The sequence below is a fragment of the Tachysurus fulvidraco genome, chromosome 13 (assembly GCF_022655615.1).
Source record: "Tachysurus fulvidraco isolate hzauxx_2018 chromosome 13, HZAU_PFXX_2.0, whole genome shotgun sequence".
NCBI lineage: Eukaryota > Metazoa > Chordata > Actinopteri > Siluriformes > Bagridae > Tachysurus > Tachysurus fulvidraco.
The window spans coordinates 8,706,119-8,778,207 of record NC_062530.1 but is presented as its reverse complement, the minus strand read 5'-3'; the positions used below and the strand labels follow the sequence as shown (position 1 = coordinate 8,778,207).

At 40.5% G+C, this 72,089-nt stretch overlaps 1 protein-coding gene across 4 annotated transcripts; it reads right to left on the bottom strand.

The window, feature by feature from the left end:
• Positions 1-43,696: 43,696 nt before the first annotated feature.
• Positions 43,697-47,633, bottom strand: LOC125146158 (angiomotin-like). Of its 4 annotated transcripts, none has more exons than XM_047822059.1 (2): positions 44,708-47,633; positions 44,094-44,322 (listed from the first exon to the last, which is right to left on the bottom strand). In XM_047822059.1, the coding sequence occupies exon 1, from the start codon at positions 47,257-47,259 to the stop codon at positions 46,108-46,110; it is 1,152 nt and encodes a 383-aa protein (XP_047678015.1). In that variant the 5' UTR covers positions 47,260-47,633; the 3' UTR covers positions 44,094-44,322; positions 44,708-46,107. The 4 variants fall into 3 exon arrangements, with proteins under 4 accessions (XP_047678018.1, XP_047678016.1, XP_047678015.1 ...); XM_047822062.1 differs by having other exon boundaries at positions 43,697-44,106; XM_047822060.1 differs by having other exon boundaries at positions 43,699-44,106.
• Positions 47,634-72,089: the final 24,456 nt, after the last annotated feature.

Sequence of the window (72,089 nt, the reverse complement as noted above, 5' to 3'; positions counted from 1 at the left end):
CACTTTGTATCATTACCCAAGCTCCCTTCTGCCAAGGAGACTGCTCTGCTCCTCCTCCAGCACGTCTTTCGACTGCATGGCTTGCCTAGGGACATTGTTTCTGATCGAGGACCTCAGTTCACATAAGGATTCTGGCGAGAGTTCTGTCGACTACTGGGGGCCTCAGTCAGCCTGTCATCTGGATTCCACCCCCAGACCAATGGTCAGGTTGAGCATTGTAATCAAGATTTGGAGGCAGGTCTTCGCATCTTATGTGCTGAGCAACCTGAGTCCTGGTCCACCAAGTTGGTATGGGTGGAGTACGCCCACAACTCCTTGCCCTCCTCAGCCACAGGCATGTCTCCGTTCCAAGCTGCTTATAGATACCAACCACATCTTTTTTCATCCCAAGAATTCGAGGCTTCTGTCCCCTCTGCTCTCACCCTAGCCAAACGTTGCCGTCACACCTGGAGAAGAGCTCGTGAGGTGCTTCTTAAGTCCTCACAGAACTATGCCCAGTGGGCTAACAGCAACCGGCGGCCCGGCACCTAAGTACCGTGTCGGCCAAAGGGTATGGCTATGCACCAAGGACCTTCCTATCAAGGGGTCTTGTCGCAAGCTCACTCCTCGCTTTGTCGGACCATTCCCCATCGCCAAGATACTCAACCCAGTAGCCGTACATCTCAAGCTTCCTAGCAGCTTACGTATACATCCCACTTTCCATGTGTCTCGCCTCAAGCCCGTTCAGGCCTGCTCTTTGGTTCCCTCCTCCAGACCCCCTCCACCCGCCTGGTTCATTGATGGGGGCCCTGCATTCACTGCCCGGTGCCTCCTACGCTCCAGGCATCGTGGGAGGGGTATACAGTACCTGGTCAATTGGGAGGGCTATGGCCCTGAGGAGCGTTCTTGGGTACCGGCTCGTCACATCCTTGATCCTGACCTCATCGCCGAGTTCCACAGATTGCATCCCGACCAGCCTGGTCGGTCGTCGTGAGACGCCCATAGGAGGGAGGGTACTGTCATATTTTTCCTACCCTGTCGGATGTCATACACCCACTTCCGGGCGGCAGCCATCTTGGCTGTGGCACTTCCGGGTTACACTATTTTATAATCCACCTCACTATATAAGCACGCGGTCTGCAAACACTCCTTGCCAGATTGTCTCATCGCGTTACCGCTCGTGTATGCCTATCCGGCCTGTAAGTTTCACTTTCATTTCCCGTGTTGGATTTCAGCCGGGTGTGTGTCAAACCGTGGATTTTCCCTTTTTTTTATTTTTTGGATTACTCAATTTTGCCTTTGTCGGCCAGAGACCCTTTTTTGTATTTTTGCTTATTTCGTTTGTGGATCAGTCCTATTTTTCTGACATTTTGGTGGGATTTACTTTTTGTTTTTCCTTCTGTGGACTTAAGGGCCTTGTTGGATTATTCGTTTGTTTTCTTCAAGAATTTTTCCTGGACTCGCTCTTCTTGATATTGTTTGTGGATTCTTCTCTTAGTCTCTTGTTTGAACATTTTGCTTGGCCTGTTTTTTCTGCTACTATTTATTTCTGTGTTGGATTATTCCCTGACATTATATACATTCCCTTATTAAATCTATTTTTTGTGGAAGTCGTATGTGTTCTGCATTTTTGGGTCCATACCCCCCTGCACTCTGACAGTTTTGGTGATCTCAAATGTCAACATTGGCTTTCAAACATTGTGCACCTGCCTTTAAAAAAAAATAAATTAAAAAAACACAGACGGGAGCTGCTGCCACATGTGCTGCAACAATCGGCAATTTAATTTCTAATTTCATTCTATCATAGAACATCAGTTAGCATGCTCATAGAATGACAATTAAATGTTTTTTTGTCCATCAATATAACATAACATACTATAACATAAAATAAAGTGAAAAGTTTGTATAATTTTTTGCAACTTTATTAAAAATCTGCAACTGAATTATGTTATTTAGATATGTAATTATCTAAAACTACTTCACTCTGTAACAGCACTATTGGCAGCTCCTTCATAAGCTTCATATTCTTCTTCCTAATACTTAGTATTATTATGCTTCTTTAGTAATGTCTAAAAAACTTTACACTACTGGATTAGGGCATTTTATCACATTCTCTTAGTGCAATCCCTTTATCAGATCAAATCAGCTATCTTCGAATGGGGCATTGGGGTTATGTCTTGACTTTGGCTGGGTAATTCCAGAATATTAAAATTGTTGCTCCACTATTGTGTTTACTGTATCATACAGGTTATACTTTTAAAGATCAACTTTTGTCCCCAGCTTGAGGTTGCAATATGGAGCAGATTTTTTTTTAAAGTGTGTGCGAGGGGTATGTGGGGTCATTCACAATGCTGTTGTTTGTGGATGCAGTGTGGTGTAATTGTACATGATATAAGAAAGAGAGATGCCAATAATCTTTTCAACTGTCCATACTATCTGCTGCGATCTGAGATGGTTCTTTTTTTTCTTTTTCCCAAATCCGACTGTGATGCAGCTGCTCAGGATGCTATCAATGGTCCCTCTGTAAAACCTAGCCAGAATGTGGGAGGAAGATGGGCTTTCCTCAGGTTTTGTAAGAAATAGATATGCTGCTGGGCTTTCTTGGTGATGAAGCTGGAGCTGAGTGACCAGGTGAAGTTCTCCATTAGATGAACACCAAAGAATTTGATGCTCTTGATGATCTCTACATTCACTGGAGAGTGGTCGCTCTGTGCTCTCCTGAAGTCAACAATCATCTCTTTAGTTTTTTTTCAACATTCAGAGGCAGGTTGTTGGCTCTATACCAGGCAGTTAGCTGTTGCCCCTCCTCTCTGTATCATCAATCTGCACACTCTTGAGTAAGCAAAGTGAACAGCAGTCTCTGAGGCCACTGTATTTGAGTGGCCATTGGGTTCTTTGCCACATTTCTAACCCAAGCCCTTCTAATCTTCTTACTGAGTTAGATCTGGAAGGATTGCTAGTGTTTCTAAACTTCTTTACAATGATGGGAGCCACTATGCTCCTTGGAATAGAGAAAACTTTTGAAAATAATGAAATAGCTTAATACCATCACCCAGTTTCATGTTTTCACACAATTTGGAGATAGTCTTGGGCTTCATGGCTTGGTTTTTGGTCTACATTGCATTATGAATTCTGTGAAATTATACACACAGGTGTGTGCCTTCTTAACTCAATGCAAAATGGCCTAGAAATGTGCTTTAGGATAAACAAACACTGCCTGATTTTAATACTCACCAGACTTTTATTCAGAATCATTTGTTCATTTTTTGATACAAACCAAAACGGATGTGCTCAGTTCATCAAACTTCAGCCAAAGTTGAAAAGTAAAGTAGGTATTTAGATTTGATTTGTAATTAAATAAATACATTCAATAGATTTAAGTTTATAAAACTACATGACAATCTTCACTCAGTTGTGGAAAATAAAAGCCAATTTATAATGAATAAATTGTCTTAAAATTGCACCTAAATCCATGAATGTAAAATGAAATTGCTGCATGAAAATAACAATGCATTTACATAAGAGACAGCAATACAAATCCTAACAGAATACCAAGAGCATTATCAGTCTATCACTCTTAGAGTTTTTCTCAACTGCTTTCAGTCATTTCTCACAACAGAACTGCATTTCTCAAAACTACTCGTTCCACCGTCAGATACTGTTGTCATTTTTTCACATCATATCAGCAATGGTTTGTTGTTTTCATTAAATTGCAATTGGTTTTGGACAACATGCAAATGGTTCTGTACATCTGTCAAGCTGTTTTTGATTATTCTTGTTGCTTTTGTCCTGCTGTGCAAAATAACTTGTCCTGGTTCTCAGCTGAAATGTCACAACCACCAAACCAATTAGTCTTTTTCTCAGGTTGGAAGTCTGTACTGGAATCAAGAGAACCACCTAACAGCCTCATATACTTGGATGAGGCTGGCTTCAACCTGTCCAAAGGCAGAAGGCGTGGTAGAAATCTAATCAGCCAGAGAGCTACTGTTGATGTTCCAGGCCAACATGGAGGAAACATCACTAGGTGTGCTGCTATTTCAGACCAAGGGGTGCTAGCTCATATTCCTATTATTGGACCGTACAACACACAGCATTTCCTTACATTCTTAGACATTCTATAGAAATGTCATTCCTGAAGATGAGAGGGATCTCAATCGAGATGATCTACAAAAGTATGTAGTAATTTGTGACAATGTCAGTTTCCATCACTCTCACAACATCAGGCAGTGGTCTGTCCACCACCACAGGATGCTGATTGAATTCCTTCCACCATACTCCCTGTTCCTGAACCCAATTGTAGAGTTTTTCTCAGCTTAGAGGTGGAAGGTTTATGATCATCAGCCACATACGCGGATGACACTGCTGGCTGCAATGGATGCAGCATGTGAGGACATCTCAGCAGATGCATGCAGAGGCTGGATTAGGAAATCAAGAAGATTCTTTCGACCGTGTATAGCAAGGGAAAATGTATGGCCCAACACGCAGGACGGACATGAAGCATAGGAAAACATGCACGTAATTTCACCTTTACCTTCTGTTGTACATGTATAGTTTTTCCCACTTTGTCTTTTTCAGGTTTCCATTTGTCGGTAAATAGCCTATGTGTAGTTTCCTTTGTTTTCTGTATGTAAGTACCACTATTGACAGTAAAGTAAAAATGTGAATACAGTCTGATCTTTTGTTTCGATTCTTCCATATACTTTTACGTGGGTCGATGTTGATTGGTTAGATGGAATCAATCAGAAAAATTATCTATTCATACCATGTAAATTACTGTAACACCTGGTTGATGCAAAATGGTTCGCAACTTCCTTTTTTACCGGAGGGACACTGTAAATTATGACACACACCAGTACGGTAATTTAGTGGTTTCTAATCATCAAAACCTAACTTGAGTATAATTTAAATAACTAAAACTGAGTATGATGTTCTACTGACAACACGACTAATAATTTTGCCTGTCACATTCACATTGTTGGAAAATTACATGGGATTCTGCTGCCTCTGACACAATGATTGATGAAAAAAATGCTTTTGCATGATAAACAAAGCATTTTGAGCAGGTGACGCGTATTTTCCGGTTATTCAATTCAATTTCTTAATTATTTATTTCAATTCAATTCAAGTTTAATTTTTATAGCACTTTTTACAATGGACATTGTCTCAAAGCAGCTTTACAGAACATGAACATAGAGCAGAAGGTAATCATAAGGAATAACACGCAGGACGGACATGAAGCATAGGAAAACATCCACATAATTTCACCTTTACCTTCTGTTGTACATGTATAGTTTTTCCCACTTTGTCTTTTTCAGGTTTCCATTTGTCGGTAAATAGCCTATGTGTAGTTTCCTTTGTTTTCTGTATGTAAGTACCACTATTGACAGTAAAGTAAAAATGTGAATACAGTCTGATCTTTTGTTTCGATTCTTCCATATACTTTTACGTGGGTCGATGTTGATTGGTTAGATGGAATCAATCAGAAAAATTATCTATTCATACCATGTAAATTACTGTAACACCTGGTTGATGCAAAATGGTTCGCAACTTCCTTTTTTACCGGAGGGACACTGTAAATTATGACACACACCAGTACGGTAATTTAGTGGTTTCTAATCATCAAAACCTGACTTGAGTATAATTTAAATAACTAAAACTGAGTATGATGTTCTACTGACAACACGACTAATAATTTTGCCTGTCACATTCACATTGTTGGAAAATTACATGGGATTCTGCTGCCTCTGACACAATGATTGATGAAAAAACATGCTTTTGCATGATAAACAAAGCATTTTGAGCAGGTGACGCGTATTTTCCGGTTATTCAATTCAATTTTTTAATTATTTATTTCAATTCAATTCAAGTTTAAATTTTATAGCGCTTTTTACAATGGACATTGTCTCAAAGCAGCTTTACAGAACATGAACATAGAGCAGAAGGTAATCATAAGGAATAATATAAAGAATTAATATAATTTTAAAAAATCAAGATATATATACTGTAGTTCACAATGTGTATGTATTTATCCCCAATGAGCAAGTCTGAGGTGGCTCAGGCAGCAGTGGCAAGGAAAAACTCCCTTAAATTGGTAAAGGAAGAAACCTTGTGAGGAACCAGAATCAAAGGGGAACTGTCACGAGCACGGGGTAAAAATGGACCCAAGTGCAGGATAGCGTAAATTAAACAAGGATTTATTAACAAAAAACACCGAACAGGAACACGGACTCACGACAGGAGGACAGCAAAAGACAACAGAGGATTTCGCGCTGCTCAAGGCAACGCGGCTCAACTAAATAGAACAGATAATTAATCAGACATGAGGGACAGGTGTGCAGAGGAAGGGAAAGACAGGGGGGGGGGGGACATAACAGAACATAAACAAAAAGGCACATGGCCAAAGCCCGGGCAGAGTCCTGACAGTACCCCAACATGCAATGTCCACAGTTGAGCAAGGGGGGCCAAGCAATGTCCACAGCCGAGCAAGGGGGACCGAGCGATGTCCACAGCCAAGCAAGGGGGCCGAGTGCAATCCCCGACGCACCGTGGCCCGACCCACCTCTCATAAACCAAAATCTTCATTGCACAGAAGACGATCGGAGCTGGTACAATGTCTGGATGCCTGCATTACAATAATCAAGTATAGAGGTCATGAAAGCATGAACTAGCTTCTCAGCATCAGAGACAGACAGGATGTTTCTCAGCTTGGCAATGTTTTTAAGGTGGAAGAAGGCTGTTTTTGTGGTATGGGCAAGATGATTTTCAAAAGACAGGTTGCTGTCTAGTATAACACCCAGGTCTTTCACTGTCGAGCTACTAGTAACAGTACATCCCTCTAAGTGAAAGTTAAATTGTGAGAGTTTCTGTGTACTGGTTTTTGGACCTATAAGTATTTCTATCTTATCAGTATTTAACAACAGAAAAATGCAGCTCATCCAGTCTTTCATCTCTATAAGTCATTGAGTTAATTTGGACACTTTAGCTATTTCATCTGGTTTTGATGAGATATATAACCGTGTGTCCTCAGCATAGCAGTGGAAACTAATCCCATGTCTTCTAATAATGTTCCCTAATGGAAGCATGTATTTCGAGAAAAGCAGAGGTCCTAGAACTAATCCTTGAGGGACCCCATGATTAACTGGTAATAAACTGGAGGATACACCATTTAATTCTACAAAATGGTATCGATCAGATAGGTAGGATCTAAACCAACTTAAAGCCTGTCCTTGCATACCTCTGTAATTTTGTAAGCGATCTAGAAGAATGTTGTGATCTATAGTGTTGAATGCAGCACTAAGATCAAGAAGAACTAATAGTGACATACAATCTTTGTCCGAAGTGTTTGTTCTGTCCTATGATAGGGCCTTAAACCTGATCGAAACTCTTCGAGGATATTGTTCTCCTGTAAGAAGGAGCTCAGTTGAACAGACACAACCTTTTCAAGTATTTTAGACATAAACGGAAGGTGTGAAATAGGTATGTAATTTGATAGGTCATTTGGATCTAAATTAGGTTTTTTGATGAGTGGCCTAATAACTGCCAACTTGAAGGAATTAGGGACGTAACCTAAAGAGTTAATAATATAAAGAAGAGGCTCACTAGCTTTATGTAACACTTCTTTCAGTAATTTATTTGGAATGGGGTCTAGTGAACAAGTTGTTGATTTAGCTGTTGTAATAAGTTTATCTAACTCTTCCTGCCCTGTACTTGTAAAGCATTGTAGTTGTGTGTCTAGAGCCTTAGGTGAGGCTGGGTCACTAGTTGCTCTCAAATGTTAAGTGTCACCTATTTTATTCCTGATACTTTTGATTTTATCAGTGAAGAATCTCATAAAGTCCTCACTACTGAACTGGGATGGAATAGATTGTTCAGATTTCTGTTTTTTTTTTTGTTAATCTAGCCACTGTGTTAAATAAAAACCTAGGATTGTTCTGGTTATTTTCTGGCTCAGGTGCTCAGCCCTGGCAGCTTTTAGAGCCTGTCTATAGCCGGACATACTTTCATTATATGCGATTCTAAAAACCTCTGATTTAGTTTTTCTCCACTTTCGCTTGAGGTTACTATTTTATTCCCCTATTTTATTTACCTATTTATTCATTTTCAAAACATGTAAGCAAACCTTTCAATACCATGCATGATTATGGTTCTGCTGCCAATGGGGGGTCTCTTTAATTCTCCAGCCGCCGCTGTCCTCGCTCCGTCCATGCATGTGCACAGAAAGGCGCGTGGGAAAATTTGATCAGAACAGAAACATACCGCCAACACTAACTGGATGCATATCGCTTAATAAACCTTAATTTGACAAAGGGGTCCTGACTGAAATGAAGAGTACAAGGTGCATGGTGCATAAACCTACACCCTCATATTGGTGGTTCAGATGTTGAAAACCTCTTTACTTAATCATAGTGTTTCTCATAGATTAACAGAAGGTGTTTTAAAACTAGAAACAAAAAAAAGATCATTTCTAGGCAGTTCATGAGCCATTACAGTGATCTGTGTGTTACAACCCAGTCTAGGGTTAGGCTGCACAGAGTTATAGCTCGGGATTCAGTGATTGGATAACTTTATAAATACAAAAAGAAACAACACAAAGATTTCTAGGTAAGTGTATTTACAGACATAAATAATATTTACACTGACAACACCGGCATCTCTTCAAGGTGGGCCAAGGCCAAAATAATAAACAAAAAGGTCTAATAGTTAAATAACTATTCTTACCTTAAAGCAAAGAAAAGAAAAATACAGTGGATCTTCCGTAAATCCCTACCAAAACACACAGGGGAAAAAGGAACCCACTCCCAAAGAAAAGAGGCAGCCACATCCCTACTGCCAGTGAAACAGTGACAGTTTTACAGTGAGATATATGTATATATACAAAGTGTAACACAGCAACAAATCCAAGGTTAAACCAAGCTCAGAGTCAAAAACAGGCAGAAGTCAATACCAGAACAAGAACAATCACAAAACCACAATAATCCAACTATTACAACACAAACAGACACCACTACCATCACTCTCCTCCTCCTTTTTCTGCTTCCTCTTTATATAGTTGTATGTACAGTGTATCATAAAGGCAGTTTTATGTACAGTGAATAAAATAGGCAGTTGTATGTACAATGGATATAGACAGTTGTATGTACAGTGGAAAAAATGTGCAAGTCGAAATATAAATGTGCAAATTGAAATATAAATAAGTAAGTATGTGCAAATAATGTAAGAATAGAGTTTGCTCTGTGTATGTTAAGTGTTCATCAGATGTGTGTTAAATGTTCATCAGATGGATTGCCTGAGGGAAGAAACTGTTCCTATGTCTGGTCGTCTTGGTGGTCAGGGCTCTGTAGCTTCGACCAGATGGCAGCAGTTCGAAGAGTGAGTGTGCTGGATGTGAGAGGTCCAGAGTGATTTTCTTTGCCCTTTTGCTCACTCTGGAGAAGTACAGGTCTTGAAGAGTGGGGAGAGATGTGCCAATGATTCGCTCAGCAGTCTGGACTACCCTCTCTAGTCTCCTGATGTCAGCTTTGGTAGCTGAGCTGAACCAGACTGTCAATGAAGTGCCTTTTTCACAATGGAGTCAATGTGAATGTCCCACTTCAGGTCTTGGGAGATTGTGGTTCCCAGGAATCTGAATGACTCCACTGTTGTAACAATGCTGTCCATGATGGTTAGTGGGGGGAGAGCAGGGGGGTTTCTCCTGAAGTCCACAATCATCTCCACTGTCTTGAGCATGTTCAGCTCCAGGTTGTTAAGACTGCACCAGACAGCCAGCCATTCAACCTCCAGTTTGTAAGCAGACTCGTCACCATCCTGAATGAGGCCGATCAGTGTGGCATCATCTGCAATCTCCAGAAGCTTGACAGATGGGTCATTAGATGTGCAGTCATTTGTGTACAGAGAGAAGAGCAGTGGGGAGAGGACACAACCCAGAGTTTCCCCAGTCGCACTAGCTGCTGCCTGTCTGTCAGAAAGCCGGTGATCCACTGACGAGAGCTGGGTTAATTTGGGCTGGAGGAGTGATGGGTTGATGGTGTTAAAGGCAGAGCTGAAGTCCACAAACAGGATCCTCACATAAGTCCCTGGGCTCTCATTTACGAAACTGTGCGTAGGATCCCTACTAAAAGTTTACGTGCGCTGAAAAGCCAAAAATGGTGTACGCCAAAAAATATTCCGATTTATAAAACCGTGCGTATGCACACCTGTAAGCAATGTTCCCGCAGATGTGTGTATGTGAACCAGCCTCATATCCCACCCTGTACACGCCCATTTTTACATGCCCATTACACGCTCCACAACTGCTCGGGCACGCGAGTGGACCTCGTTATAATGAGTTTCCTCTGCGCTCTGCGGGTTTAAAAATGGGGTGAGGAGCCAGCATATCAGGGGGTAGCCACTGTCGCCTGCAAGTTATAATTATATTAAAAGCAACATTGTTATAATTATATTAAAAAACAAAATTGTTACAGTTTCTACTTTTTAATATTATTAAACTCACCAAGAAGCCAGCCATCACGTACTGCGCCTGCATTAAGTCTATTCCCTACACTGTTATGTGTCAAGATAAAGGAATCATGTGTTTAACCAATCCAGCGTGCCACAATGTTGGAGTCACATATGATTTGCACATTAATAGAATGCACATGCTTTCTATTAACGTGAGCAAATTCATTTTCAGATGGTGCCCTTATAGCAACATGAGTGCAGTCAATTGCGCCAATTACATTTGGGAAACCAGACATTGCTGCAAATTGCATACACACAGTATAGGGGAACCTGATGTATGGACTACCCAGTATACCATTCAAAACGACAGATATTATGGCACTCAGGGATGGCTGTGATATACCAGACCTATAGGGTGAGATGATAGATTCTATTAGAATTATTTCATATACAAAAAGGTCTTAGAGACAAAGTTGAGGATTACTTATAGTTTTTTATATAAATAATTTACCTGTCTGCCAATTCCTGCTGGAAACAGCCGGTTGCCAAGAACCCAAGAGTGGTGAAGACTTGTATTTGGACTGGGATGGCATGGTTCCAGCGTGTTGCCCTCTCTAATACTGGACCCAATTCAGCACATAGATCCAAGAATACAGCTCTAGAGAATGTAAATCGTCTTATTAGCATGTCATCATCATGGGCCAGCAAATCATCATGGTCCCTGAAAACTCGTTCTCTCCTTATTCTGCAATTGGCGTAATCCTCCAACAGTGCCAGCAGTGCCATCATTTAGCATTACATACCGGGTCACCGGAGGATTTATATTTTTCTAGCAATTAGACTGATCGTTATCACCTTGACAAAAATCACAGAATTAATTTGTGGGCGAAAATTTAAGACGAAAATGTTATAGTGAACACATGCTTCTTCATGACGGTTTTGTAATGAACACCATAATAGTTAGGACCAATGATGAGTAACGATTGTGCTTCATGACTGTATTTGCAGACTTTGACATTTTATGATATATGTACATTAAGGAAAATATTTTGTTTTTACACTGTGTTCTGCAGTTCTCTAATAAAAGGGTATTTCATGCTATTCTGTATCACATGTAGTCGTGCCATCTCCTCCTGCGCACATGGACAATGTGACTGTAAGGCAGCACTGATTATTATTATTATTATTATTATTATTATTATTATTATTATTATTATTATTATACATTATGAATTACATTTTGATTTTACTAGATGTGTATAACCTAAAAAAATCGGCACAAATAACACTGTTGGATTTAATCTTCATGATAATGTGGATATAACGTATGAAATGGAGTGAAAATTAAATCCAACAGTGTTATTTGTGCCGATTTTTTTAGGTTATACACATCTAGTAAAACCTAAAAAGATCGGCACAAATAACACTGTTGGATTTAATCTTCATGATAATGTGGATATAACGTATGAAATGGAGTCCACATTATGTCCACATCGCGATGGGTTGGCACTCTGTCCAGGGTGTATGCTGCCTTGATGCCCGATGACGCCTGAGGCACAGGCGGCCCGTGATGCGAGAAGTTCGGACAAGCGGTAGAAAATGAATGAATGAATGAATAATTATTTTAATCGTTCTTCTCACATTTATTTTCTACAACCTAACTTCAGTTCACGACCTCACCATCTGTGTCGCCAATTCCCTTTGTCTCCAGAATGTGCGTACGCATGGCTCAAAGTTTGCTTAAAGGTGTGCACATTCTCCCATCAAGTTTGCTTTTATAGATCACAACCTTTGCGTGGGAAATGGCGTACATACGTTTCTAGCCCTGTTTTGTGCGTATGATGCAGAACATAATGCAGTCCCATATTGACCGCATCATTCACAAACCTGTTTGCTCTGTAGCCAAACTGCAGAGGGTCTAGTAGGGGTTCAGTGATGTGTAACGCTTACTCTCTGGCTAATAACTTACAGATGGTATAAATAATTAACTTGTTATATGCCAATCTATGGACCAGCTTTTCAGAAGAATAGATCCGCTACTGAGAGAGATGCAACAACAACAGTGAACAGACTCGAGGAATTGTTTGGTTGAACGCACAATGTGTATTTATTTAACAGCCTTCAAAAGGTAAGTTGAATCAATGTGAAATAATGAAAACAAAGAAAAAATATTTTCACAAATGAAATTCTTAGTTTTAAATTTTGCTATTACTCTTGTGTTTTAACAGGTTTCCTGAACTTTTTCCATTGGTTTTCAACAAGGTAAGTTCTTTTTTCATTCACTTTAACTCAGTGTTTGTATCAGCAAAAATAAGCATTCAAGTATCAAAAACTAAAAGAAAATATATATCACACTTGTCAACACAAAGAAAAATTGACACTTCTCAATGAAATAAAATGTTCTTTGATCTCTAAACTTTCAATTTCTCAGTCTTTCAAAGAAAACAGTCCTTCAAATAGATTGCATAAATATATACAGTAAATGTCCTTTAACTGTCGATGAGGGGAAAAATACATCTCCATCCAAACGAGGAAAAACAAAAACTAATTCGATTTCCTACCATTCGCAGAGTTCAGAAAAACTTGTGTTTACACAGGAAATCCAAGAACAACCTCAAGGGAGGCTCACATGTATTCTGGATTTGTCCATGCCTCAGAACATCAAAACAAGAAAACAAACAAAACAAAAAAAAAACCTGACCTTGAACAAACAAGGTCATTAAAATATCATGAATATCTTCATTGTAACAAGATACAATAAAGTTATCAATCACTATTCATCACTCAAACTTCACAGACCTTGAGTATCCTGAATATATGTACATGTATCCTTTCAAATAAAGAATATTTTCTTCATATGCAATGTCTGACAACTTTCTGCAACATAGCACATTAATTAATATATGGCTGACAACTTTTCATATCATACTTGAGCACACAATTAGCTGTTATGTACCAAATACAGCATTTCACTTTATATAAATATATATATATATATATATATATATATATATATATATATATATATATCACTCACAAATTAAATTTCTCTTGCTTTTTCCACTTAACCATTAATAATGATTTAATTGATGATGATTAATGAGGCAAATTGACTTACAAAGGAGCTCGTTAACTCACAGAAAATTCCAGAATGGTGCGGCTACTGCACATCCGATTTAAATCCTTTTCTTTAACCTTTTTAATCGAAAATACACTTCGTAAATACTTTAGCAACACTCTGTCGCTGGTAAAGTATCTGTACGTCACAAAGTTTTGTACTTTACAAATTAAATGTCACGTTTCACCCACATCAACGTCACTCACAACAAAAGGAAAATAAAATGCGTCACTTCACTTGCATCAATCCATCGATAAAACACATCAAGACGATTATTTCTTTGTTTATGTTCCCCGGAGCATTAGCAAACACCTCACTCCTCAGGATTTATGCATGATAACAAGAGCTGCCTCTGACTCCACGAGCAAACCTGGTGCAAAACCCAGAAACCAATTTCTCCACACCACTACATTCGGTGCTCTCTTTGGCTCATGTTCAGTTCAAAAACTACTCGCTATTGGTCACATTAATAACCAAGCAAAATATATATTCATATAAATTTATGTTTTCTTTTTATAAATATATTTATTCTAAATAGTTTCCAATATTTTTTTATACATTATTTCTATGTTACTCTGGTAACCTTGGTTACAGATGTCCTTCAGATAAGCCAAAACCAGTCTTTTAAATGATTTCATGACCACAGACGTTAGAGCCACAGGTCTATAGTCATTAAGTCCGGTAGTGTGTATTTTGCCTGTTTATACAAGACTCTATCCCCATTCCTGTGAGCATTCCCTTTGCCTGACGGAGCTGGCTGAGTTTTGCAGTGAACCAGGATTTATCATTGTTATAAGTTAAGTGAGTCCTGGTAGAAATACACAAATCCTCACAAAAACTGATGTATGATGTTACAGACTCTGTGAGCTTGTCCAGGTTGGTGGCAGCAGCTTCAAAAACAGTCCAATCAGTGAGAGAGAAACAGGCTTGTAAATCCTGCTCCGCTTCCTTAGTCCATCTTTTTACAGTCCTTAATACAGGTTTAGCTGATTTCAGTTTCTGCCTGTAGGTCGGTATCAGATGAACTAAGCAGTGATCAGAGAGTCCCAGAGCTGCCCGTGGGACAGAGTGATATGCATCTTATTTCTATTGGACTGGTATAAAAAATTATGTTGTTATACATGTCAGTTAGTGGGTAAACCTAATCAGCTTATTCCACTGGCTCCCCTGAAACCTATCATAGTCAGCACAGACCCGTTTGAATGGATCACAGTGGATTGTGTTGGTCCGTTGCCTAACCAGAGACAGTAACACACTGGATAGGCAACGGACCAACACAATCCACTATGATCCATTCAAACGGGTCTGTGCTGACTATGATAGGTTTCAGGGGAGCCAGTGGAATAAGCTGATTAGGTTTACCCACTAACTGACATGTATAACAACATAATTTTTTATACCAGTTCAATAGAAATAAAGCAAGATACGAGATGAGTCTTGTGGATCCCTGCATGCCCAGAACAAGAATGATCAAGATCTAAGTTGAGAACATAATTTCTCAGCGAACTAGGAACCTCCATCTGGAACATTGCCAACCAAGGATCATCATTACTGGGAGGGGAACATTTTCTCATCAACACTCTTCCACAAAATACCTGGTCTGACACTGCTCAACATCAGAGTGATTATAGACAGATTCAAAACACTGTCCTAATAAAGGGTCAGATTGCTGAGCAGACATTAACTGATCACGAGACATGGGCAAATCTACCTCATGGCCAGGATAGATATTTCTCTCATTTGTAACCTCACTGTTGTCACTAACCTCTTTACAGGGTTCCTCTTTAGATAGAAAGGACGTTGACAAATCAACTACGTCAGCTAATTTTTTTGTTGGCCCCATGTCAAGACACAAAGGGGGAACAGAGAGTAATACTGGTCACTAATTTGAGAAGTATCAGTCACCGGTTCAGAAACTACTTCAGGTAAAAAGAAAACTCTAGTTCCAGCTATGTCATTACATAGAATGGCTGAAACTCCTGCAACCGGTAGCTCTGAGCGCACAGCTACCTTAACCAGCCCAGAGAAATTCTCAGTTTCCAAATATGCATGATGTAATGGCACACAAATTACCTCCATACCAATACCAAGACATCACTACCTGCATAAGATGCTTCAGAAAATGGTAGAGTACTTTCTAACACACGTCTGTGCCGAACCAGTATCTCTCAGTACTCTTACAGACTGGTTTACATAACCAGTACCTAATGAGACATACCATGAACATACAGAAGATTTAAACATTGGCTCAATGAGGCAGTGACTCTCAGAGATGCCTTTTGAAAACGCTACTGCATTAACCTTTTTAATCTCCGCTGGCTGCTTAGTTTGCTTCCGCTTGATCATGGGACAGTTGGCAATGTCATGACCCAGCTCATGACAATAGAAACAGGTACAAGACCCAGCTGAGGGATTAGCCATGGTTCCAGTTTTATTTGTAGGCTTAAAGGAACATGCAGATGCATCTTTGCGAGATGAGGGTGGACTAAACACAACCATATGAGTTAATACAAACTCATCTGAAAATATAGCTGCTTTAGACAAGGTTTCAATTTTCTGTTCATTTAAATGCACTACCAACTGTTCTGGCAGACATGATTTAAATTCTTCCAATATCAACTCTTTAAGCTGGTCAAAATCTCTTACCCCACCATTTATCGAGCAGCGTGGCTTTTGCACATGCAAATTCAACATAAGCGTGGCACTCTGTGACAACAAGCTTGGACCCCTTGTGGCCCCCCTAAATGTGGAGTGTAAACATAAAACTGTTTTTTGCGATCATTGTTTTTTTACATCCGTTATTAGACAGTGGCAACGCTGAACAGAAATGTAACACACACATTTTTTAGATGGACTGCTTAAAGCGGAACACAACAGTATCACAGAACATTCATCTGCAGTTTTTTTCTACTTAGAAGTTGGTGAAAGTTTTGCACGATTATTATAGTGGAAGACTTCAAGCAAAGAAGGTGAGTAAAGTTGCTAATATGTTGTATTTGTATTAACTGCATTACAGAAGTAATGAACATGTAAATGCATAACGTTAGATCAGCTAAACTCACTTCAGTAAAGTTGGTCGCATATTCACAGATTGGAGTTTCCCGAGTCAATAACTCCTGAGCTAAACACACTTATTACACAAATAACAGCTCTTTTCTATCGTACTAATGTAGAGAGGCAGCTACAACCCAATTTTCCTCAAAATCAGCTTTCCTTCATGGTGGACAAAATACATGTCTCTATGTGCAGACGACTGAGAAACACATTCCAAGGGACCATCTGCAAAGTGCAAAACCCAAAAAGCAAATAATAAAAAACAGTCAATAACTTCACTGTAATACACTGTACTGTCACCAAATTCAGCTCACACATCACTAATGTCCTGATAGTTATACTACAACACTTATTTGGGGGAACTGTCTTTTCGTTTAATTATTATGATTTTTCATAATAAAAAAAAATCAATAACTTCACTGTATTACACTGTTGTAGCATACCATTGCTGGACATGGGACCAAGGGGCCCAGTTAATCATGTCAGCAATGCCGGCTAGAGAAAGGACTTGGTACACCAGTGCCAGAGATTAAAACTGAAAGACTGGAGGTGAGTAGATGGACTGTACCTGGGAACATCGTGAAGCTGCAACACGCAGTCACCTTTCTCGAAACCTTTGTTCGAGAAAGGGTTGCAAGGCAAACAAGCGGACGTGTGTGGGGAGAGGTATGTCTTTACCAACGATATACTCTATATGCAAGCCTCAGATGTAACCCGGTTGTTGGTGCCGAAATGTTGTCGCCCTGTGGTGTTGCATCTGGCACATACAGTTTCCTGGGCAGGACATCTTGCACTGGAGAAAACCTATGCATGCATCAGCTCACATGGATGTACAAAAGTACTGCTCCACATGTCCCACCTGTCAGCAGACCAGTGCTGTGCGACGATGAGACAGGGTCCCTCTACAACCAGTGCCCTTGATCTCTGTCCTGTTCCAACGCATCTTTATGGACATAGGGCCACTGGAAAAGAACAGTACAGGATATCAGTATATCCTTGTCATCAGTGACTACGCCACTAGGTACCCGGAGGCATTTTCTCTCCGCTCCATCACCACCCCTAAGATCATAAATGCTCTCATTCAGCTGTTCTCTCGGGTTAGAATCCCAGAAGAATTCCTCACGGACCAAGGGACCAACTTCACCTCAAAGCTGATGAGAGAGTTACACCGCCAGCTGGGTATCAGCGCTATCAAGACCAGCCCATATCACCCCCAGACAGATGGACCGGTGGAACACTTCAATAAAACACTCAAAAGCATGCTGCAGAAATTTGTGTCGGAAACTTAGAAGGGATGGGGATAAATGGCTACCCTTCTTGCTATTTGCCTACTGGACGGTGCCACAAGCATTGACTGGCTTCTCACCTTTCGAGCTCCTGTACGGTTGGCAGGTCCAAGGACCTCGGGATCTCCTCGAGAAACTGGGAGGACCATTGTTCAGAAAAGAAGGCGAAAAGGGCATAGTTCAGTATATCCTGGAGATGAGGGATCGACTGGAGAACTACAGGAAGCTGGCAGAGGAGAACCTCCGGAATTCTCAGAAGGCACAGAAGACGTGGTATGACCAGCAAGCCCGTTCCAGAGAGCTACAACCAGGTCAAAAGGTACTGTTGTTGCTGCCAACGTACATGAGCAAGCTCCTTATGAAGTGGCAGGGACCCTACAGAGAGGATGGGGCAGATCCATCACCCGGACAAAGGCAAAGCGACACAGACCTACCACATTAACCTGCTGAAGGAGTGGAATGAGCTTCCCAGTGAAAAGGCCAAACCGGTACTGCTCATCCAAAAGGTGGAGGAGGATCAGGAGGAAGATCACCTAGAACCAAAAGCTAACGAGAAGGCCCAGCCAGCAGAGGTAGACCTTGGACATCTGGAGGCACCCAAACAGGCTAAGCTGCAAACGCTCTTTGGTCCATACCCAGCGTTGTTTTGTCACTGGCCTGGACAGACCGACCTGATACACCAAAAGATCCGCCTGACTGACACAACTCCATCTCGACAGAGACCGTATCTCAAACAGTGGTGGTAGGTGGGCTCTGAAATTGCCAGTCTGCTGTGAAAAAAGCTGATTTTATCTCTGCTTTAACTTCCCATTACTACTTTGATTGCACTAACAGCGACCTGGAAATCCCAACAGAACACTGCTACACCAGCTGCTTTATCCTCTGCCTATGCACTCTCAGTTACCACGAGAAACAGGCAGGGGTGGTGGTACAGGTTTATTGTTGTCAAAGAAATGGTGCTTTACACCTCTCCTCTTGTCTCATTTAACCTTCTCTTATTTTGATTTCCATGCCATTTCTATTACCTCTCCAATCAACCTTGTTATCTTTGTTGTTTACCGCCCTCCTGGTCCCCTAGGTGACCTCCTGGAAGAAATGGACACTGCTTACTTTCCCTTCTGATAGCTCCCCCCTGACAGTGCTTGGTGACTTCAAGAAAACTTCTTGTTCTGCTCCTTGGCTATCGAAGAGAGCTCAGATCATCAGAGAGGAAGTGGAAGAAATCACAACTTGATGCAGATCTTGATTATTACCGAACACTTCTTGCCAAGTTCTCCTCAGATATGACTTCTACGAAGACTTCCTTCTGCAAGGAAAAGCTTAAAGCTTCCTTACATGACCGTCGGAAATTCCACAACATCATCTCTTCTCTGCTCTTCTTCACCCTCCCTGACTGCAGAAGACTTTGCTTCTTTCTACCAGGAGAATATTGAGGAAATCTGCTGGACCTTCACTTCAGCCCCGACTGCACTTACATCTCAGAGTATGGATTCCCCTACACCTTTGTTGTCACATTCTCAACTGTGGCAGCAGAAGAGATTTTACAACTCATCCAGTTCTGCAATCCTACCAACTGCCCATTGGATCCACTCCCTTCCACTATGCTCCAGACCATCTCGCAAGAATTTCTGTCCTTTATTTCCAGTATCGTCAATAGATCCATAGCATCTGGTCAGGTACCAACTACTTTCAAGAGAGCAAGGGTTATTCCCATCCTAAAGAAACCTGCTCTGGATCCATCAGACATCAGTACCTACAGACCGGTATCACCTCTCGTTTCTTTCAAAAATTCTTGAACGTATTGTCTATAATCAACTGTCTGTTTATCTCTCACAGAACAACCTCCAAGACCCCAACTAGTCTGGCTTTAAAGCAGCTCATTCCACAGACACAGCCATTTTGGATGTCTCTGAGAATCTACATGCTGCTAGATCAGCCAAACTATCATCCATCCTTATCCTCCTTGACCTTTCAGCAGCGTTTGATACGGTCAACCAGAAGACTCTCTTATCCACCCTCAGGAGTCTTGGGATTTGCGGATCAGCTTGGGAATGGTTTGCTTCCTACCTGGAAGGACGCTCATATCAGGTAACATGGAGGGGAGTGACATCTGCTCCACGCAGACTGTCCACTGGCGTCCAACAGGGCTCAGTACTTGGTCCTCTTCTTTTCCCCCTGTATACTCACTCTCTTGGTGAAGTTATTTCATCACATGGGTTCTTTTACCACTGCTATGCTGATGATACACAACTTATCTTCTGTTTCCCATGCTCAGATGCCACAGCTTCTGACCGGATCTCAGCATGTCTGGCAGAAATTTCATCATGGATGACTGCTCATCATTTAAAGCTCAATTCTAGCAAAACTGAACTGCTGTTCATCCCAGGTGATTCATCCCCAGGTCATGATCTTGCTATCTACTTGCACAACGATTTGATCTCTCCTTCAGCCACAGCTCGCAACCTTGGGGTAACCATGGACAATCAACTGTACTTTTCCTCTCATGTTGCTAATGTGACTCGCTCATGTCGGTTTCTTGTCTACAACATTAGAAGGATTAGGCCATTTTTGTCCACACAGGCTGCTCAGGTACTTGTTCAGTCTTTTGTCATTTCTAGACTTGATTACTGTATTACACTGTTGGCAGGTCTACCTATGAATGCAATCTGTCCTCTGCAAATGATCCAAAATGCAGCTGTCCGGCTTGTTTTCAACCTGCCAAAGTTCTCGCATACCACCCTGCTGCTGCAATCCCTCCACTGGCTTCTGGTAGCTGCAAATATCATATTCAAAACATTGATAATGGCCTAAAAAGCCAAAAATGGACCAGCTCCCTCTTACCTCAAAGGCCGCATCACTCATCCCACTGCACCCCGCACCCTCCGATCTACCAGCACTGCTCGACTGGTTCCACCATCTCTCAGGGTAAGAGGCAAGTATACTACAAGACTCTTCTCTGTTCTGGCACCAAGGTGGTGGAATGAACTTCCCCTAGAGGTCCGAACAGCTGAGTCACTGGCTATTTTCAAACGGCGGTTGAAGACCTACTTATTCAGGAAACACTTCAACTAGCTCTTTTTTCTTATCTTTTGCATTAAAAAAAAACCCAAAACAAACAAACAAACAAACAAACAAACAAACAAAAAAACAACCTTTGACACTTTTTCATTGTAACTTTGAACAAATGTTTTAAACTCATGGTATCTTAAGTATGTAACCTAGTGAGCCAGCATTAATGTATTCAATGTTAGATATTTAAGCACTTATGTACGTCGCTCTGGATAAGGGCGTCTGCCAAATGCTGTAAATGTAAATGTATCGGGTACCCAAGAGGCTGGTGGCCCTATGAAGGCAGAAGTCAAGACTATGCTGGAGATGGGAGTAATTGAGCTGTCAAGCAATGAATGGAGTAGTCCGGTGGTCATCATACCGAAGAAGGACAACCCCATCCGCATCTGCATTGACTTCCGTCGATTAAACTCCCAGTCCGACGCATACCTGATGCCATGCATTGACAATCTGCTGGAAAAGATCGGGAGAGCCAAATATGTGACAACAGAAGACGTGTGTAAATGCTACTGGCAGGTGCCTCTGGAGAAGACATTCAGGCCTTACACAGCGTTCAGGACCCCACTAGGATTGTACCAGTTCATGGTTCTTCCCTTTGGCCTGCACGGGGCACCAGCAACGTTCCAGAGGCTGATGGACCAGGTGCTGCAAGGCGGGGAAGAATGGTTGGCCGCGTATCTGGACGATGTGATGGTCCACAGCGAGACCTTGGCTGATCACCTGAGACACCTGGAACAGACCCTGAGGAGGATCCAGGTGGCAGGCCTGACACTGAGCATGGCCAAATGTGCATGGGCCAAGGATGAGGCAGACTACCTGGGTTACCATTTGGGTGAGGGAGAGCTAAGGCCCCAAGTGGACAAAGTGGAGGCCATTCGCAAGAGCCTGAGGCCTGCAACTAAGAAGGAGGTCAGGTCCTTCTTAGGACTGGTGGGATGGTACCAGCGGTTAATCCCAAATTTCTCCACCACCGCAGTACCCCTGAGCAACCTGCTGGGGAAGGCAGTGAAGAACCCAATACGGTGGACTGACGACTATGAGACAGCCTTCGTCACGCTGAAGGAAAGAATGTGTGCAGAGCCGGTCTTACACAGTCCAGACTTCACAAAGCGGCTTACCGTCCAGGTTGATGCATCTTTGGTGGGAGTGGGAGCAGTCTTGACCAAGGGTGAGGAAGGCAACGAGAGACCAGTCGCCTTCCTGAGTCGGAAACTGCTGCCACGGGAAACCCGGTACTCCACCATTGAGAAAGAATGCCTGGCAATCAAGTGGGCCCTGGAGAGCCTGAAGTATTACCTGCTAGGAAGGGGATTCACCCTGGAAACTGACCACAGAACCTTAACCTGGATCCACACCATCAATGACCACAATGCTCGGGTGACCAGGTGGTACCTCTCCTTGCAGCCATACCACTTCAGGGTCAGACATCATCCAGGGAAACAGAACCTGACCGCTGACTACCTGTCTCGCCACCCGGCCAGCTTGCAGCTTGGAGAGGGGGAAGGCAATGTGACAGAGTGAACTGTCCCTATCAGCATGATGCTACCTACCCCACTACACTTTCACCTCTCCTCCGTTTCTCGCTACAGCACGTTGGGTGCACACACGCCAGTTAGCACCCCGCTCGCTCGAATACGCACAGCACACACACTCACTTCATGTTCTCATTCTGGACAATAAGCACACAAACAAGGACTTTTTAATTCTGTATTTTCTGTGAATTTTTATGTATATGTTTCCTTTTGTGGGGTTAGGTTTTGTAAACTCGACTGTTTGCATCGGTCTTCCGTGTGGGTTTGGACAGCAGCCAACCGGAGCGCTGAATAGTGGCTGGCTTTAAAGCGCCAGTGTTGCGTCGCACACGTGCAGTAAAATCAGAAGTCGGAGAGTTTATTTTGATGGGACATTTTTTTGTGATTACTATTATTATTATCATTGGTATTGTTATTATTTTTGTTATTATTATTATTATTATTATTATTACTATTGTTATTATGTTTATTATTTATTATGATATATATAATGTTATAACTCCATTCTATGGCTGGGTAAACATTCCAACCCTTCTGGGAGAAATGGTTGAGTCAAGTGGGAGGGGTTTACCCTTTAAAAACCAGTCTCCCACTTCAGTTCAGGGTGGAAGTTGTAGGAGAGGGTGGTGGAGTTATTGGAGTTGAAAAGCTATTCAAGTAAATGCACAATTGTAGGTGTTGTATGCTTGTATATAGTTTTCTTTATTTTCACCAGACTTCCTTTGGTTTTCTTTTTCCACTTTTCTTTCATGGAGAGTTGTAAATATTTTGGACTTTCCACTTGAGCACACTGTAAATAAACACCACTTTACACTAAACATCACAGCGAGTATTGCCATCATTTGAGTAGAAGGCGAACTCGTAAGGCCGCTCTACCACACTAACACATTGAAAAAATCAGCAATGAGGAGCAGATCATCTTTCCTGCACCTTTCAAAATCTTCCAATAAAGGACACAGCATAAACATGATGCCATGATCACATGGACACAATATAAAGATGTCCCGGACGAGCCCCCAAATCTATTACAACCCAGTCTAGGGTTGGGCTGCACAGAGTTATAGCTCGGTATTCAGTGATTGGATAACTTTATAAATACAAAAAAAAAAAAAACACACAAAGTAGGATTTCTAGGTAATTTATACAGACATAAATAATATTTACACTGACAACACTGGCATCTCTTCAAGGTGGGCCAAGGCCAAAATAATAAACAAAATGGTCTAATAGTTAAATAACTATCCTTACCTTAAAGCAAAGAAAAGAAAAATACAGTGGATCTCCCCTAACTCCCTACCAAAACACACAGGGGAAAAAGGAACCCACTCCCAAAGAAAAAAAGGCAGCCACACCCCTACTGCCAGTGAAACAGTGACAATTTTACAGTGAGATATGTATATATACAAAGTGTAACACAGTAACAAATCCAAGGGTAAACCAAGCTCAGAATCACAATAATCCAACTAACACAACATGCAAACACCACTACTAACACCCTCCTCCTTCTGCTTCCTCTTTATATAGTTGATTAGTGATGATGTCATCAACATGGGGGGCAGGATCAGGGCAGGCTGACATGTACTACAACACAATACAATACCCCCATTTTCACAGGTTGTAAAATGTGGGACAGAACTAGATAAATGCAACCCAGCCCATGAGAGAGGAGTTTGTTCAAGAATTTTGTGATGGGAACACACCACACAATTGGGAAACAAGGAAGGAAATCAGGGTCTTTTCTACATATGAAAGGTACACAAACAACCTGCGATTTGTGGCTCCTCAGAGTCCAAAGCAGACAAAATTAGGTCATTGTCTGGCTCTGAAAAATGTTAGAGTGAGCCTCTGTGTCCAAAATGCAGCTTTCTGAGGTGGGTGAGAGGGAAAGGCAACTGAACATCACGCCATCATGCGGTGTTGATTTCACTCAAAAGGGAACAACTTGGGGGAATAAAGCCAACAGTAATTAAAGCTACATTGATGCCCAAACTACTTCAACAACAGTATACAGACTATTGTGTACTTCAGCAACATTTATGTAGGTTATACTTGTCAAAATAACATCCAAGTCAGATGGAGTATGAAAAATGGATAGGTAATTTATTATTATTATTTTATGTTCCTTACAGCCTGAGCCATAAAATGAAACAATTAAAAAAGAACACATTGGTTTCTATCATGTAAATTATAAATCTATAATTCAATAATTTTTGTCCTTCATCATTATGTATAACAGTTTTGGCAGTGAGACAGTGATGGTCTGGGGAGGCACATCTTGGTCTTGGAGGAATAACTTGGAGAGTCGTACAGACCTCTATGTGCTAGCCTAAGGTAAAATTACTGCTGTATGGTATGAGCATGAAAACTTCAGATCCATTGTCAAACCTTATGCTGCAGTGGTCTCTGTGTTCCTCCTTAATATATAAATATATAGAAAGCAAAACCTTAGCAACCCTGCTGGTGTAATTTTCAAGAAGCTGTATCTGAAGCACAGGGCATAATGTTAGCTAGTTGTGCTGTAAAAATCAAAATCAAAAATTAAAATCCTTTTGTAAAGAGCTACATTTTTCAGAGGAGAGATTTTGCATTTGATTAAATGTAAATGTTGTTACACCTCCTGCCTACTTTATTATATTGTGCTTTTGTGAATGTTGAATCAAAACCCTATTAGGGAACTATATATTACAGTATGCTATATTGCTACAGCCTTAATCCCTACATGCAGTTGCTTCTGAATTACTGACATGCTTTATAAAAATTGACATAAATTAATATGTAGAACAGTAGAATAGCTGTAGAATCACAAAATTATTTTATAACCTTTTAGTTTTAGAATATTTATACCTTAAATTAAAGCCTATAACACAACCAATACAGATTTTTTAATCTTCTTGATTAATGTGCCCTATGCCTCCTAGTGGTGATCCATTAGAGTGCTACAGCCCACTGTTTATTTGCACTTTTCCACCTTGTATTTGCATAAAATTTCTAAATGCAGTTGTTTCAAGATAATGGATTCTGAATTTACAGTACCAGACAACCTAAACTAAATTCAACATGTATATAGATCATATATATTTTCTTTATCTCCTTCATTGGTTCATCAAATTATTTACATTAAGACTTCTAAAGTTATAAATGATATACATTCAAGTGGACCATTACTTTTAGATTAGTTAGTTATCCATTATGCTAACCAATGCATGCTAGCTCTTATTGTAAGGCATCTGTGCTTTATCTTACTACATGATGGCTGGGCAAATTCTAGCCATTCTCTAAAATCTGTTGGAAAGCCATAAAAGATTGTTCCCTTTTGAGGAAACCTGATGCAGCATCATGGCTGATACTAAGGGAACACTCCTCGTGGAAGTGATGTCTAGCTCTGTGTGAAATCACAGTAATCTATTGCCTAAGGAGATCATGTGATAAAGCAAAATGCACCAGCAACACATAAAGGACATCTAGATCACTACATTACTTTCTTTATTTTCAGGAAGAATTGTCCAAAACTTATTTTCCAAAACTATGGCAAAAGAAGATATACAGTGGTGTGAAAAAAAGTGTTTGCCCTTTCCAGGATTTTTTTTTTTTTTGCATGTTTGTCACACTTCAATTTTCAGATCACATCAAAAAAATTCAATATTAGTCAAAGATAGATTTTTAATAAGGGAAAACAAAATACAAACCTACACGGCCTTGTGTGAAAAAGTGCTATACCCCTAAACCTAATAACTGTGTAGGCCACCCTTAGCAGCAACAACTGCAATCAAGCAATTGCGATAACTTGCAATGAGTCTGTTACAACGCTGTGGAGGAATTTTGGTCCACACATCTTTGCAGAATTGAAGTAATTCAGCCATATTTAAGGGCTTTCAAGCATGAACTTTAAGGTCATGCCACAGCCCCTAAGTAGGATTCAGGTCAGGACTTTGACTAGGTCACTCCAAAGTCTTCATTTTATTGTTCTTCAGCTATTCAGAGATGCTGTACTGGTGTGTTTTGGATCATTGTCCTGCTGTAGAACCCAAGTTCACTTTAGCTTGAGGTCACGAACAGATGGCTGCACATTGTCCTTCAGGATTATTTGGTAGACAGCAGAATTCATGGTTCCATTTATCTCAGCAAGTCTTCCAGGTCCTGAAGCAGCAAAGCAGCCCCAGACTATCATTCTACCAAGACCATATTTTACTGTTTGTGTGAAATTCTGTGTTACTTTTGGTGTGAAATTCTGTGTTACTTTTATGCCAGATGTAATGCGACACACCTTCCAAAAGTTCAACTTTTGTCTCATCAGTACACAGACAAAAAAATCTTGGGTATCATCCCAAAAGTCTTGGGGATCATCAAGATGTTTTCTGGCAAAATTGAGACGAGCCTTTATGTTCTTTTTGCTTAGCAGTGGGTTTTGTCTGAGAACTCGGCCATTTTTGCAGCGTCTCTTGAGCACTGACCTTAACTGAGGCAAGTGAGACCTGCAGTTCTGCGGATGAGGCGTTTATGTAACTTATGTAAATACGTTTGTTCGGCCACTCCTGAGAAGGTTCACCACTGTTCCATGATGTTGCCATTTGTGGATAATGGCTCTCACTGTGGTTCACTGGAGTCCCAAAGCTTTAGAAATGGCTTTATAAACTTTTCCATACTGATAGATCTCAATTACTTTATTTCTCATTTGCTCCTGAATTTCTTTGGCTCTCAGCATGATGTGCAGCTTTTTGGTCTAATTCAATTTGTCAGTCAGGTCTGATGTGGCAGTAATCAGGCCTGGGTGTTGCTAGAGAATTTGAACTCAGGTGTGATAAATCACAGTTAAGTTATGTTTTAAAAAGGGGCAAACACAGGGCCATGTGAGTTTGGATTTTGTTTTCCCTTAATAATAACATTCTTAACAGTGTTGTGCTAGTTACTAAGAAATACTAACTAGTTACAGTTACTAGCTACTTTATTCAAAAAGTAACTCAATTACTTTGTTGATTACTTACACCAAAAAGTAACATGTTACTGTTAAAAGTATCTTTTTAGTTACTTTTTTAAAGAATGTTCTTTAATGTTCCCATTAATGCACTTTTATGCATTATAGTCTTTACAAACACAAAACTGTTTGTTGATCTGTCCCTGGCTAACAGTCCGGTTAAAATCTAGTCGCTGTTGTTTGGATAGAGGGGCTTGACTCACTTTGAGTTTGTCCACCGACACTGGGTTAGATTCTAGCTTCGTCGAGGCATGTAGTTTCTACCTCCAGATTGGAGTTGCTGTTTATCGCAGTAGATAGGAGCTTCGATCCAGAAAGACACGACTTACATTTGACTAAAACAACAGCGGTACAGAGCATGAAAAGAATATGCAGAAAAGCTGAACGTATGTGGTGGAAAACAAAACTTGAAGTACATTATAACATCTATAAGGACAGTCTTCGTGCTTTCAATGTAGAACTAGGCACAGCTAGACAGATCTTCTTCTCAAACATTATAAACAACAACATAAACAGCACTCGCACACTTTTTGCTACTGTAGAGGCACTAACAAACCCCCCAAATCAAGTTCCTACTGAAATGCTCTCTGACAACAAATGCAATGAACTTTTTCTCTGAGAAAATCAGTAATATCAGAATGGCAATCAATATGGTCTCATATTGTAATGTGGTCAGTAAGACCTCACTACAACAACCTCAAAAATCTGTCATTTTCTCAGAATTTGACATAATTGATATAATAACCCTGGAAGAAACAGTACAACATCTTAAAGCATCAACTTGCAGCCTTGACACCCTCCCCACATCCTTTCTCAAAAAGGTATTTAACTGCTTAGAAACTGGCCTCTTATAAATAGTAAATACCTCTCTGCTCACAGGCACTTTTCCAGAGTCCCTAAAAACGGCAGTTGTTAAGCCTCTCCTAAAAAAGAGTAACCTAGACAAAACCATACTTAGCAACTACAGACCAATCTCAAATCTTCCTTTTATAGGCATTAAAAAGGTTGTTTTCAATCAGCTGAACAAAGTCTTTAACTCAAATGGCTATCTGGACAATTTTCAATCTGGTTTCCGCCAGCATCATAGCACAGAGACAGTGCTCATAAAGATAATAAATGATATTTGTGTAAACTCTGATACAGGTAAAATATCAGTGCTGGTGCTACTAGATCTTCTAGAGTGCTGCCTTTGACATGGTAGATCACACGATACTCTTACATAGACTGGAAAACTGGGTAGGGCTTTCTGGGATGGTCCTCAAATGGTTTAAATCATACCTAGAAGGGAGAGGTTACTATATGAACATAGGTAACCATAAATCTGAGTGGACATCCATGACTTGTGGAGTCCCACAGGGCTCAGTTCTTGCGCCGCTTCTCTTTAATTTGTATATGCTCCCAATTGGTCAAATAATGAAAAAGAACCAAATTGCTTACCACAGCTATGAAGATGACACCCAGATATACTTAGCCCTGTTCCCTAATGACTAAAGCCCCATTGACTCTCTATGTAAGTGCATTGATGAAATTAACAGTTGGATGCGTCGAAACTTCCTCCAGTTAAACAAAGACAAACCAGAAGTCATTGTATCCATTACTGCCGCACATACTTGAATAAACGGATACATGCCCACAGTGTGGCGTCTTCATGTTTACAGTGGCTGGCATCCACCAATCCTACAATGTGTTGCTGCTATAAACAGGTTAGGCTGTAGGTTACACTTCAGCCAAAATGAATTAACTTAAAAAAGTAATGGGCAACGCACCATATGGTAAAAGTAACGGAGTTACTTTATTTAAAAAATAGAGTATTAGTTACTGTCAAATGTAAATACGTTACAGTAACACATTATTGCCCAACACTGATAATAAAGACCTTCATTTCAAAACATGTTTTACATGCATGTTGTGTTTACTTGTGTTATTTCGGACTAATATTTAAATTTGTTTGATGATCTGAAACATTAAAGTGTGACAAAAGTGCAACAAAAAAAAATCAGGAAGGGGCAAACACGTTTTCACACCACTGTATAGAGACTAGGGTCTTTTCTTATTTATCATGGTGATTACATGCATTGCAAATGATTGCTTTCCGCAATCTCCACTCTTACTTGGCTGCATTCCAAGCTGGAGTTTCACATCTGTCGGCATCATCTTTGTTCATGGAGACTGCAGGTTGAGTTATCAGAAATGTAACAAGAAAATAATGAGTCTCTTTTCAGGAACTGTGGGATTATTATTATTATTAATTTCTACATGGGACACTATGGAGCTTGATGTGGGAAATGAGGAGCAAATACCATTCAAATTGCCACCACATACTGTGGTGTTCAAAAATCTCCTGGAGGTGATCACATGTGCTGTTACCAATCTTTTCCTAGATTGGCCTGATGAAAGGTTAGCATTGTCCCCTCTGAGCTTGACAATCACTACCTAACTTTACACCACCCTTCACCTATAAGGAGGCATCTCCAATTTTTCCATCTCCACACTCAGGCCCAGAGGTTGTGGAATAATCCTTTTATCTGCCTGTTTGTTCTCCTTAGTCATTGCTGATTATTCAGACATTGTGTTTCTAGATATACATAGATGAGCCTATGTTGATTCCTGTGGTAATGCCTAGGGTTGAAATGACCCTTGCAAGCTATCTCTGCCCTTTATCAGTTGCATGCAGAAAGTCTGCACTCCCATTGAGGCCCTGTTAGGCCACACTGGCCTTATAGAGAAAGCCTACTATCTAGAGGTAAGCTGGTGTGGCGCTGCACACAATTGCAGATTTCCTCTGTGGCTTTCCTTTTTCAACAGCCCCTCTTCCCTGGATGCCATGGTGCAAATGTAGACTGTACCATCTGTACACTTTCCCCCAATAGCTCTGCTCATGGGAGTCCTAAAGGGGGTGTGCTGCATTGGCCCACCTGGTTCTATCATTTGGATCTAATTTCCTTTTTGGACGCTGCTCCTTTGGAGATTCCTGTCGAGAGGAACCTCTTCTCTCATGCACAGGTGGCGATTCTTCAACCCCACCCTGAGATTTGGAACCTCTTGATCTAGCCCCTGAGGGATACCAGGTCCAAGACTCCTGTCTCGTAACCATGGTTGTGGAGACTATGTTGAACAATTTCCTCTGGTGTAATTGTCATCACCAGGATATAATTCACTGCCCTAATGGTACAGTGCTAAAGTTCCTGCAGACACATCTTTATTAGGGCATATCATCCTCTATGTTAATGTATACGTGTAACATAAGAGTCACATGCCTGTTCTCTGGTCTCTCACTTTCTGCATAGTCTTAGGTGGCTGAGGCTATCCTGCAGACTGTGTCTCTCCTCCTGGGACCTCTGTCACCCTTGAGGAGCTGCTCTAATCCCCTATTCAGCAAACAGAGTCTGCCTCAGAGGAGTTTCTGTCCATAGAAATGGCTCTTCTATATGCCAGTCATTCCCTCTTTTGGCAAGCCTTCTGCCTTCTGCTCCACAAGCTAGTGGAGCAGGAAAGTCTGCATCTATTGTGCCGAGTTTGGGTTCTCAGAATTTACACCTCTCCCTTTTCATCTGCTTTGGTGACAGTAACAAAAGCACCTTATGCAGGACAGTGGTGGCTATCCCTTAGGCCTATGGTGCATTCGAAAGTATTTGTTTCTAGGGATTATGGTTCACTCCACTAGGTGACCTCCCAAAAAGCTACTTATATAACCCAATTCTGCATTGCTGGCCACACTCCAAGCCTAGATTCACCCTTCCTTCCGACAAGAAGAAGCTGAAGTAATGTGACGTAGATGCCCTTTTATGGTCTTGCTGGCATTCTCTGCTTCATAGCATGACCTCCCTAGACAATATATTGGTGTGATTTCACACAGAGCTTCAGACACCGCTTCCACAAGGAGCAGTTCCCATAGTGTCAGCCATGATGCAGTGTCTTGTTCCCTTATCAGGGAAACTAGTTACGAATGTAGCATTGTATAGATGTAAATAATCAATATAAATGGCAAGTCAACTGGATTTTTTAATTTCTCAAACATGATAGTTTGTTTATGTAATTTAATTATGGTAGTGTGAGAGCTCGAATGTATATTTGTGATATGGTGTGACAGCAGTCATGAATTACATGCTTTGCCTGGTCTTACAGAAATGCCTTGATAGTTAGCTGATGAGCTAAATACGAGGTTTAGAGCAGCAAATTAATGAAAATATGCAGTGCATGTGTGCTGAAGGCCTGAACTTGGGAAATCTGGCTTTAATCTAGACTTCATATGTGCTGAGTAGCTCTTAGCATCCTCATTTATTCATTGCGAACAAGTCTCTGCTGTACTAAGAACGGGGTTATTTCATGGTGTATCAGTGTGTGACTCTAGCAGTTTTGCTGCCAGATTTTGTTGGCACCCTGGCAGCAGTTGTGACTATTGGCAAAGATGCAGTGTGCGATCTGGTATGAAACGGTGCTTTTGTAAGGTCATGCTATATAATCAGTGTTCATTTCTCTCTCCCTTACACTCCCTGTGTCTGTTTCTGTCTCTCTCTCTCTCTCTCTCTCTCTCTCTCTCTCTCTCTCTCTTTCTCCTGGGACATACATTAACCTTGGCCAGGAATGTTTTTTTCTCCATGAAACAGGGACAGAGAAAATTTTGTTACTAGAAACTCATTTGTTCTGATAGCATCATTCTGGTGAGCTTAGACTCACTCTGGCCAATGTTTCTGTCTCTGTCTCTCTCTCTCCTTGAGTATGTCTCTCTGACTTTACACACCTCTACATTATTTCATCCCAACTACTGGGCTCAACACTATCAAGGAGGCAAGATTCTGTTCTGGACTTTAAAGACATTTGAATCATCTTTGCACTCTCTTAGAATACAAATGGTGCTATTTTAGTCAGTGTAAACAGGTGCCCCAGTAGCACATTAAATCTCTAATGACTCAGTCTGGTTTGGAAATTGCAGTGAGCATTATGCTACTTGTGTATGTATGTCCTACCTTACATATCAGCTGAATAATAAGATGGAAAATGAGTAGTGCAGACTGTAAGCTGTGCAGACTGTGTAATTTCTTAGGCACTTTTCTGCATGTTCTGTGTCTCAGTTTGAAGGTCTGTGCTAGAATTTGCAGTTGAATTGTGTGTCATCCATGAGTTAGCAGCAGACCTTGACAAAGGTGTTAAAAATTTGATTGCAGGTGTTTGATTTTGGTCCAAAAGTCTACACCTGTTTGTTCAATACCAATCACAACTATTAAATCAACCCAAACTGATTGTGATACCTTGCCTATTATTATAGCCTGGCTTATTATTATAGCATTATTATTAAGTGTGTCAGTAGACTGTGCCATCTAGAGGTTGCAGTACAGTTTTCTTGTGAAAGAATGCCTGTACTTTCTTCTCTGTAGATGATGGATATGTGTAGGTATACCTGCAAACTAGTCGCTTTATGTCATTTGTGTGAATCGTGTAGATCCGAAGAGTTTTTAGTTGGGGGGGCTTCTTTCAGCTGCGTCCGAAACCGCTTACTTCCATCCAATAATAATTAGTAGGTGGCGGTTTTGGACGCAGCGCGTCTCTACTTCTAGACTTTTTAAGGTGGATGGCAAACCAACTTTTGGTGCATTCACCGCCACCAACTGGACTGGAGTGTGAAGCACTAGTAAGCAGATGACGCCTCACCTCTCAATCATCCTTGCGTCTTTTGACCAATCAGCATTCAGAAGCAAGATAAGGCAATCACCTATTTTTTCTGGACATCAGCAATTCTGAGGTAAGTTAACCAAGTTTGTTTCTAACTATTTTATGCTTTATAACTTGGGTACTAGTTGCTAAAGTTTGCCAAATCAAGTGTAGACTGTTAGTAAGTCAAGTAAGTTTGTCGTGTTACATTTTTAACTAACGTTACCGCATCGAACTTTTACCAATCTGTTATTAAGCTTGTTACTGTAAGTCAGGGATGGACAACAGCAACTCACAGGCAAGGCCCTTGTACAGACCACATTATTTATAAATGAGGCCAACAGGGACATATTAAACTAGGAATATAAATTTTTAAAACATTTGAAATGTCAGTCACGAAATAGCATTCTGTTTATGATGTTATTTTAGGCTGCACATGCCATCAAGGATGACTTATCTAAAAAGTAACGTTAACCATAATTAAAACGACTTGTTCCTCATGTGTAAAATACTGCAATTTATTTCTTTATTTGCAATTTTAACGGTTACTTTTCTCAAATGAGACCGGCTCTATTTTTGCTGCGCTGCTCATGCTCAATTAAAGTGACAGTGCATTGTTTATGGTTAAAATGCTAGTGGATTGACAAGAAAAGTCACATTTTACAATAAATTCATGAATGTGATGGCAGGTGTGTTTTAAACAGTCATGACTTTGAGCAATTTAAAGAAAGCGATAAAATATTTAAAACACACTGTTGCCAGAAGACTGTGCTATCATCTCTGCCCTGCACTAAATGAATCTTCATCTATCTTAATAACCTTAAGAGAAACAGATAAATCTAAAACTTATGCTTGTACTGTTGGAGGGGAACACGAATGCATCATGCTGTCAATCACTGAGTGAAACCCCATTTTTAATCGTAAACTTCAGAGAAACAAATTTGATAATGTGCCATGGGCTTTTTATGTCTATAATTGTGTATTGTGTAAATATGTCTATATGTTTCATTACATGGATCAGAACAGCATAAAAACAATGTGGATTAACAAACTGGCCCTTGTCACTGTCAAGGTGCCCATCCCTGCTTTAAACTTAACCATAAACTCTGGCAGATTGTTTAAATTTGCTGGCTATAGTTGGAATTGGCCCTAACATTGTTTAATGATGATGGAAAAGGAGCCATAAATCTAGCTGATATCTGGACAGTTCTTTTGCAGAATGAGAGAGGATGATGCTGTTTATGTAGCACAGATTGATTCAGGGCTGAGGTGCAGATGGAGCTGGTCCTGGCTGAAGGTTGAGACCAAAACAGAGGTGAAAGGAGTGCAGCACAGCTTTCCGCTGTCACTGTATTTTAAAAAATTTGACAAGGCAGGGTATGCAAAATGCAGCCTCTGCTCGATAGAAATTAATTACAGCAACAAAGGTTCTTAAGCCCTCTTGGCACACTGCCAAACCGAGGTGCACTGGCAAAAAGTGTGCACTATAATGACCAGTGTTGGGCAGTTACTTTTGACAGTAACTAATACTCTAACACGTTACTTTTTTAAAATATAGTAACTTCGTTACTGTTACTATACGGTGCGTTACCCGTTACTGTTTTAAATAAATTAATTTGTAGCCTACAGCCTAACCTGCTGTAAACAGGTTAGGCTGTAGGCTACAAATTAATTAATTTATTTGTAGCCTGTCTACAGCAGCGATTGTAGGATTGGTGGATGCCAACCATTGTAAACATGAAGAAGACCTGCTGTGGGCGTGTTTCCGTTTATTCAAGTATGTCAGCAGTAATTCCGAAACACATGGGCTATAGCCCACCCACACTGACAATTGATTGGTTGACTTACCGAAACAAGTCAATCAAGATCCGCCCCCTCCCTCTCTACTGTGCGCGCTACAAGGTTTGGAGCACATACTTGAATACTTGTCTATGTCGCACATGCGTGCTCCTGCTCGCTCTAGATTCCGGAAGATAACTAATTTGCGGGAATCAGGGAGCTGTTATCAATACGCGGGAGACTCCCGGAACATCCGGGATATTTGGGATGTCTGGTTTTGTGTTTGTATAAACCATAATGTATAAAAGGGCTTTAATGGGAACATTAAAGAACGTTCTTTAAAAAATAACTAAAAACTTACCTTTAACAGTAACACGTTACTTTTTGGTGTAAGTAATCAATAACATAATTGAGTTACTTTTTGAATGTAGTAACTGTAACTAGTTGCTATTTTTTAGTAACTAGCACAACACTGATAATGACTATGTACACTAATATATGTGTGCTTGTTGTTGATCCATTTCAGTTGCTGAAGCCATTCCTTCACCAAGTCTCCAGGGCATACATTACATGTGCCAAATACCTTCAGAAAAAGCTGCCTCTGCAGAGCAAGACCCTACATTGATCCAGTTGTGAGAGGGCACTCTCAAACTGGGTTTGAATTAAAGAAGCTCACACAAATGTTGAGTCACATGCTGCCACCTGATGCTGACAATCACCAGGAGATTCTTCATTATAGTGTGGACCAGGCCCTGCCCACTTTTACAGACGGAGATGATATTGTGTCATGGTGGGCCTCAGTCTTTGAAACAGGCAAATATCCAGGCCTGAGCCAAGCTGTAAAAGCTGCCTTGTCCATTTTCCATGGTGCCTTGGTGGAATCCTCCTTCAATCTGATGGGTGACATCATAGACCCAAGACACACCAGCATGAGCATCACTACCTTCAGTTACATCCAGACTGTGAAGTACAGTTTCATGTCTAGGAGTGCTGTAGAGATGTTCAGGAGGGATGATGTCAAGTTTGGGCCAGTGGATAAGAAGCTATGCATGAACATCTGTTCTGCGGGTGGAAGAGACGAGGCCCAGCGAGAAAGGAATTTGATGGGAGTCAAAGAGAGAAGGTTGGAGTTTGGCTGCCAGCCAACCACAAGTGCTGCAGAAAAACGACTTCAAGCCGCAGAGGACGAACAAAAAGCAATAAAGAGACATATTGCTAAAAAACAAAAACGTGCACTTGAAAGGCTTGTGGCCCCCAAAAAACAAAAGAAATAGCAATATTTGTGTTCATCAATTTATTAAGGTTCCAAGGCACTCAAATTGTACAGAGAAAAAATATTTCCAAGAAATTTTGGTAAAAATGGGATTAACAAAAGTGCTTTTTTTCACTTGAAGCAAATGTTGTCTTTTCCCTTTATGTTCTTGTCAGAGTGCTTCATTTTAAGTTCTCAATTTTTCTTCTGGGGGTTATTTAAAACCTTGTCACCTTTTTCACCTCTTGTGAGTTTGCAGGTATGTAGTACTTCTTCAACATTCAACATCTGTTGGTCCCTAAATGTATGAATTGTTGGCAGGGCTTAGTTAGAAGTGTTCATTTTAGTTAGGTAGTATTGATTATCTGTTCCCTCTGAGACATACTTAAGGTGAACTAATGCATTTTACCCTCTCCCTCTTCTGCATTCCTTCGTACTGATATTCAACAGCTGCCCTCCCACACAAAAGGGTGGAAATGTTTGTAGCTAAAGAGGCACCTGAATACCAGGACATCACATCTACCCCACCCCACATCACTCTCTATCTTTCTCCATCACCCTCCCTCTTCTGCCTAGCTTGATCTATTAATATATCTCTCCTATTTACTGTAGACTTTACTCTATTTAACCTTCCTTTATAGCGTCTTCACACCTTTAGGCGAGGACTTCTTTTTCTCTCTATCACTGGGTCACCAACAGTCTTTCATGTCATTACATTCCTCATTCATGGACCTCCTGTGCCCATTGTCTTCTAAACCCAGAAAGCTTTCTTGAATTGTTTCTTATCTGATGAATTAAGAACAGCAGAGATAAAGTAGAGGAAATCACAATTAAATACAGACCTTGTTGCATACCATACTCTCCTGTTCGATTTCTTATCTGATCTGCTAAGTCCAGCTTTTAATAGGAAAAACTGTTTTTTCAGCTACTTGTCACTTCAAGACTGGACTACAGCATCTCACTCCTGATTCAGAATCCAGCAGCTTGTTTCATCCACACTACGCCATTGCTACGCTCCATTACATTGGGCCTCTGTAGCTGTTTTCCACTTTTTATTGTCTTTATCACAACGTTGATGACATTAATGCAATTAGGCAGCACTTGGTGACAATCTCTTATCTTCGAGCTGAATGATGAGTTTCAGGACTAAAGTCAAGACTGCGTCTTGATTCTCACTGCTAATTCTTTCTTGGCCTGACTTATCATTGGACTCAATTTTAGGAATGAATAAGATAAATGTTGATGTAAAATATAAATGTATAGGATGCTTTATAGAGAGAGGGAAATTATACCATTCGACCTCAAAGGGTGTTTGTAAGGGTATTCCAATTGGAATCATAAAAGCTAAGGTAAACCAGTATACCTTTATTTATTTATTTATTTATTTATTTATATTTACACCTTTTGAAATATAAAAGTTTTTCTACTGCTTTCAGCACTGTAAAGTTCACAATATGAACAAACTAGAGTCATTTTAGCAGTTATCTTGGGATATTAGCAGCAGAATAGGCATCTGATGAGTAATACCATTTGTCCATGCATGCTTTTTGGTACTTTACACTATGGAGACTGATACCAAAATAAGAAATCTACATAATATTAAGCAATGTGTCTCTAGTAAATGGTAAATAATATCAATTGGTTAGCTATGTTTTTGTAATAAGCAGCACTGTACCCATGGTATGAGTCAAATTTGCAAATTAGGTAGCTTACAATAGTCGAGACAAAAATGGTATTAGCTTTTTTAAACTTATTATTTATAATCATGAGCTCATAAACTCTAATTGAGCACTTGTACACCTGCTCATTCATTGTAGTTATGTAATCAGCGACTCTCTTGGCTGACAGCACAGTGCACAAAACCAATCAGATATGGACCAGCAGCTCCAGGTAATGTTCACATCAAACTATGTGTAACACATCTGCATGGTGGATGTGTTAGCTTAGTGGTCCTGCTTGGAAGGTTGTGTGTTCAGATACCAGGTCCACCAAGCTCAGTTGTATAAAATAAGATTAAATGTAAGTTACTCTGGGTAACAGTGTCTGTCAAATGCTGAAAATAGAAATAGAATGGGTGGGGGGTGACCTCAGTGATTTTGACTGTAGCTGTTGGTGTCAAATGGTCTGTTTTGAGCATTTGTATAACTGTTGACCCCCTGGCATTTTCCTTCTAATCTATGTCTTTATCTAGTGAGTGTCAGTTCTGCAGAAGGAAAATGATTTTTGCTTCCAGAGTTCAACAGAGAATGACCAGATTTGTTTCAGTAGAAGAATGGTTATGGTTAGACAGTCAGAGATAATTTTATTTCAATGTCAAAATGTAATGTATTAAATAACTATGGAACCTGTGGATCTTCTACTACCACAAGTGTATGTGTAGGTCCCCCATATACCAAAAAAACATCTCTGACCCATCAAGGTATATACTGTACACGAACTGTGAAGTTCGGTGATAAGGGCCCCATTGCTTGTTTGTCCTGCACATCCCATAAATTTGTAAGCTAAATCTGTCTCCATCAACTTGCATTCATGCCATAATGCATCCAGGTGCCATTTCTTCCCTAATTAAGTATTGCACATGCAGCCGGGTATACACATGATGTAAAAGAAAACAAGATTCATTAGAGTAGGCCACATTTGTCTGTTGTTCCTTGGTCCAATTTTTAAGTTCATGTGTCAATTGTAGGGTTTTGGTAGTGAACAGGGGTTAGTGTAGACACTCTGACTGGTCAGCCCCATGTGCAGCAAGCTATAAGCTGTGGGTTCTGACACCTTTCACCATCATAGCCCGCATTAACTTTTCCAGCAGTCTGTTCTACATTAGCTTTACTGTGGAATTGAACCAGACATGCTAGCCTTCAAGCCCTATGCAGATCAATTAGTGTTGGGTGCCCATGTCCCTGTCACCAGTTCACTGGTTGTCCTTCCTTTAACCTCTAGTGGTAGGTATTAACCATTGCATACCTGGTGTCAAGGTGCATGGGGGAATGGTTCCCAAAAATGCAGAAAGCAAAAGACTTCCAGTCAAATAGTTTTAATTATGGGAATGTTCGGTAAATATAGCAGGAACATACAAGATAGAATCAATCAATCAGTCACAGGGCTAACAGAAATAACAGGTCAAAATAAAATGCTCCTCGACAAGATAATATGATGACAGGGCTCCACAAACAAAAAACAGACCTGACAGAAAAAGCACTAAGGGCGAGTCCAGGAAACAATAAAAGTCTTAAGGAAAACAAATGAATAATCCCACAGTCTTTTAGTCCTCCGAACCAAAGAAACAAAAATAATCCAAACAAGATATCTGCAAAAAGGAAAATCCATGATTTGGAACACACCCGGCCAAAATCCAACACGGTAAGCTGTCAAAACGAAACTGAAAGGTAGGAAAAGGCATGCACGAGCGGTAACATGATTACATGAAGAGACAATCTGGCAAAGAGTATCCGCAGTCAGTGTGCTTAAATAGTCTGGCGGAGTGTAAAGTGGTATTAACCCGAAAGTGCCACAGCCAAGATGGCTGCCGACCCGGAAGTGGCTGTATCACAGCCGAGTGAGCAGGCAGAATTTGACACCTGGAACCAGATAACTGTTGTGAAAAATCTTAGTAGAAATAATTAAAGTATTATTCCTTAAAATACTATAACCAAAGTAAAGTATTAGGCCTTGCAAAATATTACAATTGGTGTCACAAGACATATGTAGGCAATGTTGTAGGCCAAAGATGTTTATTGTAATCATAAACTTAGTAAAAGTAACCAGATTCGGGGCTGTCAGGCCTAGTCAGTCTGAGCTCTCTGATCAACAATGTGTGAGGAAGTGAAAATCAAAATATAAATCAATATTATAACAGCAAGGGCTTAGAAAAAACAGTAATACAACATAACCAATATAATCAAGAACTTTTATCATAGCAAGAAATGAAATGAGGAAACTTGCTAATTGTAGCTGTAAAAAAAAAAGGATTAATCCTCCATTGTGACCAGGAAGTAAGGCTCTTTTGAGCACATTTGTAATAACAAATACAAACTTGTTATGTAGAATGGAGAAGACCATGGTTCCCAGACCTTAGCTCATAAATTGTTATGTAGAATGAAAAAGACCTTGGTTCCCAGACCTTAGGTCATAAATTGTTATGTAGAATGAAGAAGACCATGGTTCTCAGACCTTAGCTCATAACTATAACTTGTTATGTATAATGAAAAAGACATTGGTTCACAGCCCTAGTCCTGAGAACTAAGGGGAGGAAAATCCATAAATGGGCATATGGGAAAAAGGTGATGGGAAATAAGGGGAAATTAGGTCAGTGTATTTAGAAAACATAGGAGGTGATGCCGGTAAATAAGGTGATATGGCACCGTGGGACTCCAAGAAATACTGGAAACCAAAGAGGAGACTCCTAGGAGCGTCAGGGTATATATTGAGAAGATATCTGGGGCTCGCGGGTGAAGGTGTGTGTGTCAAATTCTTAAGGCCAGATGAAGGAGGCAGCCCCCCGCGTGTGTGAGTGTGTGTTGTGTGTGTGGTGTGTGCGTGTGTGGTGGTGTGTGTTTTTACTTTTGCAAGAACGTCGCGAGAGTTTTTGTTTTTGATTGATTTTTGCATGACATGCTCTTTTTGGGGTTTTCATTTGTTACTTTCAACTTGGCAATTTCTCTTAGAGAATTGTTGGCTGATTGAACACAATAAAGAAGTTTGCTAATTCTCATCCAGTTCTGAGGAGTTTTCTCAGTGTTTTGTTTGTAGTAATTATAAAGTTATCAGTTAAGTCTAACTAAAACAGTCTTCATTAACCAAAAGTCTAAGTGTGGAGATCACCCTGCGATGTGTCGACTTGGAGGCATCTCTGAGTTCCGACATAACCGTGTACTAAATTATAGCTCTGACTCGTTTTGCCTTCTCGCTCTTAGAGATTTCTTTTCAAGGGATTAAATTATATTTAAGCAAAATGCAGTTACATTTCCCTTGTGGTATGGGGTAACCTTTAATGAGTGACATCAGGCTTAAACCCAGCCATCTGGAGTCTGGTTTCCATCCTTGGGTCTCACTCCTGGGGCTTGTTCGTCTCACAAAACTGTTGGATGGATACCTCGCTCATGGAGTGCGGTGCAATTCTCTAGGTCTGCCCCGCTCAGTGTACATGGGGACTTTAAAAACTCATGGCTTATAAACTGCATAGAAATTTGTCCCTCTTCCTGACTTGAGTTCTCCTGGGATGATTAAAGATATTGTTAGATTTGGTAGGTGCCTATGGTGCCTAGTGAACCAGGCATGTAGGATGCGAGGGCATACACCGCAGGCCAGAGTATGCCCTCGCAACACAATGTCTGCTTTGGGGGCTACAGTTGTAGGCCAGTGAGCAAGCAAAGCTCGGTTCCACCAGGTACTAGAAGTCATCACAGTCCTATGGGGTGCATGGCCCTGCAGGATAGGCATTTTTTCTTGTGTGCTGGTGTTGGTATTGATGTTCCCATAGTGTCAAGCCATGATGCAACATTGAGTTTCCTTGAATGGGAATGTCTAAGGTTTTATATATACACACACACACACATATATATATATATATATATATATATATATATATATATATATATATATAGATATAGATATAGATATAGATATAGATATATATCCCTGGCCCTTGAAAAAGGAACAAGACATTGCATCAGTTTACATATAATAGAAATTAAAAAATTACACGATGCCCTTTTTTGATCTTGTTGATGTCTGTGGCCATGTAACCTGAACCCAGTTTTAGGCAATAATATTAGCGTGCTTTCACATGTGCTTCAGATACCAGTTCCACAAATTGTGTTCTCATACCTTAAAGCCTTTTTCTGATCTGTGTAGATTGTTGTAACAGCTAAACACCATGGCTTCTCTGGGTAAATCGAGGAAATTCAATGATAATGAGAACTACCATATAGGCTTCATGATATAGTGCAAGTTGCAATTTATCTTATTTGTATGAACATGGGTATGAAAAACTCAAAATAAGAGATCAAACAAGATCACAAAACAATCATGGCTACTGTTTTTTTTAAAAATAATAAAAATAATAAAACACACACACACACACACACACACACACACACACACACACACACACAGACCAAAATCTTTACACTTCCAGAATGGCACATTTTAATAGTCAGATTATCAGCAAATTACTGCTTAATATATGTTTTCACTTAATGGCTTCAATTAAAACTAAAGAAAGCTAGAGAGTAAGAGTGAGAGTGAGAGAGATGAAAAAAAGAATTACAAAGAAAGGTGTAACTTAGCAATGAGCTATATTTAGGTTGCAGGGGTGGACGAAAGAATATAAAAGAGAGAAATTGATAGTTTTGAAAAAAAAATGAATCAAGCATTTTCATCACATGGGGCTTGGTTTCTCAATACTCTGTGTATTTAAACAGTTCCGATAGAGGGTCATTCTTTGTAGGATTAATTTTCTTAGAATGAGTCTCTTAGTGAGGTCTTTTTAAGATCTATATGGCATTTAGATCGAAACCAAAGAGAGAAACAGAAAGAGATATACCTTTACATTCTTAAGATTTATCTGGACTATAAAATTTCACTTAATCACAGTCTAATAAATACACACACACACACCACAATACAATACCACACACGCACACACACACAAACAGACACATGCAATGTTCTGATTCCAACTGTTCAGAAAGCATCTGAAAAGCCTGATGACTCCTTTTGTTGAACACCTGAATTTGCAATGTCCACAAATTACTTGCCCAGCTTAGTGTATTCAGACTAAGTGGGCACAGAAAGTAATTACAGCACCACATGCAAGCTTTCAGTCACAGCCAATGTTCTTTACCTAATCTCTGTGCCTGGACAAAGCATGTTTGCCAAGCATGATACTGTACAGCCAGCAGGCAATAATGAGAGGTGTTCAGAACACACAGCTCAGCAGCAAGCAGATGTCACTACTTGCAGAGTTTAATTACAAATGCAACTGCCGTGTTGTTAATCCCAGTTATGTGCATCATTCCATGATAAGATATGTACATTGTTTGTAAATAGGAGATTAAATAATAGGTTCTGGAACGAATTACATGCAGTTAGTAAATTGCTTAGAGGATTGTGAATGAAGCCCGAATACATTGCACCCTCCAAAAAAAACACAGGAATAAGGTTTGTGTTAGAAGTCAAAAATGTTATGCACAAATCACAAAGCATAAATATACACCCATAGTGAGCCAGTGACTCAGTCTGTCTATAGAAGGCATTCACTGAATTCCAGGGGTTTCGTTACCACGACGGGGCAAAAAAAAGTGGGCAGTTTCTCGCGGTCTTTGAAAAATGCCCTCTTTCAAAAAAAAAAGAGCATACCTATGATGGATAATGAAGGACAAAACAGTCATACAGGTAGATTTTATATTTTATATCTATTATGCTTTATTATCTTACAGTTTAGCTATTTTCGAAAACAAATTAACAACCAAAAACTACAGTTAGGGTTAGGGATAGGGTTAGATTATCAAATAGGCCATGTCTGCCTGATGACGCAATATCTGTTACGCTGTTTTGAAATTCCTGGAAATAAGTGCATCCCATCTATAGACCTGAGTTTGTATAAATAAATAAATAAATAAATTTAGTTTATTTACACTCCAACACTTTCTCTCCTTTGATTACAGAGAAACATTCTTCCAATCTCTTGATTGTTTATGAATGTAAATTTCTAGTAGTAGTAGGTACTACTGACTCAATAATAATCTACATATCATAAATAATATTCATATGATTTTGGCAATTTGCAACATCAGGAGTGACAAACATGTGCAAAACTTTAGTAATCAACCAATCCACAAATAAATTGATCAGTGCACCAGAGATATGACCATAGTCTGTATCTTTTGTGTCTCATAAAAACTGCGTCCTATGTTCACCTGTGCTATCTGCAATCCTATTGGGATTTGTCACGACGTGAAACAGGTTAGATCCAAATGCTGGTTTATTAGGCAATATCCAAGACGGGCAAGGGTCACACATCAGGCAAACAACAACATCAAAGGAAATCCAAAAGCAGGAGTCAATAATCCAGGCGTAGGTCAGGGCAGGCAGCAAACGTTCACAAACACAAAAAACAAGCAAGGTCAAAAACAGGGAAACAGACACAGACAGAACAGAATGAACGCTCAGTATGAAGACAGTGCTAACAATACCTAGCTCACTCAGAACTCTTTCGTGTTGCGAGGTATTGTTAGCACTGTCTTCATACTGAGTGTTCTGTTCTGTTCCCCTGTTTTTGACCTTGCTTGTTTTTTGTGTTTGTGAACGTTTGCTGCCTGCCCTGACCTACGCCTGGATTATTGACTTCTGCTTTTGGATTTCCTTTGATGTTGTTTGCCTGATGCAGGCAATATCCAAGACGGGCAAGGTCACACATCAGGCAAACAACATCAAAGGAAATCCAAAAGCAGAAGTCAATAATCCAGGCGTAGGTCAGGGCAGGCAGCAAACGTTCACAAACACAAAAAACAAGCAAGGTCAAAAACAGGGGAACAGAACAGAACAGAACACTCAGTATGAAGACAGTGCTAACAATACCTCGCAACACGAAAGAGTTCTGAGTGAGCTTAAATAGACCGGGTGATTACAAACAGGAAACAGGTGTGCTGTGCAATGAATAGTGGGAAATGGAGTCCTGATGCTCAAGTGCAGCAAATCCTCTGCAGGCCAGCAGATGGAGCCCTCATGGCTCTCATAACAGAGCCCCCCCGAGACCAGCGCAGGACCAGAGACCAGGGTGGTGCCAGAGGCGGAGCCAGAGACCAGAGCAGGACCGGGGACCAGGGTGGTGCTGGAGGCGGAGCCGGAAACCATAACGGAGTTGGCAGCCAGGGTGGTGCTCGGGACCTGTAAACAGGGACAGGAGGTAGAGGGGCTGGCAAAGCCAGTGAAATACACCACAAGACAGATAACACCGGAGACTTGGTTGGTTCAGGCCAGGCGGAAAGTTCATAGTCGGCCATCTTCACAGGTAAAGACAGGTCTACTTTAAAATCGGGATCTCCATAGTGTCCATTAGAGTAGGACGTCTCGTCCTCGTTCGTGGATTCACTCGCCGTAGGAAGCACCTGCTCAACGGACATTGATAGAGACTCCTCAACCTCAGAGGGCGGTGGTGAGCTGGCTTCAGCAGGCATTGAGTGGGTGTCGGTGGTCACTGTGGGGGATATATCAGGAATAATGTCCTTGAAACAGCTCAAAGACAGGAAACTTGAGTGTTTCTCCTTAGAAGAACTGGAGTTGCTCTTTTGTATATTCTTTGGACATCCAGACTCTGATGCTCCTTGCTGACTGTCTGATCCCAAGCACATCTTAGCCGTTAAGCTGCTGCGGTCACTGGGGGCCCAAGTCTCCTCAGGGGATATGTGGTATGGCTTATGACCAGCAATGTTTTGACCAGATTTTGGAGACCTCAACTCCAAAGTCTTTTCATCAATACAAGACATGTTTGCATCCCTCACCATGGCCTCTTTGAAAGAAATCACTGGCACGGACTCGTTAGAACCGTGATTGCTATCGAACCACCACAGATCGGACCGGTGACCTTTAACCTCCACTACTTCAATCTCCAAAGGATCCTCAGTGATCTCCATGACCTCTGAGCCCAGGTCTGACGTGGAGAACAGCGCTTGGGAGGTGTCACCGCTGTCCTTGCTGTGGATCCGAAACAATCCCGTGGGTGAACGTTTGAACTGTTCCAGAGAGTTAATTGTCAGTGTGTCAACAAGCTCCACATCATCCTCAGTGAAGAAGCTCCGCTCATGCCCACCAACCGGAGAACACAAACTATCGCTGCTGATTCCCGAACCGTGATGAGGCCTTGGTAGTGCCTCTGCACCGGGACCACCAACACTGACATTGCCAGAATCTTACTCTTCCTCAACAGATAGATCCAGGCCTGCTTCCTCTCCAAGCTGGAGTACATCTGGTTTGCCAAATTAACACGAGGGCTTAGCTTCTACAACAAAAGCCACACCCGCTGCTGCAAGTTCTTGATTCTGCAATAAAACCCCTCTCATTTCTTCAAGCAACACAATTGATTCAGTAGGTTCAGATGCTTCAGTAGATTCAGCAGTTTCGGCAGATTCAGATGGTTCAGATGGTCCAGATGGGGCAGGTGAGGCAGGTGAGGCAGTGGGCCTGGGTGAATCAGCTGATTCCGATGATTCCATTGGTTCAGAGGACTCAACAGCAGATTCAGGTGGCTCAGGAGAGTCAGATGGCTCCGAGTCATGGATTTGGGAACTGCCTGGTGGAGCAGAAGAGCAGCAAGCATACCGCGGTGCCATAGCCAATACAGGAGTCATGGAACTGAGAGAACGTACCTCTGTAGCCCTGGGGATCATTAAACTTGACATGACTGTATTTTGACTCTTAGACACCTGTACAGACGTCATCTGGGGGTCCAGTAGACTAGACACTAGTAGCTGTGGCTTTGCAGGAACAGGAGAGGTAGGTGAGGCAGCCATTTTGTGAAGTGGTTGGGATGCAGGAATGGCAGCCACCTTGACAACAGGTGCCGGGATGGCAACGGCCCTCTGAGGGACAGGTGTTGTCAGGACAGTGGCTTTTTTAACCGCTGGTGCAGATACGGTAGTAACCCTCTTGAAAACAGGGGCAGTTACAATGGTAGCCATTTTAGGGGTAGGTGCAGACCCGGCAGCCTGGCTCGCGAAGCGTTCTCTTCTGATTGCCCTCCTAGACAAGGGTTCAGGCATAGTAGCGGCCATTTTATGATCTGAGCCAGGCATGTTGGTGGCCATTTTGTCACCCGAATTTCCATCTGGGGTTTCCCACAAGTTCCATCGGGTTCGGCTTTCTAAATTGCTGACAAAACCCCAAAAGTCCAAAATTTGTAAGCTTTGCATTTCTACTTGCGAGAAAGGTTCATCCAAACAGTCATTTAAGTACAACTTTAATTCCACATTGCTGAGGTTCAAACCAGTCGCACATGTCCAGAACAATTGGGCAAAACCACTCACCGCTCGTCCTTCTTGGCGGAGAGACATCAAGTCGTCCAACCTGTCCCACCATTCTTCTCCAGTGGACGGGGGTAACACTTGGACTTGTATGCCGCTGTATCGGTACATGTCGGGGTACGGGAACACAACAATCGGAACGGGGAAAGATCACTGCTGAATCCTTAGATGAGTGGTCAGAGAAGGTGCCGGAAGACTTGGGAATGCTGGATTTGGTTGTTGGGTTTATGGCTGATGCAGTGATGAAACCAGGGTGGATGCAATAAACCGCTGGATCTTGTATGGCGAGGTATTCTGTCACGACGTGAAACAGGTTAGATCCAAATGCTGGTTTATTAGGCAATATCCAAGACGGGCAAGGTCACACATCAGGCAAACAACATCAAAGGAAATCCAAAAGCAGAAGTCAATAATCCAGGCGTAGGTCAGGGCAGGCAGCAAACGTTCACAAACACAAAAAACAAGCAAGGTCAAAAACAGGGGAACAGAACAGAACAGAACAGAACAGAACAGAACAGAACAGAACAGAACAGAACAGAACAGAACACTCAGTATGAAGACAGTGCTAACAATACCTCGCAACACGAAAGCGTTCTGAGTGAGCTTAAATAGACCAGGTGATTACAAACAGGAAACAGGTGTGCTGTGCAATGAATAGTGGGAAATGGAGTCCTGATGCTCAAGTGCAGCAAATCCTCTGCAGGCCAGCAGATGGAGCCCTCATGGCTCTCATAACAGGATTAGATTTTATAACTAGATTCTTGAAATAATAATATAATCATATCCCTATGTGTGATGCAATCACCTGGTTTAAAAGAAAGGAGAACCTGTAAGAAACCCGAAGGTGCCAATTTTCAGCTGCTACATGCATTTGGATCACAAACTGTAACCTCAGCCATTGCACCATATTATATTAATACTTCTTTGCTTCTGCTTTCATGGACTTAAATACTGTGCCACGTTACATAAACCCTGTGGAGTATCATGAGTCTACCTATGTACCAAGCCTTGTTTCATTGCTATTGTTTTTTTTTTCTGTGTATCAACCTAGTTTTCTTTTTGTTCGGTTTTTGCACTCGTTGTCTATCTTTGCCCTTCTGACTGCTTTTCTGGTATTTTGACCTTAGCTTGTTTACTGTTATTACTTTGCCTTGTGTTTCAGATTGTATGCCAATGTTTTTAATTAAACATGGGATTCTACTTTTCTGGTTCTGATTATTCTATTACAGAATACTTCGCCCAATGATAATCCAGCGGAGTTTCACCTGCTTCAAGCCATCGCCACTCAATAAGCTAAAATGCTATCCACCTACCATCATCAACTCACCTCACTACAAACGTCTAATGAGCACCTGCTTAATGCCATTCAAGGAATTATGTCCTACACCCACAAAGGTGGCGATTCCCAAAACGTTTGTTGAATCTGCAGAAAAGTGCTAAGAGATTCTAACCCACTGCTGCATCTTCATCAGCTCCAGGCCTTTTTCAACAAGACTAATTGATGAATCTTCTTCATGTCTCTATTCACAGGGAAAGTGCTGGAATGGGTGTCAGCAGTATGGGACACTAATAATCAGGTCAGGAATTTCCTTCTTTTACTTTTCACAATTGATCAAAGTCTCGCAGGTAATCTCCATGCTTTCCTCCCACAGTTTCTGTTTACTGGCTGCCTTTAATGTATCGACCCTCATAGATTCCTCATAGAATCTGGCTTCATTTTCGAGGAGGATTTTCAAATCAAATCAAATCGAAGTTTATTTATAGAGCACCTTTTTAAAACAGCAGGTGTTCACCAATGTGCTGTTCAAACAGTATAAAATAAACACTCACTCACTCACTCGCTAAATAAAAACATGAAATCAATTTTAAAATGAACGGGCAACCAATGAAGGGAAGCCAATATAGGTGTAATGTGTTCTCATTTGTGTGTGTCCGTTAATAAACGTGCAGACGCGTTTTGTACCCTCTGCAAACGTGTTAGAGATGCCCCCAGTTTTTTTTACAACGTGCTTCACAAATGACTAAGTCACCCAGATCTACATCATGGGTATTAATGGTACCACCAGGTCAAAATAAAATGATTTCAGTTTTTTCTTCATTAAGCTTTAAGAAGTTGGAGGCCATCCAGGCTTTAATATCCTCAATTCATCTCAACAAAGATTTGCCACAGAGTTTGCATCATTATGTTTCAAAGGCAGATAGAGTTGCAAGTCATCTGCATAACAGTGAAATGAGATGCCATGTTTCCTAAAAAATTGGACATTGTACATATACACATATACTGTGGCGGCTGGAGCCCTTCCATATATTTCGTTTCTACTCCGAGCAGTGTATGACACCTTACCAACCCCAGTCAATTTGCACAGATGGGGGAGGAGGGAAGACCCACTGTGCAGGTTATGTGGCGGGAGAGAAACAATGGCGCACATTCTGTCAGTGCAAGACGCAATGACACAGGGGAGATACAGGTGGCACCATGACAAGGTGTTGTCAGTGCTTGCAGACATCCTGGAGCAAGAAACGATTAAGAATCAACCAGCTAGAGTAAGATCATTGCTGAGCACCATTGCCTTTGTCAAAGAAGGCCAACAACCTATCGTCCACAGCGAAGCTAAGCAGAACCTTCTGCAGTCAGCCAAGGGACGGGAATGGGAGGTTGTCCTGGGGAGGAGACTCCCCTTCCCCGAGGCGATACTGGTTACAACTCTAAGGCCTGATATCTTCATGTGGTCTCCGGAGGGAAGGAAGATCATCATGGTGGAGTTGATGGTGCCGTGGGAGGAGGGCTGTGAGGAAGCTGCTGAGAGGAAAAGAGCGAAATACCAGCAACTTGTTGAAGGTTGTCGGGATAAAGGGTGGACATGTTGTCTGATGACGGTGGAAGTAGGATGTCGGGGATTTCCAGCTCAATTTGTGTGGAATCTATTAACAAAGGTTGTACTGAGAGGTCACTTGAGGAAAGCAGCTGTTAGTTACATGTTGGCTCTGGCATAAGAGAGAGGATACAAGCTGGAAACTTGGAGGAGAGGGGCAGTGACCTGGCCAGTCACTGCTGACCCACCAACTGGAGGGTGTTGTGGTTAAGGGTCAAAACACCCAGTGAAGGTTGGAGACCACCTGATGACCTCACCTCCAGGCCAAGGCTTCATCCATTAGAAATGGATGTATGTTAGCATTGTAGATGTATTATATAACTATAAAGAAAATAAAATCGGTCAGTAGAAGACACAAATTCCCTAAGACGTACCGATAAAGTTCTCTTTAAATTTTCACAAAACTAGACCAATGGAATGCTTGTAATCTTATCAGAATCAGAGAATGGGACAATTGGAAAATAGCATTGATTACCAATAGAGGGCACTATGAATACTAGTTTATGCCATATGGGCTAACAAACACTCCTGCTGTTTTTCAGTCCCTCATGAACATGATTTTTCAGGACATACTCAACCTATATGTGATTCTTTACATCCACGACATACTTTTTTACTAGCAGTCCACAGCATGTGACTCAATTTATTACTGACCTGCCCAATTCCCATGGTGTTGTGACGATTCTTGTTGTCATTGACTGGTTCTCTCAGTCTCACATCTCACTACCCACAGGCCAGGTGGAGCAGCTAAAGTAAGAAACCATGAAACCAGAAATACATGACTTAAATATGTTTTGCAGAAACTTCTACACAACATGTTGAATATATACACCCCACTTATGTGGTCACTGTGCCAACAACAGCACACCACCGCTAGGTGGCGATGGCTGCATCAACTTCATTGTAACTTTTAAGCATTAAATCCTCTAAATACACGGTTATATTATATACTGTTTGAAAGCTTAGACTCTCAGGATTTTATTAAGCCCACACACAAAGCATAATATGATTTATAGCAGTCATAATAATTTAACCATTTGATAGCCACCTAAACTAGGCAGCGCTAGTTCGGTTTGTTTACTTACCTTTAAACGCTTCCCTTTCTTCACATTGTCACTAATGTTAATGTATATTCCAAAACAAATGCTTGTAAAAAATCCCCATTTTTGAGTCTTTTGACTTAAATTTTTTTGGTGAAAGCCAAGACATGTGGCTATGACCCTCATATGTCCCTGCTAAAAAAGGTCCAGCATAAGGTATGTTTTGCATGCTGGGACCAGCTTGGGATGGTGGTATGCTGGTCCAGCATTAGGTGCTGGTTGCTGGTGTGCTGGCCGACCAGACTGGGATGATGGTGTGCTGGCCGACCAGCCTGGGATGATGGTGTGCTGGCCAACCAGCCTGGGATGCTGGAGTGCTGGCCGACCAGCCTGGGATGCTGGTGTGCTGGTCAACATATGTTGTCTATGATGCTAGTATAATCCCAGCAAGACCACAACAAAACCCATTTGCAACATATCACATTTCTTAGTGCATATTCATAGGTAAATAAAGACCAAGACAATTTTCTAGAGAACTGCAATTCACTTTTTAATAAAGAAAAACATTCTGGATATTCCTATCATTTATATGTCATTCTTTATATATAATGGAATGGATTAATGGGATTTCAATTCATTTAAACGGGGAAAATTGTTTTGATATATGAGCAATTTGAGATACAAGCAAGGTCACAGAACGAATTAAACTCGTATCTCGAGGCATCACTGTATAATGAATATGAGCCAATATGAATATAATGAATATAAACCAACAAACCAAAATTATTTACAAAATGCTATAAATTTCTATCAAGAAAACAGACAAAATGAAAGTGTTCTAAATAGACAATGAATTATTACTTGTAAATATCATCAATAAGAGAAAGAATGAAAGAAGTATTAAGCTTGGAGAAAATATGACCATTTATAGGTATCTGTAAACAAATAGTGATAAACGATTGGTCACTGGGAAAAATATAGTGAACATTAATGGTGAACGATTGGAGCAGAGCAATGATGGCTCACACAAGCACAATCCAATCACTCTTAACAGATTGCTGGTGTATCAACCAAATCTGCTATTTAAACAGCTGCTGTGTGAGCTATATAACCATATAAATTACACAGGAGTCCCTAACAAATGCTCAAAAAGTTTCTAGATTTGTTGCTATGATTTTTTTGTTCCAAAATTACACCATATCTATTAATAAAATCTATTCAGTGGCAGCACTGCACTAAACAATGAACAAAACACAATCAAAATTCCAATATTTAATATCGCAAGAGGGCTTCTAGGTAGGTAGCAATTTTACATTCTGCAATTAAATAGCAAGTTTGAGGACACTGGCTTCATATCAACAAAACAGTAGATGCAGATTAAGCAAGCCTATTGCTGTCACAGTGAGACAAAGGCGAATGCGGATCCAAATGCAGTTGGCACAGGCACAGGCACAGGCACAGGCACAGGCACAGGCACAGGCACCCATACTAACAACAACTCACAACAGGGAAATGAACAAACAGAGTAGATATAGGGAACAAGAACCAATCACAAGACGGAGGCAATCACAGACTAAGACAAAACACCTGGGGAAGAGAATGAGTGCAGTCAATGTCCATGGTAACAAATAGGTGGGCGAGGTCAACAATTAACAGCAGGGAATGACAGCAGGCAGAAACAAGGGAAAACACAGACAGACTCGTTACAATTGTATTTGTGTTGCTCTTTTTAGGTGTCAACCAACAGGACTTTCTATTTTTTTCTGTTGTACTGGTGTAAAGGATTTACTTTTAATCAGCCAGTCTCTTATTATTATTACATATCTGTGCATTTCTATACAACTGTAAAGATTACCATAAAATACTTAATTCTAACCAATATTATAGTTGTGCAACACTAGCAAAGCTAGTCATACTGGTACTGAAGCAATGTCTATTTGATGTAATCAAAGTAATAGAAAACTTCCTAACATTTGGTGAACTACTGTGTCCATGTTATATGATTAATTTTGCTCTTGGCTCATTGCATTTCAAATGATCCTGTCTCATTTTGATACAAGGATGGCTTTCTCTCAACAAATCAGGATGTTGCCAGCTTCAAATAAATCAGGGGAGCAGAGAAAAGGCTTTACAATATCTATTTTTAATTCTTGTAATGATTAATGAAATTACAATTTATATAAATTTATGTACTTAGGAATTGAATTTTCATCCTAGCTCGTAAAACTTTGTGTCTTCCATGTTTCTTCTGTACTTTATATTACTGTGTTAAATATATCTTTTTACCTTCCTCTTCATGGGGCTTTTCTGCTCTGTTGCCCATGCTATGCTGATTTCCTGCTAGTCGCTGTTTATTCCCTGAATGGAGGTCTGGACCTGATGTGCAAGATGGTTGGTACATGTAATATATGTGCTAATTTCATGGTTGTGTTTTTCTCTAATTTAGTTGATCAGGATAATTATCTTGCAAGATTGCTGACTAGGGAGAGCACTTGCACTGGAGGAATAAACAGAATTTACCATCAATTAAGAACATGCATACTATGTACATAATACTAATTGCTCAGCAGGTGGCCTTGCACCATTACGCCCAAAAATGGCATTCAGCATACATGCATATCAGAATCAGAAAGATCTTGTGTGTGTATATATATATATATATATATAGGATATTCCTATCATTTATATGTCATTCTTTATATATATATATATATATATATATATATATATATATATATATATATTACACACAGCACAGACCAAAAGTTTGGACACACCTTCTCATTCAAAGTGTTTTCTTTATTTTCATGACTATGAAAATTGTAGATTCACACTGAAGGCATCAAAACTATAAATTAATGTGGAATTATATACGTACATAACAAAAAAGTGTGAAACAACTGAAAATATGTCATATTCTAGGTTCTTCAAAGTAGCCACCTTTTGCTTTGATTACTGATTTGCACACTCTTGGCATTCTCTTGATGAGCTTCAAGAGGTAGTCACCTGAAATGGTCTTCCAACAGTCTTGAAGGAGTTCCCAGAGATACTTAGCACTTGTTGGCCCTTTTGCCTTCACTCTGCGGTCCAGCTCACCCCAAACCATCTCGATTGGGTTCAGGTCTGGTGACTGTGGAGGCCAGGTCATCTGGCGCAGCAGCCCATAACTCTCCTTCATGGTCAAATAGCCCTTACACAGCCTGGAGGTGTGTTTGGGGTCATTGTCCGGTTGAAAAGGTGGTGTGTCCAAACTTTTGGAAGGTGTGTCCAAACTTTTGGTCTGTACTGTGTATATATATATATATATATATATATATATATCAATGTATACACTTTTGAACAGTTTAGTGAAAACTCAATCACTATGATGCCTCTGTCTTGACAATCTGCTATAATAGTAGAGTACTATATTAAAAGATAGTTCATGTATGCATGAAAAGTGGGAGAAGACAAAACTAATCAATTCTGCACCTTATTGTGCCCAACTAGTTGATCACAGTTTAAACAAAATTTTATCTAGATAAAATTTTTAAGCATTCATCAAATTAAAGATTCATCAATCCTTTTGAATACATATTTTAATTCGTCCCATTTGTTGGTGTAAAACACGCTTGAAACACAGGCCTACAGAGGTGGCACAAATGTATGAGAGTTTTCAACCTTGGCATTATGCTGCAAAACTCATTCAGTGCAGACATACAGTGGTGTGAAAAAGTGTTTGCCCACTTCCTGATATTCTTTTTTTTTTTTTTTGCGTGTTTGTCACACTTCAGTGTTTCAGATCATCAAAAAATGTTTAATATTTACACACTTTTTCACACAGGGCCATGTGGGTTTGGATTTTGTTTTCCCTTTATAATAACAAAAACATTTATTTAAAAACTGCATGTTGTGTTTAATTGTGTTATCTTTGACTAATATTTAAATTGGTTTGATGATCTGAATTAAATTGTGACAAACGTGCAAAAAAAAAAAAATAGGAAGGCAGACAATACTTTTTCACACCACTGTATTTAATTCAATCTCTTACTAAATCAAGCCAAAATCAAGTATTTTCTTTTGGGAGCTATTTTTAATATAGCATTCAGCGTCAGTTCAGGCAGGCCACATAGTCAAGCTCGGCTATCAGTTGATGTTAAAATTTTCTAACCCCGCCCATCAGCTGATCTGATTCCTAAGCACGCAACTGGTCCCTTTCAAACAGGACGCCCTATTTGAATGCATTTTTTAGTCTCTCTGCTTGGCTGTTTCCTCTGCATTGCAACCCACCTCCTCCCCTAGCTCCTTCTTGAAACTGTGTTTAACTTAATCTGTGTCATTCTGTTGTCACTGATGCAGGTTCTGTTCTAAATGGGGGGATTTTATCTTGCTGCTTTCCTAGTTAAATGGGAGATTGTCCCCAGAAGCTGCTGCTGTTACCTGACTAGCTTTCATGGAGCTCATGAAAAGGATGGGGAATTCAGAACAGAGCCATAGCGCCAAAATATATGTCAAAGAATTGTCTTTATTTTGACTCATGTGGTCCTGACTAAACTGATCTACTGAGTTTTAGAAAGTTCTTTTTGTCTGTGTCCCCATAAACTTGAATAGCAAATTAAATTAAGGATATTTAGGGCAGTAGTTTTCTATAGAGATTAAAGCCTTGATCTTGTCTTGGCTCTCATCCATAATAAGTCTAGATTTTAACTGTTGGTTGATTTTTAACAATAACAAAATGTCAATTCCACACTTCAATCAATCAGCTCAGATCATTTAGATGCATTTTTATAGTTAGTTATCTTGAATTCCTTTGACATTACTTGGAAAGAACACTCAGGCATAGAGGCATAATTGAGAGAAATGGAAAGAAAATGTGTCAGGTTGTGTGTGCCAAGAGAAAACAAAAAGTGAGATTAATGCATTCAAGAAATGCTGAAATATGACAAACGTTTACAGAAAGCACATAAACTTTCTGTAAAAGAGCTGACCTGTGGTGGTATAATGGTGCATTTGTGTGTGATCTACATTAATCACCCCTATTGAAGAAACATCGGAAACATTGGTCAGACCTGAAGCAAAAAGAGACACATGGCATGTGTGCAAATACAAACAAATTTGCTAGGAGTGAATAAATGAAAATACATTTAGATTAGGTGATTTGGCAAAAGTTTTGAAAGTTTAGTAAAATCCAATCAAATCGCAGCTTGAAAGATTAAAATTAACAGTCCATTTCAAGGACACTACTGTCAGTCTTTGGCAGTAACCTTCAGTTACCTCCTTAACATGCCCTTAATGTATTTCTTTATACCATTGTATGTTGAATCTGTGAAAATCACCTCTTATTTGTCAATGGTACAGATAAGAGCAATTTTAGTACTGTAGTTTTCATTTGAATTGTCACATTCACAGTGATATTTCACTGATTATATGTGTTACAGATTATATAACACTCGCCAAGTCAGTCAAAACATACCATGATACTCAATTTTGTCCTTAATTACATTATTAAAGCTAATGAAGCAAGTACTGTTGATTCTCTAAACTGGTTCAAGTCATTTAGTCCATATTTATTTGTATGAAATACACTACCTATTTAATAAATTACACACATGTGTCCTGATCAGTTTAATATCAAAATACCAAGAAAGTGTGTGTGTGTCACTTCAAATAATTGAAGTAACCAAATATGAATTAAAATGTTAGTTAGTTAGATAGTAAGCTAAGATAAATATGTAGCATGTGAAAAGCATTTGCTGGTAAAAAGGATGAAGATTCATGCTTATGTTAGGCATTTAAGCTGGACAAATGACTGAGAGCACTGAATTTTTTTTTTATATTCTGCATTATTTTCTACGGTGGCCAAGAAGTGCAAAACACATTAACAAATCTGAAAACAAATTAATAAATGCAAGAACACATTAACAAATCCGAAAAACAAAACAACAAATCTGAAAACACATTAAAAAATCCGAAAACAAATGAACAAATCCAAAAACACATTAACAAATTCGAAAACACATTAGCAAATCCGAAAACAAATTAACAAATCCGAAAACACAACGACAATTCAGACAACCTGGAAATGGTAGGTATAGTTTGCGAATGGAAACTTACCGATCATCGGACAAGACACCTGTCATTCACCTGTATATCTTGAATGACAGGTCTCTTGCACAATGATTGGTAAGTTTCCATGCACAAACTATACCTACCTTTTCGGGGTTGTCTGAGTCGTTGGACGAAACACATTTAACAAATCTGAAAACAGATTAACAAATCCAAAAACACAACAAAAATTCAGACAGCCCGGAAGAGGTTGGTATAGTTTGTGACTGGAACACTTAGCGATCATTGGACAGGACACCTGTCACTCAAGGTATACATGAAGTTCAACAGTCTGCCGCAGGCAAAAGTTGGAATGGAATGGATTACTGTGGATTAATTTAGTTATTTGCTTATATTTAAATGGAGAACTTTACACATAAGATTCCATACCTGTATATTTCGGTAAGTTTCTATTCACAAACGATACCTACCATTTCCGGGTTGTCTGAATTGTCGTAGTGTTTTCGGATTTGTTAATGTTTATTCGGATTTCTTAATTTGTTTTCAGATTTTTTAATGTGTTTTCGGATTTGTTCATTTGTTCTCGGATTTGTTGGTGTTTTTTGATTTGTTAATTTGTTTTTGGATTTGTTAATATGTTTTGCACTTCTCGGCCAAAGTAAATCTTAATACAGCAAGTTTAAATACAAATTACATTATTGGCAACAAAGTGAGCAATAAAATATTCTTAGTATTTGGTATGTCCCCAAATCAAGTCTCATCTGAACACATTCTTCAGTGGAAGAGATTAATTATGTGAAGTCTGTACTTTTGTACAATTAGCAATTAATATGGTCAGTACCACACATATGTTTATATATGCAAATATGAAATTCTAAAACCTTCTCTTTATCACTTTGCTTTTTGTAAAAGCTGGGAGAACCCATGACACAGGAGTCTATCTAAATTCAGAGTCCGTGAATAATCACACACCAACTGACTGAAATAATGCAGAATTTCAGCAAAAGTCTCAAAAATTGCCTGTGTTTAATGTCTGTTACTGTTAATGTTGTTTGACTCAAAGCCTGTGCAAGATCCTGTAAGTATGTTTAGTTTATTTGAATACTGTCTGATGGTCTGACTTGACTGCTTTGTCAATGTTGTATTGCATTTTTTTTTTTTTGCATAAACAAAACACACCTTTCTATTCAAGTAGCACAGAAAAATAGAAAATAAGTCCTTTGAAGTATAAGGGTTAGGTATTTAATAACTGTATTAAACCTTTATATTAAAAAAAAATTCTTTTGAAATAGATGCAGATGTAAGCAAAATTATTTTCTCAAAGAAACAATGTTTAATTAACTTCATTTATTGTGAAATATGCTTTATATTCATTATACTATACAATATATTACAACAATTTTTTTAGCAGGCTTCAAACAGCTCACGAAGGGATGATGTAAAGACACAACCATGCCATGTATAGGATTAATGAAAATCAGGATTTATGTCCCTTTAACAAATGCAGAATGGGGCAAATTAGTAAAATTTCTCGTGCCCACATGAGCATCCACTATGCTTATACTCAAGAACTCATGCACAAGACTTGAAACAAGTGCACAAAAACAGTACACTACAGTATGTACAACATTCTTACTGTTCATCTGTTTTTTGTCATTAAATGTTTAAATTAAACATGAACAATAAAATAAATGAATGACAGAACAAAGAACAAACCAAACACATAGTATATAATTATTATTTACTTGTTTTTACATGTTGAATGCATATGAATTTGTATATGCAACAACATACCACACGGTCGGTAAAATAATGTGGCCTAGTCACAATCAAATCACACCCATGTGCACAGAGTAGGTATACACATACAAAAAACAAAATAAATAACTGAACAACTAAAGTAAAACATAGCAACATACCTTTTACAAATGCAGAATGGGGACAAATTAGTATGCACAGCAACACAAATGACAGATTTCTTGTTCCCTGCATGAGCACCCACAGAAGAAAAGGGGAAAAGAACAAAAGTACAATTACTGTATAGGCCAGGGGTCGGCAACCCGCGGCTCCGAAGCCGCAAGTGGCTCTTTCATCCCTCCTGTAGATTTGGAAAATAAATATTTAATTAATTTTTTTTATTTTTGTTAGTTAGTTTTTTAAAAAATGTAATTCTAAATTCTACTATACTATTAGAAATTTTTTTTGGAGAAAACTGACCTAGGTGGCGCTAGACCGGTTTTTCCCTTACCTTTAGACACTTCCCTTTCTTCACTGGGGTATTCCAAAACACCACAAAAATCCACACAGGTCCAAGGAACTGGAATCTGTAAGCCTTTTAATCCAGAACGCTTTGGTCGCATCGCAAACATTCCGTTTGTGTTCCGAAAACTGGAAACAGTAGTGCGTCATCATCTTGTTTTGCCACTCTAACTTCTCATTGAGGTATTCAAAAATTCTCAATTTACATCATTTTTATAGCCCAGGGCCTAACGAATCAAACAAGCCCTCACTTGAGCCAATCGGTGCTTGTATTGCAGAGATAGACGGCTGGGAAGCCAATGATGTCATGACATCATTTTTGGGAACCCGCCTTTGACTGACAATTATTCCTTCCAATAGCAATGAAATGGGCCGGGACCTCTACAGTTCTTTAGCCAATAAGCAGACGATTCCAACGATATGCTGCAACCCCCCTCTCTGCTGCCTGGATCTGCGTGAAAAAGCTGCGCAGAAGAATTCTTGCGTAATCCTTGACCTTTTGTCACTCTCACAGCTCAGGGTGTCAAGTTACAGGCCTGTTTTCACACCAGAGTAGTAGACAGAGAGTCTCTGCTTGTTTTAGGCCTTTTAAACTGAGCATGCAGTCTTTTAATTCAAAGTTATACAGTAAACAAGTACACAAAAACGCTGGACCAGACGACCATGTCCGTAGAAAAATATTTTTATTGAAGCCATTTTTGGGTCTTTTGACTTGAAATTTTTTTTGGTGAAAGCCAAGACATGTAGCTATGACCCTCAGTTGTTATTTGGTCCCTAACATGTTCCAGAAAAATAAGATTAATCAGTTTATCAGGTAAACAACCCAGGCGGAAATGAAAACCTTCCATTCTAGCCTGTGTAACTTTGTGCCAGTAAGGCCTAGAATCAATCTGAATAGAATCAAACTAGTTTCTGAAACTAGAGAATCTTTTCTTTCCAATGAGACCAGGCTCACCCCTGTGTGTCAAAGTATGTGGGAGCTGTACCACTTTTTGTTGGGTAGGTCATGTAGGCGAAAAACCTGCAAAAAGGGGGTGAGGTGCTGAAGAGGATACATTCTGACATCAGACCTCAAAGAGGCGTACAGCATTAGAACAGGTATAGATTAACATGCCAGGATCAGTAATTAAAGTATACAGTAACAGATGTTAGCACAATACAGTGTTGTGTTCTGACACATGAATAAAATACACCCTTGTCAGGAAAGTAAGGAGCAAATAATTTTGAGTCAGGCAAGCCTTAAAGAAGAAACACATTACAACAGGGTTACAAGAATAAGAATGAGTATCAGTATAATTGTGGAGGAGATACATACGAGTATGGCTTAATGCCGTGGGATGTGGGGCATCTTATTCACTCGTTTTATTAGTAAAAGGAATGTCCCATTGTGGTGTGTGTGTGTGTGTGTGTGTGTGTGTGTGTGTGTTCTGGTTGAGGGCCCCTATGAGTTCAATCAGAGAAGCGGCATGGGGGTATGGGGTAGACATTCTGGAGCCAGTTGTGTGTGTGACACTGTGGAATGTAGCCCTCAATAAAATCGTAAAACTGGGTTGTTCATCGGTTGATTGAAAGTAGATGCCGAAGTTTAGGGTGTCTGGGACAAGAAATCTAAATGACCTGTACCAGACTCTACAGTGATAAGCTGTTGTCCTTAACTTTCTGACACCTGCAAGCTGCATCAACTCCTGAATTAATTCAGTCTCAAAGTTGGATCTGGATCTGCACCTGGATCAGACCATAAACCATAGATGCAAAAATATCTGTCCCATAGTTGGCAAGCTACCTGTTTGTCTGATTGGTTACTCCAAGCAATAGAATGTGCCATATTCATAAAATTGTCTGTAAACACTTGAATGTCTAGACTCCTGCCTTTCCAATCCACTACAGACCAGAAATCAATACACACCAACTCCAGAGGCCTGGTCTTCTTTACACTCTCATGTGGTGAGCTTACCACCAGCGTTAACAACACTTAACATACTTCCTGACATCTCATGTATGCCCACCCAAAAGAATCTTTCCCTGGCCAAATAAAGTGTTCTGGCCTGATCTTGGTGACCAGCTTTGTCATCAAGACCTGTTCTATCAGTGAGGCAAGGACAACATATTGCCAGCATTTTTTTTTCCCTGTAAGCTGAGTTTTGCACACACTATACAAAATTCCATCTAATATCTTACATTTCTCCCACTGTTTAAGAGTCATCAGTATCCTTGGCCCTTCTTTTGTCCTATTGCATTTTGATGGCCTCCTGCAACGATTGACATAGGAAGGATCTTGGGCCACAATAGGGTCTTCTGATTGTCTATCCTGGAGCTCTTTCAGTGTAAATACTGGTAGCACACTCTGACTAGCTTCAATGTACTTTATCTTTTGGCCCTGCAATACACTCAAACTGGTTCATCAATGGACAGACACTCTATACAGGACAGACACTCTATCCGAGGAAAGCGAGAACCAATTTTGCCTTTGGGAAAAGAATGAAGGTTCGATACTCTGAATCTTTGCACTGATTAGGAAAGCATGTTTGTGCTACATCTTCTTTGAAGTGATTAGCTTCTCCCAATAGCCTCTGGATTAGACGTCCTGGAACAAAAGGTTATCGACTAATTGCATCCGCTTACATGTTCTTGTTCCCAGGGATGTACAGGATACCACAGTCGTATGGCGCCAACTTGGTGACCTTGGTTCACATGAATCGAGCTTTGGATTTGTTAAGATGTACATTGAAGACAGTGAAGGCGTACTTTCAGTCAATGGCTGAATTTGTCACAGACAAACCATTTTAAGGTCAGGAACTCCAAACAATGAGAAGGGTAATTGCTTTGAGCATGTGAAAGGACCTTTCTGGCAAAGGTGTCAGGACATGCTCTTTTCTTTATAACTGTCTATACATGTTGAGATAGACTATTATGTCTATAGAGGGAGTTTTTCTTATTGGCGGTTCTCACCTTCTGGCAACCTTAGGAAAGTAGATGTACATCGAGGTTAATGGAATTGTACTGATACTGTTACCTTTGTGGCTTGACATAAATGAAGAGATACAAAAAATTGTCTGTTATTACTATAGAACCAGTTAATAAACAGAAGCATACAGAAATTCTCTTAGAGGCAATAAAGACTGAATAGGCACATCAAAACTCAATTTAAACTCAATTTAAGTTCTCTGTACAAGTTAATCTGAACAGTGGTGAAACTTCCCAGGAATGGCCGGCTGACCAAAATTACCTCAAGAGTTCCACGATGACTCATCCAAGAGGTCACAAAAGACCTTGCAACAACATCCAAAGAACAGCAGGGCTCACTTGCCTCAGTTAAGGTCACTGTTCATGACTCCACCATAAGAAAGAGACTGGGCAAGAGTTCCAAGATGAAAACTGCTGCTAAACAAAAAGAACATAAAGGCTCATCTCAGTTTTGCCAGAAAACATCTTGATGATCCCCAAGACTTTTGGGAAAATACTCTGTACACTGATGTAGCGTCTGGTACAGGTCATTTAGATTTCATGTCCCAGGCACCCTAAAACTTCGGCATCTACTCTTCAATCAACCGATGAGCAACCCAGTTTTACGATTTTATTGAGGACTACATTCCACGGTGTCACAAACACACAACTGGCTCCAGAAGGTCTGGATCCTACACAAAGACCAGATAACCCTATGCCGCTTCTCTGATTGAACTCATAGGGACCCTCAACCAGAACACACACACACACACACACACACACACACACACACACACACACACACACACACACACACACACACACAAACACACAACACAGTGGGACATTCCTTTTACTAATAAAACAAGTAGATACGATACTCTAAGATTCTTATTCTTTTAACCATGTTGTAATGTGTTTCTTCTGGTAAGGCTTGCCTGACTTAAAATTATTTGCTCCTTACTTTCCTGACAAGGATGTATTTTATTCATGTATCAGAAAACAACACTGTAGTAACATCAGTTACACTTTGATTACTGATCAGTGTATGTAATGTACCGCTGCCATTATACCGTCATTTCCTTTTATGTTTAGTATCCAAATGACCACAAAATTATTGGTTACTCATTCTTCAAACAATGTTGTAATTTATTTGAGCACTAAAGGCGCCATACCTTCTTAATACACCTTGGATAAAACTTTAAAGTCATCTAAAAGTTTGATAGCTAAACTACGCCCACAGACACCTGAAACAAAGGGAGTTTTTCCCTCCGAAATCTCAGGCCGTAGTACTGGCCATCTCCCCAAAGATGGGTGGAGTTTGCGAACTTTAAATTGTCACAAACACCACCAATCCGTGGTCAGACTTTTGGAACAGCTTGGAGACAACTCCATCTTCCTTCAAAGAACTTCCAGCAAGCTTCACTTCCAAGAACGACAACTGCTCTGATCTTCAGGAGAACTTGGAAGAACGTCTGACCCCACCCTAACTGACTCTTCAGAGATTTCTCTGTTGCATCCGGACTGTGCAGCAAGCCAATGCAAGTAACCGTTTCCTTTACCAACCAATCTAGATTCGTATTTTAAGTATGTACCTTGTATTGAGTCTTAAGGTGAATTTAAGTTTCCGGAGACGATTTCCCAGTTAGGGTGTGATTAATTTAGAAGTTTAAGCTTGCCATTCCTTTCCTTCCTTTCTCTAATTTCTTCTTTCCAGTCTCTTCCTCCCTTTCCCCAATTTTAATTTCTTTTGCGGATTTTATTTTCATCTTTGTTTTCTCTATTTCTTTTGTTTGTTTGTGTAGTTAGTTTTATGTTGTGTTTGTCTCATTCATTAAACACCATATTTTTGTGACACAAGTGATTGTCTCTGAGTATCGCTCACAAACTTAAGGTACCTGCAACTTCTGGTCTGAAGTAAATTTAATTTAAATTACGGTATAAAGTAAAACGGGGAGTGAACCTTTCTTGGCCGGGAAGATACCTCATTCATAGAATTAATAAAGATTACACGGTCGGTCGGCGGACGAACAGACCAAATAATTGTAACGTTAATTCCATTACCGTCAATTTCAACTTAGGTTAAAATATTTAGGAGTCACTATAACACGTTATAATTACTTATAAATATTTACCTTGCTTCGCGAGCCAAAATCGCTACACTGATGAGACAAAAGGTGAGCTTTTTGGAAGGTGTGTGTCCCGATACATCAGGTGTAAAAGTAACACTTTTAAAAAAAAAGAACATTTTACCAACAGTAAAATATGGTGGTGGTAGTGTGATTGTCTGGGGCTATTTTGCTGCTTCGGAACCTGGAAGACTTGCTGTGATTAATGTAACCATGAATTCTGCTGTCTACCAAAAATTCTTGAAGGACAATGTGTGGCCATCTGTTTGTGACCTCAAGCTAAAGTGAACTTGGGTTCTGCAGCAGGACAATAATCCAAAACACACCAGCAAGTCCACCTCTGAATAGCTGAAAACAAAATGAAGACTTTGGAGTGACCTAGTCAAAGTCCTGACCTGAATCCTACTGAGATGCTGTGGCATAACCTTAAAAAGGTGGTTCATGCTCGAAAACCCGTAAATGTCGCTGAATTACAACAATTCAGCATAGATGAGTGGACAAAATTCCTAAAATTCCTCCACAGCGCTGTAACAGACTCATTGCAAGTTATTGCAAATGCTTGATAACAGTTCTTGCTGCTAAGGGTGGACCAAACAGTTATTAGGTTTAGGGGGCAAGCACTTTTTCACACAAGGCCAAGTAGGTTGGGATTTTGTTTTCCTCTTAATAATGAAAACCTTCATTTAAAAGCATATTGTTTTTACTTGTGTTATCTTTGAACTAATATTTAAATTTGTTTGATGATCTGAAAAATCAAGTGTGACAAATGTCAAAACAATAAAAAATCAAGAAGTGGCAAATACATTTTCACACCACTGTAACCTTCTCCAGTGAGCTGTGTAAGATCTTTGATTTGACAATCCCCAACCCTATCGTAACTCAGACCTTGTTTGATGCCTCTTAAGGTACTTGCCTGATCTGAGTTCACCACTGAATTCCACACTGCCACCATTGACAGTGGATGGAACTCCACAGCCCTTTATCACTTCTACCGAGGTCTGTTCCTGGAGGTGAAGGATAAGCTAGGCATCCGAGAACTGCCACCTGAGCTTGATGATTTCATCTCTCTGGCAATCAGAATCAACAATGTGTACTTGAAAGCTGTAAAGTGTGTGATCTATGTCTCCAGATCTTTTGTCCTGGGATTCATTCTTTTGTCCGGTAACATGCAGATGGACCCCAGTTGGACAAAGGCCATGATTAAATCGCAAACAACGACAAAGGCCATGATGAAACTGCAAACAACTTCAGCGATTTCTCAGATTTTTTAGTCGGTGAGCAGGAACTATTGGCCATCAAGCTGGCTGGAGGGCGTTGATCAACCTTTTCTTGTTTAGACTGACCACGGAAACCCTGAATGCCTTTAGACAAGCTCGATGGGCCCTCTTCTTCAGGCTTTTTAACTTCACCATGTCCTATTACTTGGGGTCCAAGAATGCCAAGCCTGATGCCCTGGCTCAACAATTCAACCAGAGTGAGAATGGGCCAATTGTGGAACACATATTTTCATACATCATACATCTGTGGTGTAAATCTTTATTGAGGTGCTGTTTGTAAGGATTTGACCTTTTATGCTCATGACTGTTAGTTGTTTTGACTAGAAATTGTCATTACCAGTGATTGTTTTTGTAGAATATGACAGGGACAGAGGAAACTGGAGACAAGACTTCAAACAGACCTTAGTAAGGATAAGATTAACCTCATCAGGAGGTGACCAGGCATTAGGCATCTAAGCCAGTGATTGATGATGTTTTCCCCTTACATGGTTTCTTGTTTGAATCATGCCTATAAAATCTTGATGTAGTCATTGATCAGGGGCCAGCCTCACTCATGCTACATGAGGAGTGTAAATTGCGAAACCTCTTTTCTCTTACCCATGCCTACCAGTGTGATACTTTATTTTCTCAAAAACTTTCACAACAAGGCCTCTCAACTTTCTAGGCTGCCTATGACTACCAGCCACCACTGTTCTCTCACCAGGAATTGGAAGCCTCCAATTCTTCTGCCCACACTCTGGTTAAGCGATGATGATGCATAGTGCTTCTTCTCTCTTCTAAAAGCTACCCCCATACCACGTCGCGAACGAGTGTGGATGTTCACTAGAGACCTGCACCTGAAGATCGCCTGTCAGAAGCTTGCTCCACACTTTGTTGGCCCATTTCCAATCTCCAAAGTATCCGTCTGCCTTGAGATTCCCAGAGCCCTTTGCATCCATCCAACCTTCCATGTGTCCAGACTTATGTCAGTCCAGGCCTGTTCGCTGGCTCTCTCCACCCACCCGGTTCATCGATGGAGGGCCAGCCTACTTGTTTTTGCAGAGTCCTTTGCTCCAGACATCAGGAGAGAGAGAGCTGCAGTGCCTTATTGACTGGGAGGATTATGGTCCTGAAGAGTGCTTATTGGTCCCAGCCTGCCCCATTCTTGATTCCAACCTCATCATGCAGTTCCATCGCGAGCACCACGATCAACCAGGAGCAATGGCAAGAGAAGCCACATGGATGGAAAGCTACTGTACACTTCCGGTTTTGAAGACGTTACTTCCGGGTCGGCAGCCATCTTGGAGTTTTACTTCCAGGGTGGAGGCCATTTTATGTTTCCAGGCATTATATCAGCTTGCACATGGTTCTTTGCCAGATGGTCTTTTTGGCCTGCCTTGGAGCACATTTTCTAAGCACATTTTACATAATAGAAGTTTAACAAAGTAGTAATTACATTAGGTTTGAATTGGCCCCTTGGGTTCTATTGAGGAATCTGTATACTCATTACGGTAATTTAACATTGTTAGGTTATAATATGTTAACTATATTGGAGTGCAGCCACTTTTTGATCATATCTTTTTATATCTCCTATCTTGATCATATCGGTTTTTGATATCTCTTTTCACCAATAACAATTTTTTTTACCCATCCTTGCTCATGCCAGTTACTGCAACCATTACATCCACTTCCAGTTCTAATATTTTCTTTAATTATATTTGTTTAAATTCCTAGTTAGCTTTCTTTTTAATTGATTTTTTTTTCATTTGTTTAATTTACATTTATTAATTTGTGTGTGTGAGTGTGAGAGAAAGAGAGAGGGAGAGAGAGAGAGAGAGAGAGAGAGAGAGAGAGAGAGAGAGAGAGAGAGAGAGATTATGACTGGTGTGGTTTACATTTACATTTACAGCATTTGGCAGACACCCTTATCCAGAGCAATGTACATAAGTGCTTAAATCTCTAGCAATGAATACATTAATGCTGGCTCACTAGGTTACATACTAAAGATACCATGGGTTTAAAACATTTGTTCAAAATTACAATGAAAAATGTCTTTTTTTTAATGCAAAAGATAGGGAAAGAAGTGCTAGTTGAAGTGTTTCCTGAATAAGTTTTATTGTGTTTGTTTGTAAGTGTTTGTTGCCTTTTTGGACTCCTTTATCATTTGTAATGTTGCTCCCATTTAAAACAGTTCAACACAAGCCCAGCTATTTTTAGGGTCATGATTGAGGACAATGTCCCATCCAGAGACAAGCTGATTCGTGTTGAGGTTTTGTACAAACCGACCATCGAAAATACTCTAATGATTTTTTTTAATTGGTTGTTGCGTTAAATCTTAATTGTGATATTTTTTGATTGGCTATTGTGTAACCTCTTTTTTTTTGATTGGCTGATAAGTGTCAGGCTCGACAAAGAACTGAGACGCGAATGATTCCTGCCCGTTCCATAGATACAGCGGTGCTGACAGATACATTTTGGGCGCTGCGGCTTAATAAATATATGATAAATAGTCAAAAAGTTTTTATGCATGAGACAATACAATGCATGACAAAAGACTGAAATGAGAGCCATGAGGGCTCCCTCTGCTGGCCTGCAGAGGATCTGCTGCACTTGAGCATCAGGACTCTATTTCCCATTATTCATTGCACAGCACACCTGTTTCCTGTTTGTAATCACCCGGTCTATTTAAGCTCACTCAGAACTCTTTCGTGTTGCGAGGTATTGTTAGCACTGTCTTCATACTGAGCGTTTATTCTGTTCTGTCTGTTTCCCTGTTTTTGACCCTGCTTGTTTTTCGTGTTTGTGAACGTTTGCTGCCTGCCCTGACCTACGCCTGGATTATTGACTTCTGCTTTTGGATTTCCTTTGATGTTGTTGTTTGCCTGATGTGTGACCCTTGCCTGTCTTGGATATTGCCTAATAAACCAGCATTTGGATCTAACCTGTTTCACGTCGTGACAGTCACTCTCAATGCATGACACTTGACAGCCCTGTATATATATATATATATATATGATTTGAAACTTTAAAGTGTGACAAATGTGCAAAAAAATAAAGGAAAGAAAAGAAATTTAATCGTGCAAAAATAAAAATCAGGAAGGGGGCAAACACTTCACTGGTCCCAAGATCCAAAACAAAGCTGCTTATGCATCTAGCCCACTCCCGCCTGCTGGGAGCCTAAAACACCCTCGAGAATCTCCAGGACTGGTTTGTGTGGCCTGGCATGAATGTTGAAGTGCACAAGTCTATCACAGTCAATCACCCCCAGCCTGGTCGATAGGTTCAACAAGACACTTAAGCAGATGCTAGGCAGGGTGATCAATAAGGACTGAAGAACTGGGACCTCCTCCTGCCATACGTCCTCTTTGCCGTCCAGGAGACCCCCAGGCCTCCATGGGGTTCACCCTATTGAACTGCTGTTTGGCCGAGAGAATCATCTCCCTACAGGTCAGTCATAGATTTTGTGCAAGAAATGTAAACCCAGATAAGTAAAGTCCTCCCTATTGACCAGGAGTACTTGGAGCCAATCCAAAGGCACCAGCAACAGACCTACAACCCTTGGGGATCAGGTCCTCTGACTTGTCCCCAGCACGGCATGCAAGTTCATGGCCAAGTAGCAGGGCCCCTACACTGTTAATTTCCAAGCAAGACTTAATTGAGTGTCTCTGCCGTGTTTCTTTTTTTCAGATTGCCCCACTGGGCCGACAGATGATGAGGGCTAATTCAGCTCACTGCTAACTGCCTGTTTCTGGGTCACGCCACTCTGCTGCCATTTCAATGAAGGCCGCCTCCAACTCATAAGCTGCACTGCCTCTCCCACTGGCTAAAGGACACCTTCGCCGGGAGGATCATACAACAGGGTGGACTTTTCTCTGGGTCTCTTGATATTATTTATACGTTACCTTACTGTCTCAGTTACTCAGAGTGCTATTTTTTTGCCCAAAGATGGCTATTTTTGTTGAAATAAAGCTCCTGTGGTTGATATTATTCACTGTACTAACAGCCGAGTAACATTCACACCCAGCAGAAACCTGCAAAATGTCCACACCAAGCAGAAACCTGCACAATGACCCCACCCAAGTCAAGGCAAGATCCATGTCCAGAAAGGCATGAAGGGAGGGAAAATCCTCCACCACAGGAGCATAAAAATGTAAACAAAAGTGAGAAAAAAAATGAAAGAAACTCAGGCCTGGAACATCCCTCGTGGGCAAGAAGTGAGGCTGCATCCTCCATGGGAAAACATGACATGAAGTGGTGTTCTCCACAGGAACAGGTGTGGAGCGATGTCACATTTCTTTGTTTTGGCACAGCTCGTGTCCCTTTCTCCAGTTGTGTCTTTAGTTTCCTGTTTTTTGTAAGTATTGCAAATATTGTAAACAATAGCTGTTCTTTCACTTGTCACAACCACTTGTATATTAATACACACCTGTTTTGCCTTCTATTTATGTTGTCCTGGTTGTTGAGTGCCACATACACACCAAAGATAAAATCCAACATGATTTCATGTTGTTGCATCCCAGCCATACCCCTAAACACCTTCTGGGATCGTAACACCTCCAAAAACAAGAACTAAAGTGGTGTCCTCTGTGGGAAAACCAGAAGTAAAGCATCATCCTCATTGGAACAGATTCAGAGCAATGTTAGAGCAAAAATTCAGAGCAAAGAAAAACCCCAACATCCAGAAAGGAAAAAAAATCCAGAAAAAATGGTACAGAAAAGATGTTCCACAAATAGTTCATTGCCAAGGTAGAGATTATACCGCTGGGTCTGTGAATGGCTGAGTCCTTTTGTCAGAAAATGGGGTGTCTTAGCAGTTAAAAATACAGACCCAACTGCTGGGACAACATGAAAACAGATTTAATAAGAAAATAACAATTCACCTGGAAAAAAATAAGAAAACAGAAACAAGATAACACAAAAACTCAGAAACACCGAAGCACAGAAACTCAAACACAAGATAACCAGTAAAAATAGAGGTGACAATTATTGAAACAGGTAAGCAGAGGTGGGAACAGAAAGGATAGGGTGGGGCTAATACATGGAGATGGCCGACACCATTGCTTATTGTTGATTGCTATGAAGAGGTAGATAAAATCTGACAGATATAAAAGGAAAAGACAAAACCTTTCTTTCGGACACCTCAATTTCTCCTAAGGGCCACAGTGAGGAGCTTGAGCTATCAACTAGTAGCCATAACCCTAACCCTGGCCTGCTGTGTCAGGAAATGTCAGCATTTTAGCATGAGCCTACTCCCGTCTGTAAGCCAGCACTTAAAGACAGGCCCGCCAGGCAAGACAGAAAGAAGTCCTAATGCCCGAGGGCTAGGAATTATATGGATGTCCCTTTATGGCCATCTTTACTGATGCCTTACCCCCACTTTGGCGGTCAGCTATGCTTACCCATGCTCCTGCTCCATATGTGTCTCCTGTGTTAGCCCCTGCCAGCTCACTGTTTCAGTGCAATAGGCAAGGTGAGAACAGCCAGAGGCTAACACCTCATGGAAGCTTCTGCCAGATGTGTTGCAATGGGTTCTGGGTACTGTGGGAAAATGATACAGAATCCAGTTTGCCTTACATCCTACTTCATTCAAAGTATTCTGCCCACTGTTGTTGGCACAGACCAAACTCCTCCAGGGCTCTCACATTTGAGAAGGGGGCTATAAAGCATATTTCCCTTCCAGATAAAGTCTCTGGCTTTACAGTTTGCATTTCTTGGTTCTCAAGGCCTCTCTGCCATCCAGGCGTAGAGGGTGCTCAGCTCATGGTAATAGCAGCCCGATGATTTTTTTGCCCCTGCAGACACCTTTCATGGTCACGAGGGTTATGCATTATGAGCTTTATACCCTTTCTATGTGGAAAGATCCGGGTTTCTCACTTTCGGTGAGTGTGTCATTTTTGATGGATGCACCCCTTCTCAGGTTGGGGAGCAGACCTAGATGGCCGCCCTGCCCATGGCATTTGGGAGGGTTCCTGTTTCTAATGGAACACAGATTGCCTGAAGATGGGGGCTGTCTTTCTAGTGCTGGAACACCTTTTCCCAAAACTCAGGGGCTACCTTTGGTGGTCCCTTCATGAATCATTAGGGCTGTCTTTGTTTGCCACTTCTATTCAGATTGGTGCACCAGATCTGACCCTTGGTAGAGACCAGATTTCTTTTGATTGACACAATAAAATGCACGATCGAGGAAGCAGACTGAGCAGGGCTGAGTCCTGGGCAATGGCATCTTCACACCAAGGCATTGGAATGCATATTTAAATTTTTGGGTGAGCAGAAGGAGCTTTGTTCACCTCTTTTCACCAGCCCTTTTGGAGTGTTGTCTGGTCTTTCTGCAAGCCTTCTGCCCTCTGTCCCATGAGTTGGCAGTGCAGGAAAGACTGCACCTCTTTTGCCAAGTTA

What these genes read in the sequence shown, in the direction of transcription:
- LOC125146158 (XM_047822060.1), bottom strand. Translation starts at nt 47,259, where the DNA reads ATGTACCGATACAGCGGCATACAAGTCCAAGTGTTACCCCCGTCCACT.